This window comes from Chondrus crispus, genomic scaffold (assembly GCF_000350225.1).
Source record: "Chondrus crispus Stackhouse genomic scaffold, scaffold_337, whole genome shotgun sequence".
Taxonomy (NCBI): Eukaryota; Rhodophyta; class Florideophyceae; order Gigartinales; family Gigartinaceae; genus Chondrus; species Chondrus crispus.
The window spans coordinates 40,233-101,599 of record NW_005179224.1 but is presented as its reverse complement, the minus strand read 5'-3'; the positions used below and the strand labels follow the sequence as shown (position 1 = coordinate 101,599).

General features: G+C 53.0%; 4 protein-coding genes; 3 read left to right on the top strand and 1 right to left on the bottom strand.

The window, feature by feature from the left end:
* The first annotated feature begins 1,009 nt into the window (after positions 1-1,009).
* CHC_T00008960001 (Sel1-repeat containing protein) lies at positions 1,010-2,311 on the top strand. Its single transcript, XM_005717640.1, has one exon. It carries the CDS (start codon positions 1,010-1,012, stop codon positions 2,309-2,311), a length of 1,302 nt encoding a protein of 433 aa, XP_005717697.1.
* An 18,265-nt stretch (positions 2,312-20,576) lies between these two features.
* On the top strand, positions 20,577-21,536 carry CHC_T00006014001 (hypothetical protein). The gene has a single exon (XM_005717639.1). The coding sequence runs from the start codon at positions 20,577-20,579 to the stop codon at positions 21,534-21,536; it is 960 nt and encodes a 319-aa protein (XP_005717696.1).
* Positions 21,537-22,061: 525 nt separating this feature from the next.
* Positions 22,062-22,282, top strand: CHC_T00006013001 (hypothetical protein). XM_005717638.1 is given in 2 exon segments: positions 22,062-22,166; positions 22,167-22,282. 1 exon segment carries the CDS (start codon positions 22,062-22,064, stop codon positions 22,164-22,166), a length of 105 nt encoding a protein of 34 aa, XP_005717695.1. The 3' UTR covers positions 22,167-22,282.
* Positions 22,283-58,086: 35,804 nt separating this feature from the next.
* On the bottom strand, positions 58,087-59,839 carry CHC_T00010179001 (Animal heme peroxidase homologue). XM_005717637.1 is given in 2 exon segments: positions 58,087-59,772; positions 59,773-59,839. The coding sequence occupies 1 exon segment, from the start codon at positions 59,770-59,772 to the stop codon at positions 58,087-58,089; it is 1,686 nt and encodes a 561-aa protein (XP_005717694.1). The 5' UTR covers positions 59,773-59,839.
* Between the last annotated feature and the right edge of the window lie 1,528 nt (positions 59,840-61,367).

The window sequence follows — 61,367 nt, the reverse complement described above, 5'->3', positions numbered from 1 at the left end:
GGTGTGGCAGCAGGCGGTGCAGGAGGGCGCGCGCGGGCGGGTGGGTGCCGGGAGCCGCCACCAGGTAGCAGTGTTAGGCGGAAGCGAGCAGCGGCGTGGAGGGCAGCGGCGCTGACCATATTTGCGGGCTGCAGGGACCGGACCGCGGCCGGGGGGGAAAGGGACACAGGGGGGCGGCGGCGCAGAGGGCGGCGGCGCAGACCGGGCGCGACGCGCAGGGGCGAGTAACGTGTGGCAGGACGAGGGGGCAAGGGGCGACAAAGACCGGAGAGAAGACGGGAGAGTTAGCGCAGAGGGAGGGGGAGCAGCGGGGCGGGGAACGACAGTGTGCAGATCGAGGAGCGGAGGAGGAAGGGACCAGGCTGGCGCGCGAAGCGCGCACGGAGCCCACTTGTTGTAAAGCTAAATTACAAGAGATGACACACGTGTCATCGAGGGGCGCATGCACGGCGTCAAGGTAAACTCTGCGCTTCTCTTCACTCTCCCCTGTCTCGGTACTTGGCACGGGCAGGTGGTGAATTTCTAGCGGGGACTGTGCCGTTTGTGAGCATACTGAGGCCATGTCCAAGTTGTCCGCAGAAGCGCCGCAGAGTATGGAAGAAGCTTCCATTATCGCCGCCGAGCAGAATCAACCAGCGGGTCCTCAGCAACATGGTGATGGAGAGGCCATGTTCAAGCGAGGCAACATGCTGAGGGACGGCGGCGACGGAGTTGAGAAGGACGCCGCACGAGCCGTTAAGATGTACGAGGGCGCGATTGAGGAACACGGTCATGTCGGCGCAATGGTGGGCCTCGGCAATCTACTGACAGAGGGCGCGGAAGGGGTCAGCATCAATGCACAGCGCGCTGTGAGGCTGTATGAACGCGCGGTGCGGCAATACGATGATGCGGACGCAATGGTGAAACTCGGAAAACTGCTGGTGAAGGGGCAGAAGGAGTGGAAACGGACGCAGTCCGGGCTGTGGAGTTGTATGAAAACGCAATAGACAAACATGAAAATGTTCGGGCGATGGCGAATCTTGGAGTCCTGCTGGAGGAGGGTGCAGAGGGAGTGGAGAGAAATGTGGGTCGGGCTGTCGAGCTGTACGAGCGTGCGATCGAAAAATCTCATGACTGGTACGCGATGTACGACCTCGCACTTGTATTGAGCAAGGGAGGGGACGGGGTGGCTCAAAATTCAGCACGGGCTGCGGAGCTGTACGAGGACGTGATTAAGGAGCACGACGGGGTCGACGCGATGGTGAATCTCGGTTGCTTGCTGCAGACGGGCGCAGAGGGAGTGGAGAGAAATGTGAGTCGAGCTGTCGAGTTGTACGAACGTGCGATCGAGAAATCTCATGATTGCAACGCGATGTCCAACCTAGCAGGTTTGTTGCGCGACGGGGGGGACGGGGTGGCACAAAATTCAGCGCGGGCTGTGGAGCTGTACGAGGACGCGATTAAGGAGCACGATCATGTTAAGGCGATGGTGGGTCTTGGAGTCCTGCTGGAGGAGGGCGCGGAGGGAGTGGAAAGAAATGGGAGTCGGGCTGTCGAGTTGTACGAGCGCGCGATCGACAGAAGTGGTGATGTCAGGGCCATGTACTATCTCGGACTCCTGCTGGACGATGGGGCGGAGGGAGTGGAGAGAAACGTGGTTCGGGCCATCGGATTGTTCGAGCGTGCGATCCGGGAAGGGCATCATGGCGGCGCTATGTGCCAACTCGCATTCGTGATGATGACTGGAAGGGAGGGTGTTCTGCTTGATGAAGTCCGAGCTGCGAAACTCTTTGAGCGCGCGATCCTGGAGCACAGTGATGTGCGCGCGATGACAGTGCTGGGCCTGCTATTATCCCTTGGTGCGGCGGGAGTGGAGAAGAATGTGATTCGCGCAATAGAATTGTACGAACGCGCGATCGACGAGGCCCAGGATGCCCTTGCTATGGTCGGACTGGCGCTCCTACTGCGGGACGACAGATACGGGGTGCGGCCGAATGCAGCGCGAGCTGTAAAGCTACTTGAGCGCGGGGTTGAAGAGCACGACTTCGTCCACGCCATGGTGCATCTCGGGGAAATGCTAGTACAAGGCACAGGGGGAGTGCGGACGAACGCGGCTCGTGCGGCGCAATTGTACGAGCGTGCGATCGAGAAGTGCCATGACCGCGACGCTATGCTTAAACTGGCTTGCCTGCTGCGGGACGGAGCGGACGGGGTTTCGCGGGATGCAGCGCGAGCAGCGAAGCTGTTCCAAGCTGGGATGAACGGGCGCGACGGAGGCCAGGCGATGGAGATTCTCGGCCGACTGGTGCAGGACACAGCCGGGCGGCGCTGAGCCCAGCACGAGGCAGACGGGGCCGATGCATGGGTTCCGGCAATCTGAAAGGGGGGAGGCGGTGGACGACTGCGCGGGTGACTGGTTCACCGACGTCGCGGGCATCGGCGACGTGAGCACGCCTGCGAAGGAGGGAGGGGGTGGCATCCTTGGTGTCACGCGGCCGGCCGAACAAGTGTTCCGTTTCGGCATGTAGAAAACCTCGTTGATCGCTATTATGCCCTCAAGAATAATGGCTTTGGCAATGGCACCATGGGTAGGTACGATGAGCGACGAGGCTGAAGAGGAACGCAAGACTTGGACATGAAAACATGGGACTGCTAGTTACTCTCGTCAAAGCTGCGCCCCCCTCGACAGCGTGCTGGCCTCAGGGGTGGTCTGGGTCTTCAAAAGGGAACAAGGCGGAATGACCGCGGAGAGAGGAGCAGCATCTGGGATCAGCATGTCAGGGGACGCTGCAGGTTGTGCGCCACGTATCCAAGTGTACACGTGACATTGGCCCCTGTTGAATTCTCTGCTGAAATCCGTCTGCTGTGATGTGGCGGTTGGCTGAAACAGGTCTTCGGGAAATTGCAGTAGATTTTATTGATACAGTACCCAAGGGTAACGTTGTCCGCCAAGTAAACACGTGTTTTTGGTTGCAGAAACCAAAACTGGTTGGTCGCAAAGTAGATTATAAAACTGGGAATTCATCCACGAGTTTTCATAAGCCGTGTGCAGCGGGCCTTTTCGATGTCATAATCAAATCAGCCTGGAAGGCGCTTCAACCCATCCTCCTGTGAAATTTTCGTACAGCCCAAACCAGTACAGTATGGCCGTTGACGACTCATCATCTTCCGACTCAGAAACGGACATCGCCTTGAGCACAGAGGGGGGGGTACGGCATGTTGTGCATAAACTTTACACTGTACCACTCAACGCCGGTATCTGGCGCGTACGTGCGCAGCCACGCAAACGGCCAATGGGAGTGGCGCATTAGATGAGTACAGTAGTACAGCAGGATGGGAGTTTGGGCGGGCGGTGCGGCGGTGCTCCCTTTCATGTGACAGGTTTCGCTGCAGTCGCGCATATTTCCCGCTCCGACAAAAGACCATGTTCAATGTTTCAATACAACGGGTAACACACTGCTATGTAGACAACTGCGTCACGTGCACGCAATGCTCTACTTTAGATCACAAAGGACGCCTGCTTATACTTTGTGGACCGAGTACACCCACCAGTGAGATGCAGCACAAACGTAATTTACTGCACGACGACCGGAAACAAAAGAATTGACTTGAATACAGTGCGTGCGTCTCCGTAGTGTGCCATTGCATGTGCTTCAATAATGTTGCGCCTGCGTTTCTACTTGCCGAAACCGACACCAGCGCAAGGCCTTTCTTGCGCCTTGCCTCATCTTCCGAACACACTTGAGACTGCAACGGCCGGAATACAGCACGCGGCAAAGTGATGCATGTGACGTATGAAAAATTTCTTTCGCTCAGGTTGTACACCGCATTAGCCAGTTGCCGCCGTTTGTTTGCACCACTCCTCTTCATCGACGACCGCCATCGAGACAGGAGCAGATGCAAGGTAAAGCATTTCTATGCAAGACCGCCTCCCACGCACAGGTACGAAACTCTTGCGCCTTCCCTGTCGATAACCACCCCCTCAAAAGCATCATCACAATTATACAAGGAAGACACCTCCAATATCGCAGCCGTACTTCGTCGTCGATATCTCCAAGATATTGCGCTCGCAGTGTATTACTGCCGTGTCACTGTGATTTTAGATGCAATGTTCTCCTTCTCTTCTAGCAGAAGCTGGCCTCGGAAGTGACAAGCGCCGGCTCCCTGCTTCCCATATCAAGCGCATAAAGCCATGCCTCGACTCGAAGACAACCACTCTGAACTGCCGTTCTTCGCATTCTGTGCGCAAAACGCAACGCAATGAACTTCTTATTCAAGGTCACCACCGTTCTGGTCTTCCTTCAGTCCATCATAACCCTCCCCATCGCGCAGATTTCGCCGATCACTACCTCTGACAATTCCAACTCAGCGAATGCCGCTGTCTTAGTTGACGGCTCGTTTGCTCTCGCATCCAGCACAGCGTGGGCACACGCCGGCAATCAATGGCAGGAAAGCCAGTATCCGTGGGACGCTATTCTGGACCTACGACAGTCGTACACACTCTCTTCGCTCAACTTTTTTTCAGGCCAGATTCCGTTTCCACCATCGGCAAAGCTTACCATCAAAGGCTCCAGCACAAACGGACAGGATTACACGACATTTGGTACTGCCACTGCTCCTTCCTATAACAACTGGAATACTGTCGTTCTTACCGGTCAGTTCCGGTATCTGAAAGTCGGTTTTATCCTCAGGAATGAACACTTTGCAATCACGGAGATCGAGGTATTTGATACGTCACGGACCAATGCTCCAACCCCGACTCCGACCCCATCTCCAGCCGTCGGAGACGTTACATGGAACCCGAACACCAACCTTCAAGCAGCAACACCCCCATCATCGCAACAAGCATACCAAACAATATACGCACTGGCCGAGTAGCCATCTCAGGCATTTTAATTGTGTCGAGAGTCCGGAGTGGCCTATTGTTGGCGTCGCCAATGTCTTGGGTTGGTCCGTAGGACACCAAAATTTCTGTGGTATAACTACCTTCGTCCCGACCACTCGGAAACGAGGGAGGTTAGAGGTAAGGGAGCGCGCGCCGCTGGGTAACCCACGCGCGAACGCAAACCGTACGGAAGGACTCGAAAAGAAGGAAGGCTCACGTGGCCGGTGACGCGCAGCCGGTCGATAGTGTTAGATCCGGACGGCCGGTCACAGGTTAGAAGCCTGAGACTAAAAGGGAAACCGGAACGGGATAGCATTTAGCCGTAAAGGGAAGGGCGAGTCTGCCCCCGTTTACTGGAACGGGGCAGGTGCCCCCGGTCTTAACCCCTAAGTGGGACGCCAGGACACCTGTCCCGCTACAGTAGCTGTTACTTACTGTATACCAGCTACTGTGCTAAATTGGCTAATTTGTGCCATTAACTACTAATTGCTAATTACTTACCGGACGGGTCGCACACGTGTGCCCGTGGTCACGACCGGCGTCGACGGTTATGCCACGTGTACGCCGTGGAGGTACTACTGCGCTTTCCGACGGCGCGTGCACGATTGCTACAGTAGTAACCGCCCGTCCAGGCGGTGCTCATCTCCCATCGGGGGTCGTGGTGTGGAATTGTACCACAATTTCCATTCCTGCCGGAAGTTCCGACCTTCGAACCAAATTCGGTCCGGCATCTGTGTCCAACACAGACAACACTCGACTCATCAATCCGACCGTTGATCCAATATCCGCGTAAACTTTGTAGTTTTTTCGCGCGAGGACCAAGATCTTGTCAGGACACTCTTGTCGCTTAACCCTGTACCAGGGCCTACGAATATGATCCATCGGACGATTCTTGTCTCGACTTAGAATTTTCTTGACAACAGTCGGCTCCTTTCGCTTACCCCCTATTTCAACTACCTCCTCGTCGAGGCCTTCCCTTCTTGCTAGAGCGGGGAACGGGACTGAGTCCCGGATGCAGTACGTTGAACCTGCGCCTCTCGTGACTCCCTCGAGATTCCCCCTCTCTAGTTTCCCTGCGGCTGCGGGTTCCTTCTCACGTCCGGCGACGCGGGCCCCGCGGCGAGCCCTCTGAAGGGTTGGTTCGGCCTCGGCGTTGAAGCACTCTGCGTGCTCGCCGTCTGCGAATCGAACCAATTCTTGACCTTCAGATAACTCGTCGATGGTATCCCTAACCTTTCCATCGGAGACAACGCCTCATAATTTCCCAAAACTCGGTGCATTTCCTGTAGGGAAAGAATGCACGTTGGCGCAGCGTGCCCCTTTTCGTAACAGTGATAGCACACCAGTCCGTGCTTCTTGACGAGATATCGCGGCCTAGGTCCTCCACGGGCCGGCGGCCTTCCTTGATGTTGCGGCCTTTCCATCCAGCCTGGCCTTCGAAGCGTTGTACCTTTTGTCTTCCATCGAATTGCACGGCACCGGCGTGTGGCCGCGACCCCGGAACATCATCACGGGATCCGTGGGCTCTGAAAACGACTCCGTCGTGTATGTGGGCGTCGGTAAAGTTGACGACCCGCTTGCCCCGTAGTCCTCGTGTCCGTAGCCCTCCGATGGCTCAATAAAATTTCCTTCGGCTACCAATGCTCCTTCATAATGACTTTCGCTGCTTCCGTGCGCACCGCGTTCATCTGACGCGGAGATTGACTCGGCTAAGTGGACTGCGGCGTGACCCTTACGACCGGGATAAGAAGCCCTCGGCTTCTTCCCCGCCCTGAACGTCGACGGCGTCTGAATCGTGACCTTCTTGGTCTTCTTGTCCTTGGCGCGGCTCGCCGAGCCATGCGCCTTTGCGTAATTTACCAATGTCAAAAATGAGACATCTCGGTTATCTTGTCGATACTGCGAGACCATGGGCTTAATACTGGCATCTAGCCCCTCGATGAACATTGTCATCTGCTCCTCCTTGGAATAAACATTCCCACAGCGATTACTCCCGTCTGTTAGGCGATTGTAAAATTCCCATCTCGTCTTCAGACGGTCTTTACTGAACTTCTCGCAATGCGGGCACGACTTGACGGATCGCCTCGCCGGTTGCAAAACTTCTCAACAACCACTGTACGGCCTCTGGCCAAACGGACACCTTTCTGTAGTATAACCCCGCCCTGGGGGTTTAAATTAGATTAGATCAAGAACTAGATCAGCTACTGTAGAGCGTCGAGCTCTACAGTACCACCGCGCGTGTCCACGTGTACACCACGGGGACAAGGGACATGCGCATACACGTGCACACGTGTACAGCGCGCGAACGAAGCGCGCACGCACCACGGGTGATACGTGTACTGTCAGCCTCGACATAGCTGACAGTATTACAGTGCAGGCCGACCTGCACTACAGTAGCCCACTACAGTGCCTCGGTACTGTAGTGTTATGATAGAGTGTTTTGTATATTAAATATGGAGCGGACCGACGGCGGCGGAGGGGGACAAGCACAGGCTTGTCCTCAACCGACCGCCAAGGTCAGTCGACCCAGCTTATTCTAAACGTCGCCTTCGCTCCTCGCGCGCGTTTAGTCGGAGCCGAGCCGGAGTGGACGCGCAGCACGCGAGCGAGCACGGAACCGCCTCCGCCCGGCAGCACTTGTACGTCACCCAGTGCTGCTCCGGGGCGTCGAGGCGTCGATCCGCTCGTGCGTGCGCGCGTCCCTGCTCGCTCCCGCTTTACCACCGCTACCCGGGCCCGAGCCCGGTTCCGTAGCTGGTTGGCCCGCTTCACCCCTTCTCCGATCCGGGGTCTACAGGTCGAACTGCGCATACACCTCCAGTCGTCTGGGGGTGTTTATGCTACACTTTCCATGATGGGACCCGGCCGTCTGAGACACAGAACTGTACTGTCTCAAGGCGATGCTGCTTAGAAATTCGGGCTACAAGCGGATCGCTTGCCCCTCGTTCATTTCTTGAGTATCAAACTCTTGAACTAACTTTGCCAAAAAATCCAACACAAGGACCCCGTCCTCACCTGTGAACGTGTTGTCCTTCTTTACCTTAGGCGGAATATCTCTCCTGATTTTTCGCACGGCGGTCCGCCGGGAACTTGACAAATATGTCTGCGGGTTCCGCAAGCGGTACGTTCGGTACGAAAGTAATTTCTTGAAGAGGTAGTTGGTCGGATTCAGCTCCTCCAACTCCTCCCATCGCGGCCCGCACCGCGTTGCAACATCTTCGGGCTCCGCGTCCTTGTCTCTCCGCGAGGCGGACGAAGTGACTCCGCCTCGTCTAGAGGAAATTTTCTTGCTTGACGAAATTCCGTTTCTTTCTTCTGAACGGCGTTCCGAATCGCCCGAATGGTTCGACGAACCGCCGTTACCATCTTCAGGGGGACTAAGCGACTCCGACTGTGAGTCGCGGTCCTCGGGATCGTCACTACAGTGACCCTTGCTTGTACGTCGCTTGTCCTTCTTTGAGGGCTTCGACTTGGAGCTCCGCTGACGAGCGGGTTTGTCCTTCTTAAACCGACGGTCGCCCTCTCTACCCGAAGGGAGCGGTTCGTCGTCCGATCTTTCCGGAGCTTGATCCGCAGCTTGCTCAAGGTCCTTGAGACGTTGCGCGGCGCGATCGAATCGGTCATCGATGCTTGTTCTTAATTTTCCTAAGGACTCCAAGGCTTGATTCGCGTCGCGTCTCGCGTCCTTGACCGAAAGCTTCAATGAAACGAGGACCTCCGGCTCGATGCCGTCGGTCCCGTCGCCATTTTTTCTCGACGAGTCCCACGTGCGCGGTCAGCTCTTCCAACGCCGTGTGGAACTCGGAATTTTGCAACCCAAGTTGCTTTTGCAACAGGGCTATTTCATCGTCCAGAATGTTCTTATTCTCTCGGTGAATTTCGCTGCCCATCTTGTCAAACTTCTCGTCGAGGTCATTCTTGTCGGCGGCAATCCCCGTAGGGGATTCTTCATCTCCGGGATCCGTGGCCGTATTGGCCTCGCTCCGGGTGCGAGGACCCCTCGGGATCCTCGACGCCCGTGCCGATCCGCTCTCGCTCGCCCCGGGACTGACGTCTTGGGGTGCGCTTTTTGACTTCGTTCTGCGTAGCGAACGAACCTAAAAAAAAGATACGAACAAAAAATTAAAAAAGAGACTCCGTACCCAGACCACTTGCTTGTTGTAGACAGAACTAATTCTAGGTCGGGAGACCACTTTTGTAGTGCAATGCGCCTGTCAGGCAGAGACCAAGGTCCGACGGTCCAACACAAACAACAACAACAAAAACAACAACTGCCACCGGCACAGCGCTACGGAGTGTTCGAAGCTCCCTGTCCTCTTTAAGCGGGTTTGCGGCCCGCAGTAGCTCGGATCCTTGATAGAGGGGGGGCAAAGAGAAGGGCCCAGCCCGGGATCGGTAAATGGTGGTAGAAACTTGTAAAGGCAACTGCTCGACGAGTTCGGAGGGGTGTCTAGGTAAACCTGGTCCGATGCGTTGTAAATCCAATGCTCGAAGAGCGCCTTGTACACCTTATACCCTTGATAAGGTCTTCGACGGGGAAGTCGCAACGTAGCCCGTCGGGAAAGAATAAAACGTAGCAGCGCTACACCGTCGTACTGCCCGATGGCAAAGTACCAACACCAAATCGGTCGCAACCAGATTCCGATGGAACCAACGCTGAGAAAAGCACCACTGGTGCACCCACACAGAAGCCCGATGGCTAATGACGTCACGTTGCGGATCGCAATCCTACAAGGTGGGACCAACTCAAGATTAAGGGAAATTAGGATAGGGAAGTAAAGGAAAATTGATAAGGAAAAAGGGGACCCCCGAGCGCAAAGGATACCGTAGGTTAGAGTAGAAGAGAAGGTCTTGTAAAAGACGGACTTCGACCAAGGCGATATCAAACTCTGGCAACTCAGGTTACCTTTACTGACTCGTGAGTCAGAGGGCTAAGGTGTATATCGCCTCGCCGGAGTCACTGCAGTAGCTCTCGGCGCTAGATCCTAAATCGAATCTAATGTTAGATAATTAATTTGTTACTAAATAAAAATAAATAATTAAAATAATAGTGTAAAATGAATCGCACTGCAGTGTGATTCATTTTACACTATTATTTTCATGAAGTCCCCAAATCCGGACTACAGTACCCCCCTGATGTCCCTTTCGCAGGCCGGGTATTGCACTACAGGGCATCCGTTCAAGGCAGGTCAAGTGTCAGATCTCCGTTATGGCGGAGTTCTGACGTTGGATAGCTACTTCAACTGTCGACAATTGTGGAAGCGATTGTTTACGTCCTCCGTCTTATTGACACTCATCGCCTACAGCTCGGGATTTGTCTAGACGCACGGATAGAACTGGCGTTTATTTAAGACTGTGCTGAGCGATATCTCATGCGGCTCACGAAACGTTCTCTCCGCTTGTGCTGCCCCGCTGGCGGCCCGACCAAGTTCCAGTACTTTGACGATATGCGCGTCGGGCGCCAAATGAAAAAACGGGATAGAAGCGTCACCAAGAGTCCCAGCCAGGAAAATAAGAAGAAGAGGGTTCGTCGAGGTAATAGTGGCCCCATCCTCTCACATAGTAAGGGCCGTCGTGCGAGAGAGTCCTTCTGGTAGCAACAAAGAAATTTCATCCATAAGAAACGCAATCCATCTGAGTCATCTTCTAAAACATGCTTAGTAGTACAATGTGCCATATCTACTTAAGATGTGCGGGTTTCTGAATAAACGGGATTAAATGTCGTGCGTGCATGTCATGTCGACTTTCGACTTTAACGCAAGCCCGGCGACACAAGGGTGTACTGCGGGTGATTGGCCCGTACTACCGGGCAGGGGCCGTAGTACCTCGATTTCCGAAAAGGACACTTCGGCAGCTCTCCCAAGGCTATTCCTCGGGCGACCAGAACTTGATCATCTATGTTGAACTGCCTTTGCGAGATAACAGTCATCCTCTTGCAGCTTCTCTCCTCCTGTTTACCAGTCCTCGTCGATCGGAGCGCGAGAGTCGCCAATAGTTCCAAGTTACGCCCCTGAACGCCACACCATGGGATTTGGTTCGGATAGGTCTGCCGTTGCAAGGGCAGCTTCATTCCATACATCAGCACGAACGGGGAGAACCCGTCCGACAGTCGGCGTCGCCTGTACCCGTTGAGATTATGCTTCAGCGCGGATTCACATCTGCAGCTAGCGCCGCCCTGACCTAATCGCGTCTTCCGAATTGAACGCTTGATAGTCCCGACCATACGCTCGTCTTTTCCGTTGGAAATAGGAGCGTAGGCGCGAAATTCCGTGTTGTGACTTGAAGTTTTTCAACGCTTTCGCGCTGAAACATGTTGCATTATCGGAGACGATAGTCCGAGGAGGACCAAACGAATGGATGATCCCTTTCTTCACGAACTTGACAACTTTCGCCGACGTAGCAGTTTCGGTAGCCCAAGCCTGGGGCCATCTCGTCAGATGTTCGACTGCGATCAAAATGTAGCGCTTCCGTTCTTCATCTTTGGTAGGGGTCCAGCAAAGTCTATCGAGCACGTCTCAAAGAGCTGAGAGGCTGGTATCACAGCCGTGACCTTGTATGTCGGGATGGGTGCATCCTTTTGGCAGCGTTCATATCTTTGTACGGACGCATAGATATCGCGATGAACCCCCGATTACTAGTACCTATCAAGCACGAACTGCTTCGTTGTTGTATAATCTTGGCGACCCTTGTCGTCATGCAGCGAACGAAATATCTGCAGGCGAGTCTTCTGAGAAGGAATTGTTCTGATCCCGTTCTTTGTTCGTCGAAACAGTCTCCCATTCCAAGTAAAGAACAGCCTGGAGTTCTTCTTGATTCTGCGCATCTGCGTAACATCTTGCTTAACCATCTCTTCACCTTCAAGGTAACGGTACGTGTTCTCAACGTGAGGTTCCATATCTCCCAACATATCTCCGTTCGTAAATGCTACGGCCCATACCAGGCCTACCTCGTCCTTTTCGCACCTCTTCTCGTCGTATCGAAGACGCGAGGGAAAGTCAGCGACACAATTCTTTGGGCCGGGGCGGTACAATATCTCGAATTCGTACTCCGCCAGGAAATCCAACCAACGGCCAAGTCTACCGTGGACGTATTTCTTCTTGAACGCATACTGAAGTGATTTGTGAACCGTAATCAACTTGGACTTTTGCGTTGAGAGCGAATACGCTCGCAGCTTCTTGAGGGTTAAGGTCACCGCTAACGCCTCCATCTCAGAGGTAGAGTAAATCTTCTCAGCCTCCGTCAGAGTCCTGCTGGCGTACTGCATCGAGTGGACCTTCTTATTATTATTCTTTTGAGTCAGAACTGCACCCACTGCAACGTTGGACGCGTATGTCTGGACCACGAAGGGTTAACTTAGGGACCGCAAACAGTAGAGGAGACTTCACCCTCCGCTCCAGCTCCTGGAAGGCGGCTCTCATCTCTTCCGTAAATTTGAATTCGACCTTACCAGAGGTAACAGCGTGCAACGACACAGAGACTTCTCCGAACTTGGGAATAAATCGGCAGTAGTACCCCGCTAGCCCCAGGGAGCTTCGTAAATATGTCTTGGTGCGCGGCTCTGGGGCGTTCCAAACGATCGATGTCTTCTCCGGATCCACATCAATGCCCTCTCTTCCGATAACGTGCCCCAATAGCCGGGTCTGTCATTGTGTGAAGGAACACTTTGCAAGCTTCAACTAATCCACTGCAAGCGATCAGCTCGAACACTTGGAGCAAGTGGTCAACATGGACTTCTAAGGACTCCAACAAAATGACCACGTCATAAGGGTATACTCGGACAAATGGCAGGTTCCTGAATACGCCATCCATGATCCTCTGAAATGTTGAAGGACCATTCATGAGGCAGAACGGCATGCATCACGTCATATTGAAAGGTCCCATGCTGACAGACAAACTTCTTCTGTTCTTTGCACCATGAGGCCATCCACACTTGCCGATACCAGGAGACCAAGTCCAGGGTAGTGAAGACTCTGCTTCCGTCAAGGTCGTCGAATATCTCTTCCATTATAGGCAAAGGCCACTTTTCGGCTTTCGTCACGCGGTTCAGCGCGGTGTAGTTGGCACAGAAGCGAGATTTTCCGTTCTTCTTCGTCCCGATGACGCGTTCTTCTTCGTCCCGATGACGACTGGGAACGACCAAGGAGCTACTTAGGGAATAATGATCACTGCCTTCTGCATCATATCGATCTCCTCACGCACTACCGCGTTGTGTCTTGGAGGGAGCCTCCGAACGGCATACAAAGTTGGTGTGTCATCGGTCACCTCAAAAGAATATGACACAGGGACATCTGCCGACCTGAGGTCATCCAAAGACCATGCGGCTATTCCCATGCTCTCCATGGAACATATTATGCGGTCGGCGTTCTCTTTGCTGATATGGCTCAGCTTGAACATGAGAAGTCCTTCCTTCCCATCGCTATTCTGTTTCTCATCTGCCAACTTGCACTATGAGTCTTCCCCAACCAGGTCCGGAAGTCCAGCATGGGGATCTTCGGCCGCTGTGTCAGCGGCTGCTCCCGCCCAGGCAAGGTCTGGTTCAAACGGCACCCGATGACGTCGTGATAATAGGAATTATTCATCCGTATCAGTCGAGTCAGCCGGTAGGGCCCCCGAATATGACGTGAAATCTCCGCTATCAGTAGCGGATCCAGGCCTTTTGCGGTCGTCACCCATCTTAAGACTGAGACGAATCGTTTCAGCACTCGCAATTACTTGGACATGTTGTTGACACAGATAAATGCACGTTTGGAGCTCCTCCAACGACGGCATCCCCACGATCATGTCATACGGTGTTCCCGTAGGGACGAGAAAGTTCATCTTGCTCACCAGCCCCCAGAAGGAGACTAGGATCTGGCGCAATGATCCAACACACGGGGAACTCTTCCTATCAGTCACAGTTATGTGTTTCTTCGTGCTCTCTGGCTTCAGGTACAGCCCCTTCATGAGCGGCGACACAATGTTTGGCACTGCACCCGAATCCAGTAGTTATTGGGCATCGGTTCAATATATTTGAACAGTAAACAGGCAAAGACGTCTCGGGAAGACATCCGTAGGGCCAGCAAAGCCGCGAGAACGTCCCAACCTCCTGCAGAAAAGGCGCTTCATCTCCTTCCCTGATCCTTCAGCATCTACACGGGCAAGTTGCTCAAAGGTTAGGCCAGACCGTGCATTCCTTAGCTCTGATACGACTTTGTACTTGCCGACGTGCTCCTGAAGCGCCGCCTTCTTTGAAACATTCTTCTTCTTCTGACGCGCAGCCTTCAATCTCGGCACTCTCAGCGGCTTGTTACAAGCGAGAGTTCCCCAGGGTGCTACTGGAGTGGGATTCAGTAGCCTCGGAACCGAAACTTCTTCAAAATTCTTCCACTGTTTCGGCAAGGTTTCTCCTTCGGCGTTGCGTTTCGTAGCTGCCACCAATTCTCTCTTCGTGGACTTAGTCATGACTTTGACCAGCTTATAATCTCTGGTGGCTTCGCCACTGTTGTCTTTGGCAGAAACGCCTCGCTCGGGTCCATAAGCGCTTCCCGCGCCAGCGTTACCTTAGGGGCGCGCTCGAACCACATTCTTTCTTGCAAAACGGGACCAGCACGTCTCAGTGGTGTGTTCTACCTTTCCACACGTCGGACAACGAGTCTCATGGTGTGGGCAGTGCTAATCTACATTATTGTTGAGCTTGTCATGTCGAGGATCCATATCAGTACGCATCAATACACGCCTGGGCGCTACAGGGTCGACGGAATGTGCACAAGATTTAGCCACCTGGAAGGAGTCACGACCTGCGGTAAAGTCCTTCACGGTCTTCATCAGTTCTTCGTTAGTCGACGGAGAGCGATAGGTCGGGAACTAAGCAACGTCCAGATGTACCATTACGGCATTTCGTAGCAATCTGTACTTCGATTCGTTGTTGAAACCAGCTTTCGAGTAGAGTTTTTTCCATTTCAGCCATCGAAGCGAGCAAGTTTCCACTATCTAATCGGCAACTCATAGCCTTCTGGATGTTTTCTTCAGGCCTAGCTGTCACCATAAGACGGCCTGACAGAGCGCTGTTCACACCGTCCCAGTTACTGGCAGCCTCGGTCAGACTTGCATTATGACTGTCGGTGTCATGGTAGTAGTCGAACGCGGCACCTCCGAGGTGGCATAAGATAGCTCCTGCATTCTCCTCGTTCGGCTTACCACGCATGATCATGTTTGTAGTGCACTGACCCACCATTCTTTTCTCAGGGCACCTGTCCCTGGTGGCGCATCCCCGGCCAGCGCGACCCTCCCCACGTGTACCCATGGAAACGGGTACCACGAGCCACGTGTACCTACGACCCGCTACTACGGGTGTGCAAGTGTCAATCTCCCACGTGTAAGAGGTCGTCATACCTCCCCACCGGGAGTTCTCCGGCCACCGACGCCGTTTTAATTTAGTATTGTTCAGTTTAATTAATTATAGCTCCCACGCCGGCTAGTATATAGCCGACGTCCGACCAGAAGTAAATTCTCACCAAGCCTTGGGTCTTCAATCTGAGTTTCTGGAACTGGAGTCGTAGCTTGGGGCCGGTCCTCGTCACACTACGGTACCACGCGAGCTATCTACATCCCAGATTACCACCTAACTCTACCGTGCGTCCCCTGCTCGACTGCGGTAGCGTGCGCGCCAGCCTGTCCCAACCGCTCCGGCCCTCCTGGGAGTGTCCTTTACTTCCTTTTCCCTTTTAATTCCCTACTGCGCATAGCGCCCGGCCCCGTACCGGTTCTTTTACGGATGATCTCCCGAACCCCCAACACGCGCCCGAACGCGCGCGCTCTGCCCGAGGGGGATCCATCCTCTACCCCCTCAGTGCACAACAATGTTTTTGCATACTAACAGAAACTTGGGAACATCTGACCCGTTCGACCCATCGTAGGTAGCAGGGTTAGGGCCAGCAATACTGACTGCGTCGGACGTCCTCAACAGTATCATGTTGTGAGGTAAAAGGGGGTGGTGGTGCTTTCTGGGGAAGGGTGCGGTCGCGTCTCGCGAGATTGAGGGAGGGTCTTAACTTGCCCGAGTTTGCCCGGGTTTGCTTGCTCGAGCCATGATTTGCACTACTATTGGCTACTGGGCGTTAATATATGATTTGAAACTAAGTACGACCCTACACTGCAAGCTCAAGTTATGTCAGTGTGTAATGACAAATGTCAATCATATATTGGCTACTTTTGTAAGTTTGTAACTTTCGAATTTGGACGCTGTGCTCCGGTGGACGCAGTGCTTGCCCCTTGCCGAAAACATCCTCAACTCCCCCTTTGCAAAAATCTATGCACCTGCCATCTCGCAAAGGCAACCCAACTCTACGAAGCACCTCTCTGCCTACTACTTTCCTGAAAATGGCTTCCACACCTCAATGCCACGTGCGCCGTTCTCCGCGCCTCTGGCGCATCTCTCCGACTCCCACCATTCGGAAGACGGGGGCCACCAACGCAAAGTCTCTCACTATTGCTTCCTCGTCTGCAGCGGGCGTTTCTGACCAAATATTATCCCCCCTCCATACGGTATGTACGACTGAATTCTTTGTCGTTAAAAATTCTGTTGGCTCTGACAAAGGTCCATCCCCGTCGGAGATCTAAGGGCTTTGTGAATTTTCGGGGTCGAGGATAGCTTGAAATAGCTTGGTGAAATGAAAGGAGGGAGAATAGAGCTGCGGTTGCGGTTAGTGCGGTCGTAGCAGTGATGATTCTATTGCCGTGCATTGCGTAGGAGTGATTAGATTGAGAAGAAAGGAGGGGAGGCGAACGGCGATACTGGGCAGTGGTTGTAGATCCGTTTTTTGACCAAACAGCGCCGGCGATAGATACGCTATCCCGCGGAGTAGTAAGGAGAGAAGTAGGGGGTGAGATCAATTATTTATCCCGGTGATCTGGGATCACCCGCAATGGCCACGTTCTGGGTCGGAAGCGAGCGACGCTGCAGCGTCTCGCGTCCATGTCGACGCGTCCCTCGGGCGAAGTTGTTTGACGCTGCAGCATGTCACGTCCCTGTCGATGCGTCCTCGGAGCGAATTTGTAGAACCCACAGTGTCCTCCCCGTTGTGTTCTGGCAATTTATGGCGCTGTATGCCTCTGTAAGTCAGCACCGTCGCTCTGGGACACCTGTCCACTACTAACGTAAGGGGAAGGCGTGTACTTACATTAATAAATTAATAAATGACTGGCAAACTCGGGCAAGCAAAGCAAACCCGGGCAAGTTAAGACACACCCTGAGGGCGTGTCTTAACAGGCTGGTTTTTGCTTTGCCTTGCCCGGTTTTGCCAGGAATACTTTTAAATTCTTAACAAATACCGTATGCTTCTTAAGCCGTTGCTTTTCTTAAACACATAAATTAAAACGTAGGAGCCACTCATAGCACGCCAAGTCACTTCTTTGGGCAAGGCAAAGCAAACCGCAGCAAAACGGGGCATGTTAAGACACACCCTGAGTCCGGTCTGTCCGGTGTACCTCCCTCTGCCGACACTGGCCCACCTTCCCCACTTCTATTTCGTCTCCATCCCTTCTAAAAGTATCCACGCGTCCGGCCCGGATTTCCTAGACTGTCTGCGCGCGCTCCTCTAAAATTCATATAAAATCTTCATCTACAGTATAAAATCTCACACTACAGCAAAATGTAATTTTGCACTAAAATGTCCTCACACTGTATTAAGTTGGTCAGACGGAGGCGCTTGCCATTTCCGGTAGGATACGGTTGGTACATTACTGCTAGGACACCGCCCTGTCTTTAAATAAAGTTACTCCATTTCGATATGGGATATTTATGCATGTCCCACTTTGGCCCGGACACAGTTTCGAGGAGAATCGTGCTTGCCGGTAACTGTTCAGTCCCTAAATCGTATTATTTTCCTAAGCCGTATCCAGAATTTCGATAAAATTGCGGAACGTATTACCTCCTCCTGCCTCCTTCGCGGGAAATAGTGCAAACCGAAGTTTCGCCCCGACTCTGCAAACCCATCTCGCGCCATCAAAAAGGGCGCCGCATTGCGTCTCGATAATGGACTGCATGCTGCCGACTAAAAAAACCGAATAGAACTACAGAAAGCACAAGTAAAAGTGGGATCAGTCCACGCGTTCTCCTTTCTCAATAACCCAGCGTTCCAACCCTTCAATTACATGAGTTCACAGGACTACAACGCCGAAATGCCTACTTTGTCGCAGATTGTTAGCAGTTTTCGTGCCTCAGGGAGACGTTTATTGCGCGATGCTGACGTTGAAGAGAATGGAACTATTAGAATTAGAACTACGGGAGGACGGGAGGGGCACATCTGACGTCTGATGCAGTTCTGGATGCGTTGAAGCGCAGAGAGGAGGTCCGCAGGGGGAGGCAATCTCCGAAAAACGATGCCATGAATGAGAACTGTGGGAAGGAGACGGCCTCCGAAATGCGTAGGTTATGTGCTCTCGCTCTAGAAAGGTCAGCTCGAGCTCGGATTTTGTCACCGACAAGGAGGGTTCGTAGACAAAGTGCAAAGATGAGGGCTGTGAGGCTTGCATTTGAGACCTGATTGATGGGCCACGTCGCTTTTTTGAATGCGCCAGAAATACGAATTAGGAAAATCTCTTTAAACAGGCTTCATTTGAATGTTTTTGGTTGACGTGTCGTCGGAGCGGGTGCCTATCTCCAAAGTTGACTGTTGATGCCCCAGATGCGCTTTCGTTTGAAGATGCGCTCGGCTCTTTGAAGTGTCCAAATCGCTAAAGAAATAGTATTTTTTGGTTTAAATCTATCGAGCTTAGTTTTGGAAACAGAAAAAATACGGTTTAGGGACTGAACAGTTACAGGAGAGGAAAATTTTCCTCATATGCGCACTGAATACGCGGATTTTCCATAAGTTGAAATGTGTCCCACATTAAGCCAATGAGAAGGGTGAAAGTGAGTGTATATAAGAATTCTCTCAACATCCCGCTGCAACGGAAAAAATGTCCGCCAGTGTGTATCGGACTATTACTGAGGAGTAATCCTCATATGAGGACAAAGTTATATTTTTCCAGACGAGGCAAGGCGCGATTTAACTTTTGTTTCTTGAAACTAGAATTCCATCCACACAGCTAAAGCATCTGCTCGTCAGTTTTAGCAAAAACCAACTCGTTGGCGCACATGAAGCTGTTCAAAAGAAAATGATTGCGTACAGTAAGCATTTTTCTCTGAGCTAAATTTATACCAGCAGCATAGAGACATTCCGTAGAATGCTTTCAACTTCAGAAAAATTCGAAAGCGCGTCAACCTACCAAAGAAAAATAGAAACCGTGGAGATCAAAGTGGAAAACAAATAAAAATTGCAGATTTTTATGATTTTTTAATGTGATGATAACGCTTTGTTGGATATACACTACATAGACATGATTCTAGTGTCTAGCCGACAAGTGACCTCAAATGAGGCCATTTGACCTCATAAAAATAATAAAATAAGTTGAACCTCAATCTCAAATGAGGAAAATTGTCGGCTAGACACTAGAGGTCTTGTTTCTCCCTACTGTATCGGCCCAGTCCCATGCCATACTCGACCAATCTCCACTCGCTGCACGAAACATCAATGTGTTATTGAGGAGCGCATGCATGGCAACAAGGTAAAATCTGCGCTACTCTTCACTCTCGGTATTTAACACCGGTATTTAACAAGGGCAGGTCGTGAATGTTCAGCGGTCCTATGCCGTTTGTGAGTATATTGAAGCCATGTTCAAGTTGTCCACAGAAGCGCTGCATAGTATGGAAGAAGCTTTCGTGATTTCCGCTGAGCAAAATCAACCAGCGAGTCCTGAGCAAGATAGTGATGGAGAGGCCATGTTCAAGCGAGCAAACCTGCTGAGAAACGGCGAAGACGGAGTTGAGAAGGACGCCGCACGAGCTGTGAGGCTGTATGGGAGTGCGATTGAGGAACATGGTCATGTCGGCGCGATGGTGGGCCTCGGTAATCTACTGACAGAGGGCGCGGAAGGAGTCAGCATCAATGCACAGCGCGCTGTGGGGCTGTATGAACGCGCGGTGCGGCAATACGATGATGCCGATGCAATGGTACAACTCGGAAAACTGCTGGCGAAGGGGGCAGAAGGAGTGGAAACGGACGCAGTACGGGCTGTGGAGTTGTATGAAAACGCAATAGACAAACATGAAAATGTTCGGGCGATGGTGAAGCTTGGATTCCTGCTGGAGAAGGGCGCAGAGGGAGTGGAGAGAAATTTGGGTCGGGCTGTGGAGTTGTACGAGCGTGCGATCGAGAAATCTCATGATTGCAACGCGATGTACAAACTAGCAGGTGTATTGCACAACGGGGGGGACGGGGTGGCACGGAATTCAGCGCGGGCTGTGGAGCTGTACGAGGATGCAATTAAGGAGCACGATGATGTCGACGCCATGGTGAATCTCGGTTGCTTGCTGCAGACGGGCGCAGAGGGAGTGGAGAGAAATGTGAGTCGAGCTGTCGAGTTGTACGAGCGTGCGATCGAGAAATCTCATGACTGGTACGCGATGTACGACCTCGCACTTGTATTGAGCAAGGGAGGGGACGGGGTGGCTCAAAATTCAGCACGGGCTGTGGAGCTGTACGAGGACGTGATTAAGGAGCACGACGAGGTCGACGCCATGGTGAATCTCGGTTGCTTGCTGCGGACGGGCGCAGAGGGAGTGGAGAGAAATGTGGGTCGGGCTGTCGAGCTGTACGAGCGTGCGATCGAAAAATCTCATGATTGCAACGCGATGTTCAACCTAGCAGATTTATTGAGCGAGGGAGGGGACGGGGTGGCACAAAATTCAGCGCGGGCTGTGGAGCTGTACGAGAAGGCGATTAAGGAGCACGACGATGTTGATGCGATGGTGGATCTTGGAGTCCTGCTGGAGAAGGGCGCAGAGGGAGTGGAGAGAAATGTGGGTCGGGCTGTCGAGTTGTACGAGCGCGCAATCGACAGAAGTGGTGATGTCAGTGCCATGTACTATCTCGGACTCCTGCTGGACGATGGGGCGGAGGAAGTGGAGAGAAACGTGGTTCGGGCCATCCGATTGTTCGAGCGTGCGATCCGGGAAGGGCATCATGGCGGCGCTATGCGCAAACTCGCATTCGTGATGATGAATGGAAGGGAGGGTGTTCTGCGGGATGAAGTCCGAGCTGCGAAACTCTTTGAGCGCGCGATCCTGGAGCGCAGTGATGTGCGCGCGATGACAGGGCTGGGCGTGCTGTTGTCACATGGCGCGGCAGGAGTGGAGCAGAATGTAGTTCGCGCAATAGAATTGTACGAGCGCGCGATCGACGAGGCCCAGGATGCCTTTGCTATGGTCGAACTGGCGCGCCTATTGCAGGATGACGGATACTGGGTGCGGCCGAATGCAGCGCGAGCTGCAAAGCTGCTTGAGCGCGCGGTTGAAGAGCACGACTACGTCGAGGCCATGGTGCAACTCGGGGAAATGCTAGTACAAGGCACTGGGGGAGTGCGGACGAACGCGGCTCGTGCGGCGCAATTGTACGAGCGTGCGATCGAGAAGTGCCATAACCGCGACGCTATGCTTAAACTGGCCTGCCTGCTGCGGGACGGAGCGGACGGGGTTGCGCGGGATGCAGCGCGAGCAACGAGGCTGTTCCAAGCCGGGATGAACGGGCGCGATGGGGGTGGGGCGATGGATCTTCTCGAGCGACTGGTGCAGGACGCAACCGGGCGGCGCTGAGCCCAGCACGGGGCAAACGGGGGCAACGCATGGGGGTCCGGCAATCTGAAAGGGGGGAGGCGGTGGACGACTGCGCGGGTGACTTGTTCACCGACGTCGCGGGCATCGGCGACGTGAGCACGCCTGCGAAGGAGAGAGGGGGTGGCATCCTTGGTGTCACGCGGCCGGCCGAACAAGTTTTCCGTTTCGGCATGTAGAAAACCTCGTTGATCGCTATTATGCCCTCAAGAGTAATGGCTTTGGCAATGGCACCATGGGTAGGTACGATGAGCGACGAGGCTGAAGAGGAATGCAAGACTTGGACATGAAAACATAGGATTGCTAGTCCAATGTGTTCTCGTGACAGCTGGGCCCCACTCGTCAGCACCCAGGTCTCAGATAAGCGACGACGCTGAAGAGGAACGCAAGACTTGGACATGAAAACATGGGACTGCTTGTCTAATGTACTCTCGTCAGAGCTGCGACCCCCTCGACAGCGTGCTGGCCTCAGGGGTGGTCTGGGTCTTCAAAAGGGAACAAGGCGGGATGACCGCGGAGGAAGGAGCAACGTCAGGGATCAGGCGCTGCAGCCTGACGCTGAAGCCTCTGCGCCACGGATCCAAGTGTACACGTGACATTGGCCGCTGTTGAATTCTCTGCTGAAATGTGTCTGCTGTGATGCAGCGGTTGGCTGAAACAGATCTTCGGGAAATTACAGTAGATTTAATTGATAATTACTAAAACAGTAAGCGGAGGATTATGGTCAAGGTGAGGGTCTGGTTAACAAAACGTGGGGCGACCGGGTCGGCATCGACACCGTTATCCCCGCAGAAGGAGTAGAGCGCAATGCGGTACGAGCGAAAGAGTTGTGGGAGAGGGCGATCGACAAGGCCGCTGACATCACTGCGTTGGTCAGTCTCGGGAACCTGCTGTGGAATGGCGCAGAAGGAGTGCCCCGTAACAGGACACGCGCGATGTGGTTGCACTTAAGGGCAATGATGAGCAAGGGGTATAACGGCGGTACAATGAGCGGTGTTTAGGAAGCGTCTGCTGTCTAAGGACGCGGAAATCCTCCCAGAACTGAGCGAGGAGGGCATCGAGACGAACGCCGTGCGGGCTTCGACACTGTATGAACAAGCGATAGTTTTTCGGCAAGACAAGGGGTCTGAAGCACGGCGCATATAGCACTCGAAAGATGATTGGTTATAGTGATTATGAAATATCGATGAATTCTGAGTGATCGCGTGCTATATGCATTTCTATCCTGGGCCAGGAAAGAAACGAATATAGAGATAGGTGCTTCCAGATAGCAACCGAAAAAAGCGATTAGCGCACGCACCAGTTGACATGCCAACAGGGGAAAATCTCTAAAATTTCGAAATTTAGCGCACTGGTTGCCTTGCTCTAAGAGCATTACACTGTACCACTCAACGCCGGTATCTGGCGCGTACGTGCGCAGCCACGTAAACGGCCAATGGGAGTGGCGCATTAGATGAGTACAGTAGTACAGCAGGATGCGAGTTTGGGCGGGCGGTGCGGCGGTGCTCCCTTTCATGTGACAGGTTTCGCTGCAGTCGCGCATATTTCCCGCTCCGACAAAAGACCATGTTCAATGTTTCAATACAACGGGTAACACACTGCTATGTAGACAACTGCGTCACGTGCACGCAATGCTCTACTTTAGATCACAAAGGACGCCTGCTTATACTTTGTGGACCGAGTACACCCACCAGTGAGATGCAGCACAAACGTAATTTACTGCACGACGACCGGAAACAAAAGAATTGACTTGAATACAGTGCGTGCGTCTCCGTAGTGTGCTATTGCATGTGCTTCAATAATGTTGCGCCTGCGTTTCTACTTGCCGAAACCGACACCAGCGCAAGGCCTTTCTTGCGCCTTGCCTCATCTTCCGAACACACTTGAGACTGCAACGGACGGAATACAGCACGCGGCAAAGTGATGCATGTGAGGTATGAAAATTTTCTTTCGCTCAGGTTGTACACCGCATTAGCCAGTTGCCGCCGTTTGTTTGCACCACTCCTCTTCATCGACGACCGCCATCGAGACAGGAGCAGATGCAAGGTAAAGCATTTCTATGCAAGACCGCCTCCCACGCACAGATACGAAACTCTTGCGCCTTCCCTGTCGATAACCACCCCCTCAAAAGCATCATCACAATTATACAAGGAAGACACCTCCAATATCGCAGCCGTACTTCGTCGTCGATATCTCCAAGATATTGCGCTCGCCGTGTATTACTGCCGTGTCACTGTGATTTTAGATGCAATGTTCTCCTTCTCTTCTGGCAGAAGCTGGCCTCGGAAGTGACAAGCGCCGGCTCCCTGCTTCCCATATCAAGCGCATAAAGCCATGCCTCGACTCGAAGACAACCACTCTGAACTGCCGTTCTTCGCATTCTGTGCGCAAAACGCAACGCAATGAACTTCTTATTCAAGGTCACCACCGTTCTGGTCTTCCTTCAGTCCATCATAACCCTCGCCATCGCGCAGATTTCGCCGATCACTACCTCTGACAATTCCAACTCAGCGAATGGCGCTGTCTTAGTTGACGGCTCGTTTGCTCTCGCATCCAGCACAGCGTGGGCACACGCCGGCAATCAATGGCAGGAAAGCCAGTATCCGTGGGACGCTATTCTGGACCTAGGACAGTCGTACACACTCTCTTCGCTCAACTTTTTTTCAGGTCAGATTCCGTTTCCACCATCGGCAAAGCTTACCATCAAAGGCTCCAACACAAACGGACAGGATTACACGAAAATTGGTACTGCCACTGCTCCTTCCTATAACAACTGGAATACTGTCGTTCTTACCGGTCAGTTCCGGTATCTGAAAGTCGGTTTTATCCTCAGGAATAAACACTTTGCAATCACGGAGATCGAGGTATTTGATACGTCACGGACCAATGCTCTAACCCCGACTCCGACCCCATCTCCAGACGTCGGAGACGTTACATGGAACCCGAACACCAACCTTCAAGCAGCAACACCCCCACCATCGCAACAAGCATACCAAAATACGCACTGGCCGAGTAGCCATCTCAGGCATTCTAATTGTGCCGAAAGTCCGGAGTGGCCTATTGTTGGCGTCGCCAATGTCTTGGGTCGGTCCGTAGGACACCAACATTTCTGTGGTATAACTACCTTCGCCCCGAGCACTCGGAAACGAGGGGGGTTAGAGGTAAGGGAGCGCGCGCCGCTGGGTAACCCACGCGCGAACGCAAACCGTACGGAAGGACTCGAAAAGAGGGAATGCTCACGTGGCTGGTGACGCGCAGCCGGTCGGTAGTGTTACATCCGGACGGCCGGTCACGGGTTAGAAGCCTGAGACTAAAAGAGAAACCGGAACGGGATAGCAATTATCCGTAAAGGGAAGGGAGGCGAGTCTGCCCCCGTTTACTGGAACGGGGCAGGTGCCCCCGGTCTTAACCCCTAAGTGGGACGCCAGGACACCTGTCCCGCTACAGTAGCTATTACTTACTGTATACCAGCTACTGCGCTAAATTGGCTAATTTGTGCCATTAACTACTAATTGCTAATTACTTACCGGACGGGTCGCACACGTGTGCCCGTGGCCACAACCGGCGTCGACGGTTATGCCACGTGTACGCCGTGAAGGTACTACTGCGCTTTCCGACTGCCCGTGCACAATTGCTACAATAGTAACCGCCCGTCCAGGCGGTGCTCATCTCCCATCGGGGGTCGTGGTGTGGAATTGTACCAGAGACCGCCTTCCTTACTTCGCGACACGTCCCCGTCGCGGCTGGGGGTTGACATGACCGGCCTGCAGGGTGTCCCATCCGTACGGAGAAGCTCGCGCCGACCACAGGGGCGCGGGCGGACTACGGCCAACTCCATAGGGGAGCCTATGGAGTTTTTGGTATTTAACCGCGTCGGATCCCCTGGCGCTGCAATGGGTCCCCTCACGCTCTCCTTCTCTCCCACATCACCCCACATCACACACCCCATTACCTCCACTTCCTAATCTCGCCCCCTCCTGCTGTCCTCTCCCCGCATGGATAACCGATCATCCGAGCGGGGTCGCCCCCCTCGGGCTCAGCTCCCTGCGGCGCCAGCCGCGCCGGTACCGTCCTTTCAACCGGCGCTGGCGGCGGGCCCCGTGGGTCGACCCGCGACGAGCATCGCAGCTCCGCGGGTGCGGGCTTCGGGCGCGGGGGTCCTTCCCTGGCGCGGCCCTACCGCCGTCCAAGGTCCCCTGTCGCGCCCTCTGCGCTCCGCCCCGGCTCCCCACGTCGGCGAGACGACCGTACTGAGACAGTCCCCCGACTGGGTTGTAGCCGCGAGGCAGGCGGCGGCCGGAGCAGATAACCATCCGGCGCCGCCGGACCCGTACGCGACCACGCCCCCGGCGACCGAGGCTCCGCCGTCCGGCTGGCTCCGGACGGGTGTTCGTGCCGTTCGGGGTTTGCTACCCGGGGCCGAGTTAGACCACCAGATTCCCCGGGGTGGCCGCAACCCCTCACAGGCGCAGCCGCCGATGTCCGTCGAGGCTTACATCGGGACGGCCTTCCCCGATGCCGCTCGGTTTGGGGCCATCCCCAGGCGGCGGGGTATCCGCACGCCCTCCCCTCGCGGACGAGTCCGCCAAGACAACCGCCTGGCCGCTTGGAGGACCCGCTGGGTCCACGTGCCCCACCGCGTGATGGCGGATTCCCGCTCGGATCTCCTGTACATCCGCTGTGCGGGGGAGGACCAGTACCATTCGCAGTTGTTCGACCTCTTCGAGAGGTTCGGCGGGGACGTGGATCCTAAGTCCCACGTGCAGTTGGTGGCATTCCCCCGCCCGTTCGACCGGTGGTACAGCGTGGCCAACCGTGTGCGGTGGGGCGAGAATTCCGCCAAGGAGAGCCGGTTGCGGTGTCGCCGCGCCGATGCCTACTTCCACATGTGGCACACGACGGAATTCTTCGCCGTGCCCACGGGGGCCAGGGGGCCGTTATACCCAGCCTTACCGAACGGTTGGAGCAATCTGGAAGCTCCACAGTACCTCTGCGTACCCACGCGCAGCGTGCTGGCGTACGCCGCAGCGCGGTGGATGCTGGACGGTTCCTTCGGGCGAGAGGCGACGCCCGGGATGCGTCGACTGATCGACGCCATCTTGCTCTGGGAGTGGGCCGTCCTGGCGTTGCTGTGTTTCCTACACGCCGCACGGGACGGCCTCCCGTTCTTCACCAAGTGTCCGGACCCTCGCCTAGCGAGCCAGACCGGGAACGAACCCGGCGAGCGAGGCTCTCTCTTCCGGTTATCGGCGGGGCTTCTGCAGCTCATCCTATCGGTCGGGGTGGCCGCCATCCTCGAGGGGACGTCATTCGACCCGGTTGGCGCGGAGGCCATCCTCGATTTTTCCGAACGGTTGGACTGGTCCCTCCCGGAGCGCGGCGACTTCCTGTGGTACAGTTGGGCCCGCGGCTGCTCCCTGCCGATGCCGCATTGGGATGGTACGTCGGCGGAGGCCGACAGCTGGTACGACCCCCTGCCCGACGACGGGTCGCCGTCGTACGGTGCGGTCATCGCCTCCGGTGACGGATGGGGCGCCGCGGTTGCTTCCGCCGGAACCCCCGCCGGACCGTGCATCGGGTCTCCGCCCACGTCAACCGCGTCGGTCCTCCTGGTGCCGGGGGACACCGCCCTCGGAGAGGGCCTCCCAGTCGGTCCCTCGACGCCTCCCACGATGGGCGACGCGATCACTGCAGATTCTCCGCCGGTGACCACGAAAGCGCCGGCCACGGAAACGCAGGTAATAGAAGTGCCGGTTACGGACCCCACCCCGGTGGGGGCCGCTCGCGAGGTCTCTACTGTCGAGCCTGCGGGAGACAACCTCCCTGCGGCGACTACCGGATCGGTGCCGGGCCCCGCCGTCTTCCCCGTCAGCGAAATGACCGCGACGGGGACACAGACCCCCTCGGTGGCGGCCGGTGGGGCCCCGAGTGAGGCGCTAGCAGACGAAGCCCCCGTCTTGGTCCCGGACGCGCAGGCCGCCCTGCGCGCTCTGGAGACGGAGTGCGGCTACGTGGGGGTCCCTGCACCGACCACCCTTGCGGCGGCTTTGGAGTCCGCGCGCGCCTGGCTGGTCGAGGCGACTCAGCTCAGGGCGCAGGTGGCCGGCCTGCAGTTCGCCATCCGCCAGCGCGACACTGGCGAGGATCTCCTGCGCAGTGAGACGATGGCGCGGATCCGTTCGGCACAGGACCACCTCGCCGTTTTGAGCGAGCAGGTGTCCGCGAAGAGGCCGTACGGTACGGTCGACGCTGATCCCGCCAGCGCGGCGGCGCGGGGGGCGGAGCCCTCTGCCAAACGTCAACGCCGCGAGTGATGCCAGCGGGGGAGGCGGTGAGAGTAGCGAACCGCCTCCGGGGACCAGGTCCCGTCCGTTCCAGTAAATTGCGCGAGGGATGCCAGCGGGGGGGCGGCGGCGAGAGTAGCGAACCGCCCCCGGGGACCAGTTCCCGTCCATTCTAGTAAATTGCCCCCCTCTTGTCCTTCTTCTTTCTCTTCTTCACTGCCCTTCCCGTTCGGTACTGTAGTCCCTCCGCGCCGGTCGGGTCCGGCGCGGGGCAGGGGTCGTGTGAAGCATTGCTCGCGCATCCGCGGCGGGGGCTCCGGCGCCTCCTCGCCCGTGACACCCCCAGCCGTGGCTCCGCCGCTCCGGTAGGCGAGGGCTCGGGCGCCACTACAGCGCCACCTCCCCCACCTGTTCGCCGATTGTCCTCGTGGCGGCCGGGTTACCCTCTGGCTCATGCCGGCGAGACTCCGCGCGGTGAGTGTCCCAAGTGTTCGCGGGGCGGGTCCCCCAGTTACCCCCACGACACTGGAGGACACCCGTCCGGTAGGTAATTTTGGCCGGATTTTACCGCCCCGCGGCGGGTGGCCTTTTCAGCGCGTTGACGAGCTCCGACTGGGCACTTCCCGAGGGTCGGAGGCGTCTTGAACCGCCTCCGTGGTCCAGCGGCCACACGTGCCGGGCGGTGTATGCCCCTCGCGCAACACGTGGTCCACAGTGCCCTGGAGCCGCGGCGAGGTCGTCCCCATACGGTATTTACGCGCTGGGTTCCGTCCCTCGGCAGCGGGTAGGCACCGGGGTGCCGTGCCGTTTGGCCACCACCGCGTCGGGTCGTCCTGTCGGCGGGTCAGCCTCCTCCTGCGCCGGGTCTTCCGACGCGGGGCTTGCGCTGACGCGCGCGGGATTCCGCGTGCGTCCGTGGCGACGTTGCCCCCTCCTGCGCCGGGTCTTCCGCCGCGGGGCTTGCGGTGAGGCGCGCGGGGTTCCGCGTGCGTCTGTGGCGACGTTGCGATTCCGCCTGTGTCGGCGGTGACCTCGCCTTCTCCTGCGCCGGGTCTTCCGGCGCGGGGCTTGCGGTGACGCGCGCGGGGTTCCGCGTGCGTCTGTGGCGGCTAATCGCCGCCCGGGGGAGGTCCTCCGCGGGATCGTCCCGCCCCGCGCTGGGTCGCCCAGTGCGGTGTTAGCGGTGGCGTGCGGCCGCCCGCGTGCGCCCGTAGCGGTCTATGAAGGCCTGGGGGAGTCCCTCCGCGGGTTCCCAGGTATCGTCCGCTGGGGCGTAGTCATACCAGCGGACCTTGTACTGGGTCCCTGTGCGGTTCTCCTGATGATCGACCAGATGGTCGACCACATACTCCGCGGCGGGTTCGGGTTCTCCGTCCGCCGCGGGCTGGGTCGGGGCGGCCGCAGTGACGTCGCGGGGTCCCCGCGGCATCCGGGTTATCCGATCGATGCTCACGCGGTTTAAAACCCCGTCTTGATCGACGACCACTGTGGTCTCCATAGCGGATCGGACCCGAAACGGGCCTACCGTTTTCGGTAAAAGTTTGACGGAGGGTCCCCCGTCATTACTTGGCAGGTCTCCCCGTTCGGTACTCGTCAATGGCCGAGGTGGGCGGTCGACATAGACCAGGTCTCCCACCTCGATGACCGGACGGAAACGCACCTTCTTATCGAAGTCGGCTTTGTATCGCCTTTGCGCCGCGGTTAGTTTCACCCGCGTGCGCTCAAGGGCGTCGCGGAGTTTCCGCAGCGTCGCGCGCTTGTACTGTACCGGGGTCCTCGGATCTTCCGTGTTGGAGACGGCATCCTGTGGTACAGTACCAGGCAGTGCCAAACCGGACGGTGGTCGCGTCAGCACCAGGTCGAACGGGGTTGTCTCCGTCGACCGGTGGACCTGCGTGTTATACGCGAAGGTCAGGGGCTGGATGTATTCGTCGCAGTCCCTCCGGTGTTCCGCGACATAGTGTCGGAGGCGCTGTACCAGAGTACGGTTGAACCGCTCGGTTTGCCCATTCGTCTGGGGGTGATAGGCGGTAGTCAGGTAATGCCTCACCCCCAGGAGGGCACACACCGTGTCGAAGAACTTGGCGGCAAACTGCGGTCCGTTATCGGTTAGCACGTAACGTGATGCGCCGTATACGTAGACCCAGTTGTCCAAGAAGGCGTTAGCCATGACCGACGCGGTGGTAGTTCGTAACGGGATACAGCGCGTCAGCTTGGTGAACCGGTCCGTCATGACGATCACGTGGCGATTCCCGTGCGCCGTCTTCGGTAAGGGGCCGGGCAGTTCCATTGCGACGAAATCCAGTGGTCCTGCCGCTGGGAAAACAGTGATTGGTTATTAAAAAGATTTTTCCTTCTTAAAAAGAACTGCGTTTGAATATTGCCTAAGCCGAATTTAAGCCTATTTATGGCTTTTAGACATAGGTCGCCAATTCGGGAAAGTATATTTATTCTTTGCGCACTGCAGCAAAGTGTGTAATTTTTGTGAAACTGTGAAATTCACGGTTTCAAAGAGTGAATAATTCCTTGGAGTCATGATGTAGATCAATCTCCTCTACCTTTATGTCGATGAACTACAGATTCGACAATCTTGACCCATGAAGTGCGGAGGCAATGTCGCAGAAAGAGATTGCATATAGCTGGCATTTCAGAGATGCCAGCTATATGCAATCTCGCAGTCAGTCGAGCACATGATGCTCGGCAAGCGCTCGAGGAGGTGCTACACGGCAGTCCGATGGAGGTCTTGATGGGGCAAAAACTCCTTTACGTTCGACCGCGAGGGGTGCACAAAGGAGCAGCAGTGGCTGAAGTTTTGAGACGCTTCGATGTCGAGGGTGAGGCGCCGGACTGGGTTTGTTCTATTGGTGACGACCTAACCGATGAAGACATGTTTAAATAAATATATCGCAATGCTGACGGGAAGAATATTAGTGTTCACACATGTACAGTTGAACGGAAGAGCACTTCAGCCAATTATTACGTACAGCATGTTGATGAAGTGCGTGACTAGTTGGAAAGGCTCACACAAGTAGATGTAAATTCGCCTTGATGGGGCATAAAATATTTGTATAGGAAGAAGACATCGCATCTTCTCAGAGCCTGTCGCTTAATGTTTTAGTCTCGGCCTTGCCTCCCTCCTCTCACTCCGTCGCTTGCTCGTGCACACATTGTTCGGATCGTCTAGCCTGTTTGGCAGCCAACCGTTAACAGTTCGACCGCTTCTCCCCGTTCCACCCGCCCACACATTTGCCGCATCTTACCACCACCTCTTTACCCTCTCACTTCCCGCCCCTTGCACCTCTGACCCCCAACCATCGCCTCTTAACCCCCCTGTAGGGGGGTGAAGAGGCCCCCGGCGGCTCCCACCGCCGCATCCAGTCGCGCAACTTCTCCGAGGTCGACTTCATGGACTCCGGCCCGGGCCGCTCGCTCATGTCCGAGCCGCGGTCCTCGGCCTGCAGGACGAGCTCGACTCGCTGCAGCTCGACGACGTCCTCGTCGAGGAGTACTTGCTCGCCAAGCCAGTACTGCGCACATTTCTTTCGCAACTTTGTTCACACCAAGACGCCACCCTCATGCCCTCCTTTTTCGGTTCTCGCTCCACCTGGTCTACCTGTATACTTTTCTGTATTTGTACAACACTCTTGTACATCGTGCTTTCTTCTACGAAAGAGGCGTCATACCACTTTCTCATTTATTAGCATGCTAGTTCCTTAAGCCCATCTCCTCACCTTGCCCTTTGCCACCTTCTCCACTGGGTTGTACAATAAAGTTGAATCGTCTAGTCGACACATCCCGACATCTTAGTACACATAGACACCCTCAGGTGGTTCCAGGTATTCGAAGAATAGGTCGACACCGAAGTCATCAATTGTCTCAAACTCTGTCGCGAGGGGTGGGGCCATTCGACATCCTGAAAGCGCACGAAGTGATACGGAGGTTGGAGGAAGCCTGTGTGACCTGTAGTTGTAAAAGGTGGTTTGGTGTCGTCGGAAATAGGGACCCAGTGCTCGAATACAAGAACGGTATCGCCTGAAATGACCTCGTTGGTGGCCAATGAAGCATAACCTGTACCAATCATGGCATCGTTTCCCAGACCATTGTCCTCTTGCAGAATAGTGGTGCACTCTTTGGTCTGGTTCCGACCTGCTTGAAATATGCGTACAATGGGAATCCAGGGCTGGTCATCAATCTTGACAGTTCCCTGGACGAGAATCTTTGCTATTTGTATGGGGCGGTTGTTGGGGAGGACGGGGCGGATTCGCATCATTGTGAAGAATCGTAAATATTGTTACAAGGTGGGAACGCTTGTGATATCTTGCTCCATTTGACGCTCTGAGCACATCCCTGACTTCTTGACGAGATTCATGAAATGATCAAGGGCGTCGACACCATTCTTGTAGATACTGAAGTAGGTCAGGTAGGCGCGGGCGACAAGGGCAACGGCAGTGAGAGGCCGATAGCGGTCGGAGACTGCGTTGCGAGCGATGATGATAACAATGTTCTGGGAGCCCATCTCCAACCCCTGCGCGAGCCATTGGTAGGGTGCACAGACAATCTCAAAGACGGAGGACAAGGAAGGGGCGAGATAGTACGGACCGAGATGGCTGGTGGTGGTAACGACGACGCCGGGGAGGATATCGGTCATCCATGGCTCCTGACCTTGGGCACCGACGTCGAGGACGAGAGCGCGTCGGGTTTCGCCATACTTCTTGTACGCCTGCTGCAGAGCGACTTTCCAATCTGAGACAAAGGTGTCCTCCTCGTAGAGAGCAATTAAGACGCCATCGGAAAGCTCTACGATTTTGCGCGGCCTCGGCTTCTTATAAAAGGGGACTACTGTGCTGGGTACGAATTTCCCATTCCCTACGTCCAAAAACCTTTTTTTGTATATTCGTTTATTTTTGGGGCGCGTGCAGTGCAGTGTCATGAGCGAACACACAGCCGCTCACAGCATAACATGCATCAATGTCTGGTAAATACCCGGAGGGTGTTCAACATTCTCCAAATGGGTCTAGTGCTTCCCTAGTAAGGCGCTGGACAACATCCGGAATCTTACCGGTCGTGTTCAAGTCTGGAAAGTAAACGAGAACTGCCGCAGAGGGTATATCACTCTGTGATTGATCGTTTTGTTTCATCGGGGCGTAACGCCCAGTGTAGCATAAGCTTCCTCCTTTCTGTCCCTGTACAAGTTCGAACCACCGCACAGTTAAAACGATATTGTTGCTATTTGCATTCTCAACATGTTCAATTCTTCCCAACCAAAATGGTGTCACTTCGGTCACGTTTGATCCGCAATTCACAGTCACCATGCTGCCCCTATCATATGAGAACGTGTCCTCCAGTGCCAATTCGGTTTCCGAATCATCATGTGATGCCTCAACTTCGCCGCAATCATCGCAAAAAGAAGCAAAATGCTGGAAGTCCCACTCTGGCGGGGCGGACTCCTTGCTTTCCATTGAGTCTATTTCAGAAAGAAGTGATAAAACATTTTCTCTGCATCCAATTCTATTCTCTGTCACATTTATGCGCTTGCGATACGCGCTGATGTCAACTTTGGAGGGCTTATTTGTTTGTATGACTGGTGCTTTTCTCATATCTAGAACAAAATGGAGGAAAGAACCAATGAATCCTTCGGTTCTATCAAGTTTTTGAAGCGCTTCCCTCTTTTCCACCATTTTGTACCCGACCAGGCAGGTAACATGAGCACCACCTCCTTCGAGCTCATGAGAATCATCCCGCTCGAAGACAAACTTTCTGAATGCGAGCATGTTGTTGATTCTCGACGCAACTGCACTTTGTTTATCACAAGCACCTGAAAAATTGTTCATCCCAGAGACGCGGCTAGCATGTATGTTGTTTTGTACTGACGCGGAGTTTCCCCCTTGACTTTCAACAATGTGCCTGTGAAGTTCCGAAACACAGGCTGTATTCCTATCCCGCATGAAGACAGAAATTCGACTGAATCGGCGGTCAATGTCCTCATGTGTGTGCCCAACCGGTAAAAAGTTAACAACAATGCGGTTGAAGAGCCCTTTATGCACCATGTAATCACAAAATGCAAAAAGAAGCGATTCTTGTTGTCTTTTGATGTATTATCCAGCTGAACATTCAGCTCTTTCGGAAAACAACTCATACCTTGAGCTCTTTTTGCATCTCGCAACAGAAAAAGTGAGCGACATAGCGCATCAATTGTCTGATTCGCACCTGAGGGGATGTTGTCGGCTGACGTGAAAAAACAAACGAAATGCTGTCCAGAAAGTGCCCCGTGATAGCAAACACCAGTGACCTTCTGCTTTAGAGGCTTCCCCGTATCTCTTTTTGTCGTCGTGTAGAAGCGCGGTAGTCCAAACTTCGCCTGGTCGGCCCCGTCAATAATTACAGAAAGAATTTCCTGGGGCCTTTCAATTGCGTTTGACTGAATGAGTCTATATTGTGCTCGCTCAGAGTGGATTTGCTTCAGATGTGCGCGGAATCCTTTCTTAAGTTTTTCTCTACATTTTTCATATCCTGTTTTCCTAGCAATTGACAGCAGACTCTCCTTAAAGCTTGTGCACGTGTCACAAACGGAAAAGCCGTGTCTTCGTCTACACTTGATATGTGAGGCATACCGTTTCCAAGTTTCGTAAAAGTGAGAAGAAGAGCACGCTCGACGGCCATACATCCCTTCATTTTCTCGAAACAGCGTGTAAACCAGGTATTTATTTCCATGTGGGAGGTGCCGCTCGATGCTGTGCGGCATTTCATCTCCAAGATCGTCAGCCAGGGCTCGCAGGAATGAAATCACCGAGGATTTTTTAGTTGAGCTCCCATCCGATCCCCCATTCTCCCGGGGAGGCAGGAAGCGTTCACTGAAGGTAGTTGCATGACATTGGAAATCATGGTCCTTGACACGTCCAGAGTGTCAATCACCATTCTCCAACAAACCTGCCAGCCGTCACAGTAGAAGTATCGCCGTGAGCGCTGTGGATCCAGAACGATTAGATCGACGAGGCGTGCCTTTCTTTCATCACGAGAAATTGACAGGAAATTCTCTCGCATTGACCTACACTTCTCTGTACCGACTTCGAAGACGCAAAGACGCTTGCAACAGCGTTTTGGCATCCATTTGTTGATATTCATGATGGATTGGCGTCGTGTCTTCTGTAATTGCGACTTCAATGATTTACGGTTGAGCGCGATTGGAACTTCTGATAGGGGAGGAGGATCGTCTAAGGTCGTCATGATATCGCTGTATGTGAAGGTTCAACGCTTCAGGTAGTAATGACGCACCTGCAAGTATGGACTGTGTGCAAGCACGCACTGCGGTGTGGGATCAAGAATGTGCAGCCGAACGACTACATATCCCGTACTGGTATTGGGCTTGAAGCCAAAAGTCAGCAGCTCCGATCACTGTGGTCTGTTTTCAGAATAGTAGATGTCAGGAAACTATATCAGATTCCTCTGCTGTGCTTTTAATTTTTTTTCTGAAGGTTACACTTCGAAGTGTTTATCAAAGTCCTTTTCTACGCCTGTCAAATGCCTTGACAGTGACAAATATTTGCCTTTACCAAACAAGTATTGCGATTCCTACGCAAAACATTTCGTCAAAAGACGCGAAATCATGGTAGAGCAACAGGAATTTGTTCAAGTGGGTGACTGATATCTATATCATCTGCCTTACCCCTAACCTTCCCGAAACTCTCACATTCGATCGACCTGTTCAAATGTTTGAACTCAATGTTCAAATCTTCGGAATGAGCGGTGATTCTCTCATTCGCCTACGATGGTTTTTGTGCCTACACAAAACAACATTCTAAACAATTGCCCCGTACCCGAAGCCTTTGCTGAAGTCACAAGACTGGCGGCATTGCCTTTTACGATAGCCAAATCCTACAACTAAAGCGAGGCAGAAAGTCTTGCAGTCATGAAGGTTTCAGGAAGTGAGGTTACGAGTGATACTGTGACTGAATACGTCGATCCGCGTAAAATTGTCAATCTCTGGTACTCCAGGCCAATTCTTCCTCGAGATGAAGATATTGTCAGAGAAGGGTTTCTGCAAAATGGATACATCAGCAGTTATCTCATATCATGTCGAGTGGCTACTGTTCCTGAAATACAGCTACTCTTTGAGAGAGAGCCACATTGCTACACGCCTGAAAAGGCATCAGAAGTGGCACGAGCAGTGATAAGAGAAGAGACAGATGGACGCGCTGGAGGGTATCGCTTTTGTTATGATGGACACATCCGCAAAAGAGTAGCGGTACAGCTAATGGAGGACGGGGTTTTGATGAAGGATTTCAAGTTGAAAGGTGAATTGGTAATGTCGATGCCAGCCCAAGATGAGATTGCGTATGGACTTTCGAGAAATGCTCTTCACTCTTTCTGTGTCCCGCTCTCTTTCCTCGCAACGCTCCTACGCTGCCACGAATACGACGTTGAACTGAATGCCTGGTTGAGCCAAAGGCGGCAAAAATGTTTATCAGCGACCGAAGTTGCCCGTCGCCTGGTGTCAAGTACTGCAAGAGGGGTTCAGGATGACAAAGTTATGAGCAAACAGACTGAAACAAAGCGCCAAATCTTGGGAGTTGCTCGCAAGCTTCCCATTTCTACAGTTGACTACTTACGGGATTTCATGTGCAATGATGATGGAGGCTTGCAAGTTGCGTTCACATTGGCAAATTTGCGAGCAATTCCCAAAAGAGTGACGGCAGAGGAATATTTAATGTTGGTGAAACGATTTATCAGGTATTATCAAGATTGCTTGCCTTCTCCGAAGCCGCTTCTCCCCAAAGATGTTTCGACACAGTTGGTGCAGTTACGCCAAGCAATTCAAGAGCTTGAAAAATTCAAAACCCTTTGTGATTACGACGAAATCCCGAATGAGATGACCACAATTGCAGAAAGAATGACGTGTACGCAGCTGCTGGATATCCAAATGCAGGAACATGCGTTCAGCAAGCACCTTATACAACCACTTGAAACTGCGTGCAGAAATCTGGTGCCAAATGGGACTAACCATTTGGAAATCGCCCGAAAAAGATTGCAACAAATACCTCAAGAGAACAGTGAGCACTCAGATACACATAAACATCCTGCGATTGATTCAGACACTGAACTATCATCTCCAGGTACTTCAGAGAATGGAAGCTCAAAAGACGGTGAAGAGGAGGGCTCTGCGGCCAAAGCATCCCTCTTATCGCACAGTCAATACTCAGGCGGGCCCTGTGAACGGCACAATGAGAGACCAGTTGAATCAGTTGCAGAGGCAGCGTCAGTAATTGAGGCATCTCAATTACTACCGGTTGGGTGGAAGATTGTGCAGGCTACACTTGAGGACTTCATGACACAACACGATGAGTGGAAAATGGTGCAGGGGAAAGCCGATATGGTCATGACTGTTCTACAAGATGATGAATCTAATGAGGACTGCCTGAAACAGGTTGTACGTCACTGCGGTATGGCGATGAAACAGAGCGGCGTGTGCTATATCGTGTGCAATTTTATTCACTTCTCGAAGCTTTTTTCAGTTGTATGTGCGGAGGGCATGGAAATGATGAAGCATCCCGTGCTTTACATACAAGATCCGTCAACAATCAAGAGAAAGACATTATCACAGCACCCTCAAGAGTCAGGCTTCATCGCAGCAGTATTCTGGAGATCACCAGATCGCAGGCAAAAGCATCATTACTCATTTGCAAAAGGTTACAGAAGCTCAACCCTTCCGTCGTGGGTGAACTGTGTCACAAACGTACAACAATCGCGAAATCCCCTCTGCTGTGAACAAGGCAAAATCCTTAAAGTTAGAGACATTGAAAAGGATCTCAGTGTATCTATTCTCGAGCAATGGTGCAAACCTGCAGGTATCTGTTATAATCCTAGAGCAGGCTCTATGTCCATGGGTTTGGCATGTTTGGACTTAGGTATCCAATACGTCGCGTTAGAACATGACTCGGAAATTTTCAAAGCGACAAAAAGGAGGTTAGTCGCATCTGTTCAAGACCAAGCCTTCAAGCGAAGGAAACTGGAGCGATGTACTCGGAGAGGAATAAAGGAAACCGACAACGAAAAGGAGAAAGAAGGAATGTCCTGTGGGATTGGGGAGAAGCATTGTCGCTTTCCGGGATTGAAAACTTCGTTTTCGTGCACAGCATGCGGCGTAGGAATGCATGACCTATGTGACTGGGCCAAAATCGTGAGAAACATAAGCGTCGAGTTACGAGAAATGGTTGCGGTTTGCTCGGAGAAGTGCTTTGCATTGGAGAAATGAGTCCATTTCTTCGAAATGGCCGTCTCTTTGGTCCTACATCTACCCTACATTACATCAGCAAGCTGCAGTTGACAGCGGCGGTGTCATGTTTGTTGATTCGAACAAACGCCGCGTGAGAGGGTTTGTTGCTGTTCTTCGTAGCCTTCAAGATTTTCTGGAAGCCGTGGACACTTTACGCGAGATGTCATGGACAAGCTCTCTCCTAAGTCCAAAAGATGGAATCCTTCATATCGTCTTGCAACCCATTCTTCGATCTGACATAATATTGATAAAAGATACCGCGCGCGGATCGCAAGCCCTTATAAAATGACAAGGGCAACGGCGCCTTCTTCGTCTTTTCAAAAACTACCTGAGGCAGACACCGGACAATGTTGCCTTCAGTCATTCTCCGGGCAACTGAACAAGAACACAAACCACAGTTTCGCAGTTCGACATGGCGAAATCGCGCGGAACGAGACTACGAGAGTAGCGCTAAACTCCCTAGCAGAAAAATGAATAATTTGGGAGTGCAGCTACAGTGAAATGTGATATTTTTAGCATATTTGAGTCAGAGTGCTCTACCCTCATCCCAAGAGCACACTCCCCCGTGTTCACACATCATCGGCGCCCTGGATACCATTGCCCCCGCCGTGCCCCCGCTCGACCACGGGCCCGATTCCGCTGCCCTCGGCCTCCCGCTCGCCCTGTTCGGACACGGCGATCGCGTCATTCTCCAGCCGTACGCCTCACTGCCGCTCGTGGCAGAGCTCATTCCGAATCAATCTAGGAGGGCCTGCCGTATAGGCACGTCGCATAACGTGGGCTTGCAACTCTCGTCGACCGCCGCCTCGGCCGCAAAGAAGGCCGCCGCCGCGAAGACGGAGTCTCCGCTCGTGCAGACTGCCCACGCATTTTTGCAAAAGTCTAGCTCCACGCCGACGCGGCCTTCGGGGAAGCCCACGCCCAAGTAGCAGACGCCGATTCGCGGCTCGAAGAGCTCTTCTGTCCCAGTGTCGTCGACGCCGTCGCCGGGGAATGGAGACACTTGTTGTTTGTCTACGCCCGGGAAACCGTCCCCGGTTCCAAGCGCCCAGACGGCCTCCGCGGAACGGCAGAGTGCCTATTGTGGACGCACTGGTCAATTTGACGACGGGCAAGGTGTCGGTGTCGGGGAGTATCGACCCGCTGTGTCGCATTACGTGCGTCGAGCGGTGATTCATGCGCGACTTGACTTTTTCGGCGGGCACGTCGTCGGCGTCTGTCTCGTCGTCGGGGGCGTATGTCGGGCTGGATGACTACATTCGTAGACGGTTGCGTGAGTACCTGAATTTGCTTTCTGCGATCGGTGGCGTCGGTTGAGGGGGTGCTCGGGGGACCGTTAGGCGGCGAAACTTGGAGCTCTGAAATGGTCGACGAGATGAATGTCTCACAGTTTGAGCTGTACAATAAGCAGTTTGTCAAGACGTGGATGAAGGCACAGAGGCCGGGAGCGCGACGGCTTCGAGCGGCACGGGCGAGCCGAGGACGCGCCGTTGCGACTGCAGGCTGGAAAGGGAGGCCAATTTTGGAGGGAGCGGGGGTGGGCGCGGTGTGGACGGTCGGGTCGCGAGCGGGCGTAGCGCTTGCGCGGCGGTATAGATACGGCAGCGGCGGCCGACGCGCCGGCGGCCGATGGCAAGCGCGCGGGCGACGCCAAACGGACGGGCGTCGGTGAGGTGGGCGGGCTACCCGGGCAGGAGCTGCAGCAGGCGTGGTCGAAGCGATGCGGGCGGGCGCAGTGACAAGCCCCCAGGGAGTCTCCGGGAATTAATTTTTGTGTCATAGTCATATTTTTCTTTTTGTACACTCGCTCTGCAGGCGGTCTGTGTCCAGCGCGCGGCACACCAACGCGCAGCGCAGCGCAACGGGATGTGATTTTTTATGTAATAAGGATATTTATTTCCATGGATCAGTATTATGACTCGGGCATACGTGCCACGCCGCGTGAGCGTGTGGCAAGTGAACAGCCTGCGCTCTCCCCAAAAACGGATCGCTCGCCATCCTCTCTTGCACCTCCCCCAGTCGTTCTTCTCTTCCTTCTCCCGCCTTCACCCCTAGGGGCGGATTCGGGTGGTGATATTTACGCTTCCTATCCGCATCATCACTGCACTCGCCCACATCTTATCCATTTTCAAGTCCTGCAGTGGTCCCCGCCGCAATGGAAGCTGCAGAGTTGTCCCGCGAGACACCGTCGCCGCCTCGACCTTCTTCCTCTCTCCTGTCCCCCGAACCCCTCGATACGAAAATGGCTGATGAAAGTGAGAGCAAGCCGGAGACACCCTTTGAAACACCTGCTCAAAGAAGGCGGCGTGTTCGGAACGCCGCGTTGAAGAAGGCCTCGGAAATCGTTAAAAACGAGAGGAGACCAGTGGGACCCAAAAAGCGACGATTCTGCAAAGACAAAAACTGCGTATTGCACGCTCTTTGCTGCTAATCTGCCCTTTACCATGGTGGAGAAGTCATTGCAGGATGCATTCGAGGCATATGGCCCTGTGGCAACTGTTATGCCATTAGATCGAGAGGGAGTTTTGAGAGACTACGCATTTGTTGAGTTTGAACGAGAACGCGATATGAAGATTGCATAGCGAGAAGCGAACCGGATGAGGTCAGGAGGCCATCGCATTCTGGTAGATGTGGAAAGGGGTCGAACTGTTAACGGTTGACTGCCAAACAGGCTAGACGATCCGAACAATGTGTGCACGAGCAAGCGACGGAGTGAGAGGAGGGAGGCAAGGCCGAGACTAAAACATTAAGCGACAGGCTCTGAGAAGATGCGATGTCTTCTTCCTATACAAATATTTTATGCCCCATCAAGGCGAATTTACATCTACTTGTGTGAGCCTTTCCAACTAGTCACGCACTTCATCAACATGCTGTACGTAATAATTGGCTGAAGTGCTCTTCCGTTCAACTGTACATGTGTGAACACTAATATTCTTCCCGTCAGCATTGCGATATATTTATTTAAACATGTCTTCATCGGTTAGGTCGTCACCAATAGAACAAACCCAGTCCGGCGCCTCACCCTCGACATCGAAGCGTCTCAACACTTCAGCCACTGCTGCTCCTTTGTGCACCCCTCGCGGTCGAACGTAAAGGAGTTTTTGCCCCATCAAGACCTCCATCGGACTGCCGTGTAGCACCTCCTCGAGCGCTTGCCGAGCATCATGTGCTCGACTGACTGCGAGATTGCATATAGCTGGCATCTCTGAAATGCCAGCTATATGCAATCTCTTTCTGCGACATTGCCTCCGCACTTCATGGGTCAAGATTGTCGAATCTGTAGTTCATCGACATAAAGGTAGAGGAGATTGATCTACATCATGACTCCAAGGAATTATTCACTCTTTGAAACCGTGAATTTCAGTTTCACAAAAATTACACACTTTGCTGCAGTGCGCAAAGAATAAATATACTTTCCCGAATTGGCGACCTGTGTATAAAAGCCATAAATAGGCTTAAATTCGGCTTAGGCAATATTCAAACGCAGTTCTTTTTAAGAAGGAAAAATCTTTTTAATAACCAATCACTGTGCAGTATCTAAGTAGCTAGCCCCAGCTAGAATCCGCATTGCCATGCAAGGCATAGTTTCAACGCTTTTCGTTGAGTTTATGCAATTTCGTCAAATTTGAGACCTCTCTAGCACCGGCTGCAACTTCTTGCAAAGGTCTCGAAATCGTACCGGAGAGAGGCGATACAGTTTTGTAAATAGGTCTTCACCAAGCAACGACAGATGTTTTTCGAGACAGAAACTTTCTCTGATCGCTGTGATCGTCGAAGAGGAACAAGGCAACTAATTGACGCCTGTAAGATTGCTGAGAAAACTATTTGCAACGTCTCTCCGATTTTTCTTTTTTTTCTCGATCCGCAATAATCTGCGGAACGGGAGACGCCGCCTAGTCACGTCGAGGAAAAGAACAGCCATCTTTCTCTTAAATTGCATGTGGCAGAGGGAACGATTTCACGATGGAAACGAGCAGGCATCGGTATCTGCAATGGCGGTCGCAGATGGAACGATCGAGTATGGGCACTCCTGGGGTGCACACCTAGCACTCGAGTGCGATATTATTAGTTGTCTGTGAAATGTTTCTAAATGTTATAGACCGAACGGCGAGACGGAAATTGGAAATCGGTGCATTGCTGTCATATTTCTGATTTCCAAATTCCAGCTTCGAAAACTTATAAAATGACCTGAGCGCGGCCTGCGTAGAGGATTCCAGAGTGACAATTCGTCACCGGAATCGAAGTTTGTGCTTCCATCCAAATAGAGCACCACCCAAAGATAGGGCACCGCCCTTAAGGCACCAATAGGTTACACGCAAATATCGCCGCCGGCGCTCCGACTACCTTCGGGAGTAGGAGGCATCGGTCCGATCTTGGCATCACAGGTTATGGGCACCAAACACACCACTGACAATCGATCCGTGGCACACAGACAATCACTCTCAACCGCGGTAAACGAGCTCAACGACTAACCCTCCACGCCTCCACCGTTTCTACCGCGACTACGACATGACAGAACAACAAGGATCACCTACGGGACAACTCCCAAGACTCGCGAGCAGCAACTTCACATATTGGTACGACGCTCTCGAGATCTACGCAAGGACGATCGACGCTGGCACCCACCTCACTACGCCGCACACCACCGATCCTGATTCAGATCAAGAGGCCGCACATCAGCGCAAAGCGGACAAACTTCGCAAAGCAATAATGCAAAGCCTCACAACAGAAGTAGTTCGGATCCTTCCCCCACACGTACTGAGGTACGATCCACACACAATATGCTGCCTCATAAACAGTGTAGTGGACACCTCCACGACCGGGCACCATGAAATACTGGATGCCGAAGCCAGGGGAATCAAGTACGTCCAAGGCACACAGCTACAGGACTACGTGAAACAACAAGGGGAAATGCGATACAAAATGCAGGTCGCAAATTACCCAAACATCAACGAAGAACGCACCACCGTTCGATACATGCTGCAAGGACTAATCCATCACCCTGAAATGAGTACACTGGCCATGGTGATGGCGGGCCACCCCCGCTAACAATCCAGGCCTTCACAAACCACATACAACAAGTGCAACTCATGCAGGCCAATGCACCTGGATCACAGCACAGAACACAACACAGCAAAGCACCCTGCCGTACCACAACACGCGCAGCACAGCAACGTCCGCCCACAGGCAAACCCAGCTACACCAAACCAGCAGGCCACCAAGGGCAATGGTGCGAAATACATGGCAGCATAACGCACATAACAGAGAACTGTTACGCACGCAGATAAAAACCGGGAGCAACACACCCACGAGCGAGCACAGCCCACGCTGACACCGACGATGCAGGGAAATCCACCAGCCCCATGCACGAGTTGCAGGATCGGCTGACGGCACTCGAAACAACACTATATGACACCGGCGAAACCAGCTACGGTAAGCAACCTTTCATACTGGACTCCGATGCCAACCCCACGCATACCGCTACACCCCACGCGTCGATGCAAAAAGCACCGGGACGCTAACTACAACTGCAACGGGCCATCGCGCACCAATAACACACACGGGCACATAACTATCGCACAGAGGAATAAGAGAATCACGGTACCGGCCGTCCACACACTCAAAATCAAGGAGAACTTCCTTTCAGTGTACGACCCCACTGCCCACGGCCAAGTGACATTCTCAAGAACGAAGGCCACGCTTCACAAGCCTAGAAAATTACCACAAGCGATTATCACAGCAACGTACAGTAAGGGTCAATACAGAGTCGACCAACACGCCACAGCCAAAGGAGCGCGAACATACTCTCGTAAAACCCCGACAACGAAAACGAAGCGAACCACAGCCACCCCAACAACAACCGCGAGCACACCCCCCACGCACAGCACACATTCTCAATTGTTCTCCATACAACCGCCGTGTGCCCAACGCCAAACACCCACGCTCCGCACCGCCCCTGCACCACACAAAGCGAAAAGCAAAGACACAAGGGCACAACAACAAATGACTGCGTGGCACCTCAAACTAAACCACGCCCACCCCAAAACAATAGCACTCATGTCCAAAAACAGCTGTTCCCTGTAATTCCGACAGGACTCAAGGACAACAGCGCCACAATGACATTCACATGCTGCTTCAACGGCAAAACATCAACACGCCCCCACAAGCGCACAACCCACGACACAGAACGAGGCAACAGCCTCTCGTCCGACGTATGCGGCCCAATTAAGCCCACGTCCAACCACAATGCAAACTAATTCCTCACTGTAATTGACACCCGCACAAGATACCTATGGGTACACAACCTCAACAACCGCGCGGAAGTGCCACAAGCAATCATAGAGGCAATAGACCATGTCGCAGCAGAAAACGGACACCACCCGCATCTCTCGGTAACCGACAATGCCAAGTAGTATCTTGCGAAACAAGTACAATCGCAACTACAACAGCGAGGCATAACGTACCGCGCAACCACACCCTACACGCCGCAGGAAAACGCGCTAGCTGAACACATAAACAGGACCCTCATGGAAAAAGTTCGGGCAACACTGTCCCACAGCCAACTGCACCACGTACACTGGCAAGATGCTCTCAATGATGCCGTGTTCAAGTACAACATTACGTACCATCACAGAATCCAGGACACACCACACCGACAATGGTACGGCAAAGCACCTCGTCACAAAAAATTCTTCACGTTCGGGCAACTTGGCTTCACGCCAATCCTCAAACCGCAGATACCAAAGCTGCACGCCAAAGCCGCGCAACAGAGATATATGTATGGAATTGATGAAACCCACATCTCCGTCCAAAACATCCAAACACGACGCTACACAAAAAATCGTGCCATTGATTTCCGACCATACGAACGGCAGCACGACCCGTGCCACACCACAAGCACAGTATATCACGCGCAAAGAACGAAACAGCGCTAGAAGTGAGGAAAACGTAGCACCAACAAAACCAACACCTCCGCAACGGCTACCAAGAAGCAACGAAGCAAGAAGCGCAGGAGCAGCATACCAAAAAAATCACCACCACCACCGCTGCCCCCAAGACGCTGAAGCAGGCAAGAAAATTCCCCGACGCCCCACAATGGAGCAAGGCCCATGATGATGACCTAGAACAGCTCGACAGGATGAACGAAATTGACTGGACCGCCAAAACCACCCCGGCCAACCGCAAAAATATCCTGCCGACCACACCGACGTACCGCTACAAACATGGCAAGAAAACCAAGGGCACAGAGCGCAAAGCCAGATGCTCAATCAGAGGGGACCTCATGAAGCCTACAGTACACTTCGACCGCGACAAAACCGCAACGTATATGGCGGACCGGACCACGATCCGATCCCTCTTCGCCATAGCGGCATCAATGGATATGCAGGTCGAACATTTCGACATAGCGGGGGCATACCTCCATGAAAAATACCAGCATGCCAACAAAGTGTTCGTATGGCAACCACCACGGTTTAACGGAACATATAAACGCAAGAGCAACCATGGGCAGCTGAAGGGAAATTTGTAGGGGACACCCGCTGCATCAGACATCTACAGCACGGAGCTGCATACCCACCTCAAAAAACATGGGTACAAACAACTCCGCGCAGACACTTCCCTCTTCATGAAACGAGATCACGAGAACATCACACTCGTAGGAATAAGCATGGATGATTTTTTGCCTGTCGCCACGACACGAGGGATGACCGACGAACTGTACAAGGTACTAGACAAAAAGTACACAGTCAAACGGTTAGGACGACCCGACAAGTACCTCAATTGGTCCGTACAGTACGGCAAAAATGAAATCCACCTCTCCCGGCCCACCTATGTCGACAGTGTAGTGACCTTGCTCGCACAAGCAGCAAGCAACTCCAAGACCACTCCTTACTTAGACAGAGTCAGAGGGGACCCGCCAACGAGCGAAGAGAGCGCACGGACAGACATCACGGAGATATACGGGAAAGCTGTCGGCGAAATCAGGTACATCGCCGACAGCACCCGGCCCGACATCGCGTTCGCAACCACGTCCCTCACCCGCACCCTGAAGAAACCGACCGCGTGGCATTGGAAGCTACTGCAGAGACTGGTACAATACCTCCACACGACGCGATCGGAAGGCATTTTCATGCCCAGAGGCAAGTGAAACAGCCTCACCATACAAGCGTACTCGGACGCAGATTTTGCCAACGATGTGACAACCCGAAAGTCCATCACAGGCACCGTGACACTGCTTAACGGCGCGCCAGTGCAGTGGCTGGCACGACAACAACCCATCGTCGCCAAGAGCACCTGCAAAGCAGAATATATTGCCGCCACTGAAACAGCCACGCTCACACTGTGGCTAGACAGCATGCTGAGGGAAACGACCATTCTCACACACCAACCAACGCTGCACATAGACAACACTGCAGCAGCGCAAATGGCGCAAAACAAAGGCGCCACGAGAAGGAGAAAATGTATCGACATTCGCTACCACTTCTTGCACGAAACCGTACAAACCGGCAAAATCAAGGTCCGTCGCATACCGATGACAGACCAAAAATCCGACATCTTTAAGAAACCGTTAAAGAACACACTGTATGCCAAACAAAAAACCAGCATACAAATCCAAGCTCCCCCCGAGCAGAAAACGGCAGCCCGCGAGTCCGGGGGAGTGTGGTTCCACCCAGAAAACAGCACGACTCGCGACCTGCCTCAAGTCACCATAACAAGGTGATCCCACCCAGATAGGGCACCACCCAAAGATAGGGCACCGTCCTTAAGGCACCAACAGGTTACACGCAAATAAAGCCGCCGGCGCTCCGACTACCTTCGGGAGTCGGAGGCATCGGTCTGATCTTGGCATCACAAAGTCACGCTGGGATGGTGCCCATAACCTGCAGTAAACCGTGAGGCCGTCGGGGGAGTCGCCGTCCCCCGGCGGCTCTCAGATGACCGTATTTATAGTCAATAAATGGGGGCATTTATGATACCACTACACCCTACTTTAGGCTGCTGGGCTACTGGAGTCCGTGATGCCTCCACAGCGCTGACACTTGTCGACTGCCTTGGTGTCTCTAGTGGCTCTCGCTGAGCAGAAGCAATACGGAGGCGCCGGGTGCCGAAGCCGCAGGTATGGAAATATCAAGGTTCGAAGGTGCGTCCCGCCGCACCTCCAGGTGTCGAGCTCGAACCCGGATTGGGATTTGAAATCAACTTGTCCTGGGTACTAACGACGGTGTCGCCGACGGCACCACCTCAATGACGTTCAAAGTTGAAGAGCTCGGGCTTGTTGGTGAAATTAATTCCCCAGATCTTCTTGACTCACGAGGTATCGCGCTAGTCGTCACCGTTTCTTCTAAAACTGTGATTGTCACAGTACGGCTGACAAATGGCGATGCGCTGGTTCTTGCTAATGATACCAAATTGCTAGGTACCAGAGGGGTAGCTAGACCATCCAGACCATCCAGGCCATCCCATTATTCACGGGAAGGTAGCAGATCATCGCTATATTGAACAGTCACACTACGAGCTGTAATCTATGGCTCTGACGCAGAAGGAGACTCAAATACTCCCTCAAATCCACGCGGGCTGCGTTCTGGCATCACCTCAGCCGAAACCGTCATTTCAAAAACTTCAAGACTCACATCATTCGTGAGCTCTGGTGACGCTCCCGGGCGCGGTGATCTTGGTAACGCTACTCTGGCCCGAGGCTTCACTGCCGGACTCACAGTGAGTGAAGGCCTAAAGCTGCTGCCTGGAGATAACGTCGGCAAAAGCATAGGACCGACCGGAGACACTTGTGTACGGTTGTGTTCCTGTTGCAATGATTGGAATTGGTCTAGGTAGTGCCGTATCCACTACAAGCGGCGATGCCAAGCCCTCACGACAGAAAGGGACCATGTCCGTCGGCTCGATCTCCGTAGGTTCATCAGACAGTGGCTTCTCATCTCGGCCGCCGCCGTTGTCAAAACTCGAGGCCTCAGCACTCGCTCCAATGGATTCTCCGGCCTCTCTTTCTTCAGGACGAGGATTCCTGGACTGCTGAGGGCTTGCCTCCAACATACCTGGTAGGGATGCCATCATCAGTTCGGTTGTCGCCGAAGCATCTATCCGCCATCCATAGACATAGCAGGACTGCCCATGCCTTCCATATCATTCGATTCAGCACCACGCGATGCTTCCACTTCGTTTATCGGAACGTCTATCGGAAACGGTAGTTCCGACGGTTGCGGTACGAAAGAAGCGTCCAGACTGCTTACTCCACCAGGCAGGCATCCTTGTGCCACTCTCGGTTCCTTTGATGGTCGCCGACTTGCTTCCATTCTTGGAGTCCCCTCTCCAATGGTTTCTTCTCTGTCTCCATCAGATTCCGGTCTTCCGTTTCCGCTCGCCCATGCCACTGAAGGCGAAACCACCACAACTGAACCTTGCGATATCTCCGGGAGTGCAATTGCCCCCCGTCTCAAATACAATGCTTTCTGCATTCATGGAAGCCGACAGTGATATCAGACATTCTTCGGGTAGCAACGACGGCATGGGCGATGGTATACGCGATGGCATGGGCGATGGCTTGGACGATGCCACAGGCCCGAACACCCCCCCTGAAATCACCCCAGTTGAAGATGGAAACTCTTCAGAAGCAACCGTTGTTGGTGTCTTCGAAACGGACACAGTCGGAAGAACCGATGCCTCTACTACCGTTGAAGGTTTTGCTGAAACCATAACACCTCCACTCCGGAAATTTTCCACCCCCGTCTCAACGGGCGCAGTAGTAATTGGCAAACCCATTTGGGCTGCCCGAGATGTCATAGCTGAAGAATAAAACTGGAATCCTCGATGGTGCGGGTTCCAAGAGCGATTCTGCAGACGGTGCGACACTCATGTTCACCATTTCGATATCCAGTTCAACTGAGATGGCGGGAGGTTGCCTTGCCGATGATGACGATGATCCAAGCGGTGATGGCGTAGCAGAAAAATTACGGGCAACGGCGCGGGCATCACATCCCCAGGCAACAACTGTGACGGGGCTGGGCCTTCATCGGAAGTCTCAAGTTCAATTCCAGAAGCGGGATTCGCAACCGAAGAAATCAGCTGCACGGAGCGGAACGGTGCGGCCGAGATGAGGGGTACCAACATATTTCCCGAAGACGCTGCACTCACGGAAGGACCCGTATCACTACGCGACAGCGTACACGAGATCAATGGCACGAAGATGCTCCGCGTCACATGCGTGATCACCGATACATGCGAGCCAGGAGATGTCTGTAGCAAGTTGGGAGGGACAGAAGGGTAAACTCTGTTATAATCAACAAGCTTTAGTTGAACGTGTTCTCTCTCTTGTCTATGTTTTTCTCATTATCCTTCCCTCACCTTTTTTGTGTCTACTTCTAAATGTCGATGGCTTATATAGACTTTTTGTCAATACTCTACAGCATGGCAAACTATTCCTCAGTTTCTCCTTAGACCTTTCCAGACGTCCCCAACGTTGTATGTATTGTCGTTATGGAACTCGCGATTGAAGGGAGGCGTGCTTGGCGGTCTAGAGTATTCCAGGGTATTAATCTAGAGTTCTAAAGGTATGCCCTCTTTCCTTATCTGCCCAATCTCCGCATTTGCCATCGTGGCATTTGTCACAGGTATTAATTTTTGGGAATATTTTCTAGACTTTTCCAGTCACTGCTGGATTCGGATGACACATCCAACAATGTCGATGGAGTGGCGGAAATGAGGGGCAGCAGTGTGTGAACACGGGGTATGATAGCCCTCTTTTTTTACTCGTCGTCGTCTCTGGGTGTATATACTCCTCTCTAATGACAGCCTGTCCTGTGCGGTCAGGCAAGTGCAAAGTGCGTTGGCGAATGTGTGTGTGTGCGGTCAGACAGTCCCGGGGTTCGCCGATGGGCTTTGTGCTGGTGTGCGTTGGATCATGGTGGTTAGGTGGATATGTCTTTGCGGTCCGGTTATTTTGGTGAATAGGTCCGCGATGTTGTCCGTTGTCGGTATGTGGTGCACCGATATATTGCCTTTCCTTATGAGGTTTTGGATATGGTGGTGCTTGATGTCTATGAATTTTCTACGCTTGGTTGGTGCGACGTTCTTGGCTACGCTGAGCGCCGCTTGGTTATCTATCATCAAGGGTGTTGGTTTGTGTTCCGGTTGCTGGATGTCGGCGAGCATGCGGCGGATCCATTGTGTTTGCTGTGCGGCTCGGGACGCCGCGAGGTATTCGGCCTCGCAAGTGGACGTGGCGACGGTTGGTTGCCGTGATGATGTCCAGCTTATTGGGGCTCCGTACAGTGTGTGTATGATGCCTGTGCGCGATTTTCTGTCCGGGTCGTTGGCATAATCCGAGTCACTGTAGGATCGTAGTGCGATTTGTGTTTGGCGGTTTACGGTTTTGTATTCAATGCCGTGTGTTCTCGTTCCTTTGAGGTAGCGTAAGAGGGCTTTGAGGTTCTGTTGGTGGGTGATGGTGGGATTGTGCATGACTCCGGCCATTTTGGTAACAGATGTGTGTATGTCTCCTCGTGTGCTGTCTGCAATGTATCGCAGGTCCCCAATGGTTTGGCGGAATATGCTGGCGTCGCGTGGGTTCAGTGGCTCGTTATTCATTTCATCATCGAACGGTCCTTTGTGGGGTAGTGGTGAGTGTCGCGAGTTGCATTTCGTCATTCCTGTCTTGCTCAGGATGGTGTCGATAGCAGCAGTTTGTGACACGTGTATGCTGTCATTGCTCCTCTTGCGGACTGTCCAGTTTAGGTACTGTTTCGGGAATCCGAGACGTTTTATGTTGTACTTCTGTTGTAGATTGGTGTACAGTTGGGTGACAAGAGTTGGATGGGTGGCGATGACGAGGAAATCGTCCATACTGACGGCTGTGATTAGTGTGCCTTTTGCATCGTGGCGATAGAAGATGCTCGGGTCGGCATTGGCTTGTTTGTACCCGTGCTTTTGGAGATGTTCCGTGAGGCCGTGGAAGTATATGCGGGATGCTAGTGGTGTCCCATATATGTTTTTGACAAGTCGGCCTCCCTTGCATGCATGTTTGTAGCTGCCGTCAAACTGTGAGTGCTGCTTGATATAGACTTTGCGTTCTGGGGGATAGTTTTCGTGGATATATGCTGAAGTTGTGTCGAAGTGTTCGACGGGCCATCTTTTGGCTGCAGCTATGGCTAGCAGGACGCCTATGGATGTTTTTTCTGCCATGTATGTGGTTGTGCTGTCACTGTCGTAATGGAGACCGGGCTTCATACGGTCTCCACGTGCTGAGCATCTGGCTTTACGCTGTGTGACTGTGCCGTCGGGAGCATGTTTGTAGCGATATGTCATTTTAAGTGGTATCAGTTGCTCGCGTGGGAGGAGCTTTTTGTCTGGTATCCACAGGATGGTTCGTGATTTGTCGAGCTTGTCGAGTTCCTCATTGTGTGCAGTGGCCCATTGTCCCGAATCGGGGTAGTTTTGGGCTTCTCGCTGCGTTTTCGGGTCTGGCGTTGTGATCTCTACAGTGGGTGAGCTGGCTTGTGATCGATATGCGCTGAGGGGCCTATAGCATGGGTCGGACGTTCGGCTGTACGGTCGGAAGTCGGCCGTGCGTATAGTTCGGTATCGATGTGATTTGAGCTCTTGGACCGTGATGGTTTTGTGATCGTTGCCGTATGCGTATCGCACTGGTGTTCCTCTGGGGTCCAGCTTTTTCTTCGGTTGTACGAGTGGGATCGTGCCGAGTTGCCCCAATGTGAATAGGCGTTTGGGTCTGCGTAGTTGGTCGTGCCACAGATTGGTGGGTGGCTGGCCGGTGGCGGAGTGGGGCATGAGATTGTATTTAAAAGCTGCGTCACTTACCGCATCTTCCCAGCACTGCGGGGGTAGTTTTGGCGTGCTGTAGATTTGCCCTGGCGGCATTCATCAGAGTTTGGTTGATACGCTCTGCCAGCGAGTTCTCTTGGGGTTGGTGTGGCGTGTTGTTTTTGTACGTTATGCCGTATGCAGCGTACGTGCGCATGGCCTCCTTGGACTTGAATTCCAGTGCATTGTCGGTGCGGTAGTACTGTGGTGTTCGTCCCGCGTTGTACAGTTGGCGCATGTGTTGTGGCATGATTGCTCCGACTTGTCGTCTGTCTTTTAGGAAGTATAGGATGAGAAACCTTGATCCAGCGTCGATGTACGTAAGGAAGTGGAAGTTTCCGTGTGTGGATATCGGGGAGATTGGGCCACACGTGTCAGAGCTGAGGTATTAGTCGGGGGCATAGTTGTATGTGGGTTTTCGGTGTGGTGCTGGTCTTTGTTTTGCCATTGTACACGCTGAGCAGGTGATGGTGGTCGTTTCGTACGCGAGTGATTTGGGCATTGTTGGTATGTTTCCGTCTTTGGCCATTTGTCTGATGTTGCGTGCTGTGGCATGGTTTAGCTTGAGGTGCCATTCGTGTGCGACCTGGTCCTGCGGTGTGGGTTGAGGTTGGTGCTCCGTTACTGGATTGTGGGTGTCGGCGATGTGTCGGTTTTATCGCCTGTGTTCCTGCATTTGTGGTGTGCGTGGACGAATGTGTTGCACCGTCGTCGTTTTCGGCTTGCCTTTTGGGATGGTTTTTTGTGCGTTCTGGTGTATGGTTTGGTTCTGACACTGTAAGCGTTGTTCAGGTTTTTATTTGTCCATGCATACGCTTTGTGCTTTGTGTTCCATGGCGCTGTACCGACGATGATGGGTTTGTTCCGTTGAGATATGTTTTGTATACTATTGCCTTGTTTCGTGTGAATAGTACGTTGCCGTGTAGTCTCGCGAGTTCGTGCACGGAGATCAGGTTTGTGGTGATGGCCGGGTTGGCCACGGCTGGGACCTGGAGCCGTATATTTTTTTATTCGTACGGATTGTTGTCTTACCGTAGTGTGTACCTTTGGATCTGGTGTTAGTGGCTGTGGCCGTGTGTATGGCGTGCCTTGTTTTGCGCATGTGTGTTGTGGGGCGCGTCAGATGTGTTGGGTGCGCTCCTGAGTCCAGGATGTACGTACATGGTTCGTCTTCCGTCCTGTTGTTGTTCCTTGGGTCGTAGACGTATTGGTCGTGCTGTTCGTCCTCGTATAAGTCTTCGGGGTTGTATGCCACTCGTGCTTTTGGGTGTCCTCGTGCCCTTTTGTTTTTCGAGTGGTGGGGGTTGCGGCATTCTGCATCCGTGTGTTGCCGTTGAATGATGCCGCACAGTTGGTGGTATTGACAGGGGTTGTCGATTTGATGTGGCAGGGGTTGCCTGCGGGTTTGGCGTGTGGCCCATCTGCGGCTGATTGGTGCCGGTCTGTTGGGGGGTGGTGCCTGGGTTGTCTGAGTAAGGACGTTCTGGTACTGTGCAATTCGGTTGTACCGATGTGCGAACTCCTTCACTGTGGCTGGGTTGAGGGCTATGAGTTGCATGCCTATGGGTGCCGTTGTGGGGTTGTATCTCAGCCCGTCGATCATGAATGTGACCGTTGTCCTCGCGTCCTGTATTTCCGGATAGCGTGCTGCTATCATCTTGGCCCTGATTCCCTTGTCGATCGTGACGTATTCCTGGAGCGTCATTCCGTGTGTGAAGTGTGCCTGTTCCGCCTGTTGTTTGAGGTATTTTTGGTCGTCAGCGTTGGCAGTGTCGAGGTGTGCCGTGATCGCCTTTACCAGATCGTACAGCGTTGGTTCACTCGTCGGCGTGAGTACCAGGTTGGCAATGTCGCTCGGGATGCTCGTTATGATCTTGCCGAGCAGCACGTGCTTGGCGCGCTGAAATGTGTGGTACCCGTCATCTTGTGTCGGGGGTTCGGGGTTACCTTCTAGTTGGTGGATCATTCCGGTAGCGTACGCGGCGGAGCGTAGCGCAACGAACCACGGGCCGTAGTTGTCCGGATTGAGGGTTCGGACGTCGGTTCGTCGTTCCATGTTTGGGGATGTGCTTGTGCGTATGGGAGGTCTGTACGTGAGTTGATCGATTGGTGCTGCGGCGGGCGGGTTGTTTCTGCGCGTTGTCCTACGTGCTGGGAGGGATCGTATCGTGTCGTTGTGGTGGCTTGTTAGAGTTGGGAGCATCGGCGCGTGGTTGCGTAATAGTGCCTATAACCTGTGTGAACACGGGGTATGATAGCCCTCTTTCTTTACTCGTCGTCGTCTCTAGGTGTATATACTCCTCTCTAAGGACAGCCTGTCCTGTGCGGTCAGACAAGCAGCATACCGCTCGAAGCTTGAGGACTGACAGAAGAACCAAACCCCGGAGAGACCGACGGCGTCTCTAAAGTAATCGGCAACAAAACACTTGCACTTGCCACTGCACTTGCTGACGGCCAGCTGGTACCTGAGCTGATGGCGGTAATACCAACCGGTACCTGATTTGCGCTGATAGATGCAGGAACACTCACGCTTGGTACGGCGCTCTCACTCGGACTCGGCAGTGAAGATGTAACGCTAGGCCGCAGAGCGGAATCATCACACAAAAGAGGGTCTGCATCGATTCCATCATTAATGACGCCTCTGCTGTCGACACGTTAATTTGACAGGACCTGTACTACGTTGGTGCGATCCTGGCACACAGTGCTAGCGGCGTCCGACTTTCTGACTGATGTCAGCGCTGTCAACAGCGCCCGAGCCATGAAACACCAACAACCAAACCGAAAACATCCACATACGCCACCGCTTTACCCTCGTCGCAAACCCCTTCTTTCTTCCTACCGCATCCGTCTCCACAGCCGAGTGATCTTCACCCATCTCGAAATACCGCTCCCGCCCCTCGTATCGAAACCTCACCTTTCCATCGTCCCCTCCGTGCATTCCAAACCCATTCTCATCCCCATCATGCGGATAAAGCGCCATCCAGAACGCTTCCTCCCTCCCGCCTCACCACTTCACAACCACCTGCCTATGTCCTCCAAATCTCTCTACCCGGTGCCCTTCCCAGCCTCCTATCGTCCTCACGTTTACGTCCGCCTGCTCTGCGCGCTCGCTATACAGTCGCTTCCGTTCATGCATCGCTTCACCACCTAAAGGAAGGACGCGTAGCCTTGCCAAAAACACAGCGATCGACATGCGATCAACACACACATTCACGTCGGGTACGTCGCATGACGGCATTTTCGGCTGTACGCAAAGCTGACTGCCGGCAAGGCTGGTGAGACCAACTGTAGTAGATCAAATAGAGACTGGGTTTGCCACTTGTCGCGAAATCAAATCCACATCCCTTCCGTCACTACTCGTCTGATTGGCCAGACGGTTGCACTTGATAAATTGTTCACATGCGTTCATGATCTACGCTGTAATGGTGCAGCGGTACTTCAAGCCGTTCTCTGCCTTTCTCCTTAACAATTTGAACCAACCTGTCTCGCTTTCTGGAACTAGTACCATTCCTGACAGGCAGACAGAAGTGTTCCGTCGTGACTGCAGCAATCTTTCTCGTGTCTGCCCTGAAACTCACGAGCCAATTGTCTTGATTCCTGGCACCACTGATTGATGTCAGCTTCTAAAACTTGTTTCTCGTAGTCTGTTAGCTGATGGGTCAACACAGAGCGCTCTCTGTCGTTTTCGAGCACAAAGTTGTGCAGCTTCATTAGCAAACAAATAAGGTTAGTGCTTTTGTTTACAGAAAACTCCAACCCACCACGTAATATCCTCTAACGGGGAACTAGCATGCCAAATGCCTGCTCTACGTGCATGCGAAAGGAGGATAGAAAAAATTAAAGTTGTCTTGGTCAGTGTCAGCACCCGATTTCGAAAATGGCGTGATTATGTGCTCTGTGCAGGAGTACGCCTCGTTTCCTACAATGTAGTAACAAGTGCCGAGGATGCCCTTGTCTATTTCCCGTTTCAGTCCTGAGACAGAAAAAGCGAGAGAATCGTGCGTTGAACCTGCACAAAGTGCAGAACAAAAACGAAAAATATAGTCAGAGTCAACAAGAGCTTGAACCGGGATCGCATAAAAACCTTTCCGACAATAGAACATAGCAGCAGGGTTTTCTTGAGGTTCAGGCTTCTTAATTTTAACACAGATTCCGTCTACCGCACCAACGCAACCCGAATGCGGATTCACAGATTTCCTTGAAGTTTGAAAGCGCTTTGCAATGGATCGCAAACCTGCGCTACTAGTAGGAAACCCTTTCAAACGAAGCCGCGTCATCAGTGCCTCACACGTGTAATTGAATACTTCATGCAAAGTACTTTCTGCCACTTGATAGGTAAGGACAAGGTCCAGGTAGCTTGCTCCGGTTAGTATTCTTAAGGTAATTCCCAGCATAACTGCGGAAGGAACTGTACTCCTTCGATATTCTGTGGCCACCTTGAACGTTTTGTCTATGAGATCTTGCACCTCGTTTAGCAACAGAGCAAATGCTGCTTCTGACATGCGGTATGACTTTCGAACCAGATCGGGGCCTAGTGCTCTCGTAATGTCGTCAAAGGACACTGTATGTCGAGATGGAAGGAGACGCTGAACATATGATTTGCGTCGGCGCTTTCCTGTGAACTTGGTCCTCATCCAGTGGTACGCAGCCCCAGCCACGACGACAAACGAATCGGATTCCGAAGATGTTCCTGATGACGAAGAGCCTGGGGATCGTGTCGTCATGATGTGCTATGGTGAATGTGTGAGGGATGGATGAATGAGGGATCGTGTGAGACGACAACAGTCCGTTAACTATTTTGGCAAACATAAACTATTTTGGCAACGCCTGCTTCCCCTTTTTGCCGCACTTTTACAACACCGAGTAACCTAGATCCGCCTCCGCCACTTGCTAACCTTGGTAGCTCTGTGACTGATTACAACCTGCGCGCCTTTTCTGTTTTTACCGCCGTTCGAAAGCCCATTACTTTCGCTGGTCTGCCAAAAATCCAGGCTGTGCCATGCCATTACAACGTAATATGCTTTTCTATATCGATCGATAGCCGCCCATCATCGCCATTCCAGAAAGTGCGGCAAAAAAGGGAAGCAGTGCGTTGCTAAAATAGTTTCTGTTTGCCAAAATAGTTAACGGACTGTTACAATAAAGAGTTTTTTTTCCGGCCGCGGCCATTATTTGAGGTTGCCAAATTAGTTTCCATGCGATTCAGACCTGTAAAAGGGGTTCATTTAAGTGACTTCATTCCCTTGAATGAACACATGATGTGATTTCGTTACCGTTGTAAAGCTATATGCGCGCTTTATGTGTTCATTGAGCTTTAAAAAGTCAAAATCGGCGAAGGACTTGGTAAGATACGGCATTTTCACCAGACATGCCTAGAAAAAAGCGGTCACTTGCCACATTTTATCATGAACTGTTACGGTACGGTATGATGCACCCCTTGAGCCAATTTACGGATCACGGCGCGCTGACACAATACATTAAATTATTGGACATGTAATATTTTGAAAATCGCGAATATTTACATCCATACATGGCTGTCCATGCTGTCTTAAAGGAGACCCTGAGTTTCATTTTGGCGGGAGAGGTGCATTTGCCAAGTGTCCCTAGCACCACTGGTTCTCGAATATGGGTCGTGGGGAGGTAAAAACAAAAACTAGTCCGGCCAACTTTCGATCGATTTCGGTCAAAAGCGTAGAATTATCGGTTCAATTTTCAGTAGAGATGAGCTGCATCTGTTTTGTTTGCATGTATCGTGGGCTGCGCGCAGGGTGCCCTCATCTAACCCACCCACCAGATTCGCCTCTCCTGTCCGGACCATAGTTGACTCACTCATCCTGGCGACCTTCCCAAGCTGCCTGAACCAGCTTGCATTTTCGTCCGTTGCAGTGAAACTTTTCTTTCATCTGAATCCCGCGTCAATCGGAGATCTTGCTCTGTCTGAAGAGCACCTACTGCACCGTGGCACGCCGCGATATCTACGCCCATTGCACTCGCCGCTGTCGCAAGCAGCGGCACCGCCCTGTTCACGCCCATTCGCTTTTTCCCGAACAAACGTCCGCATGTACTGGTACAGAATATAGTTTTCGATTTATCAAAAGTTATGCGGTGTGGATGAGGCAAGCGCGCCGCGTCAAGGCCAAATACTAATCTAGTTAACGAAGAACATCCGCCTCTTCAAGTCCCTCCGTTGAATACCACTATTCCGTAGAACGATTCCGCGGAAGATGTCTGCATTCGTGAACAGCTGCCTCACTCTGGGGATCTTCATCTTCATTTCTTTTGTGAACGCCCCCTCCCTTTCAAAGTAGAATTGGTCACCATCTCGAATCCGCACAAACTCTCTCTGCCACACTGCGAGCAGTGTCGGACCCATAGAAGAACGCGGCGCATGATCCTCTGCCATCATCCCAATCCATGCCTCAACCTTGTCCACGCTTCCGTACGCCGTCTGCAATGCCGTTGCAATGTTCCTGTTCTTCGTAATCTGAAGGAAATTTCTCGCCCTGCTCCCCAAAAACTTCCGCCGGATCCGGTTGTAGGATGGTAGCGCATGGTCTCGGCTTCGCTGAAGGTTCAGCGCGATCAAGTCAAGCCCCTCCTCCCCATTCACATTGGTGAAAAGGAAATTTCTTAAGATGTCGTGAACCTGCAGATCGATCCTTTGCGCACGGCTCACGAGCGCCCCCCGAACAAATTCATCGATGCCGTTGTTCTGAATGAGGCGCACCGATTGGAAGAATACGTTCATGAACGGCAACGAAGGCAAAACTGTGTTGCCTCGACCACGTCGGTTCACTACGTTCCCGACTAACGTGTGGCCCACTCTGAACGCAGCCGTGCTGAATACGAGGCTAACCGTCGGATCAGTGTCCCTGACGAAGCCGTTATACGCCGGAAGTTGTCGCCCAGTGATGGCTGGGTACCATTCCTTGATCACGATCTTTTGGAATTGTGCTATGTTAATCTTCCGCGCGGTCTGGAATAACCGCTCCTCCTTCCACCTGGGGAAAGCGGCCTGCAACTCCTTGGCAATAGAATTATGTTCGCGGAGGAAGAGGGTGTGTACGGAAGTAAGCACGGGATGTTCATTGGCTCTGTGGTCTCCAGTTATGAAAAAGGACTTTCTGTTCTGGGGTGCATTGTTGAGGCGAGCGTTGTTGAGGATGAGCAAGTTGCCGGGACCTGTCTCCATGAGTCCATTGCGGAAAGACCTCAGCACTTTCAACCTCCCTTCATTGGGCCCGTAAACGGATACCAGGTCGAGGGCTGAAGTCAGAGAGTTTTGGGGTCGCTCCACACGACTCCCTCGAACAACTTTCACGCGCTCCGAACGGAAGAACTTGAGCTCTGTCATGTTGGCAAAAAGAGGGTCATTTTCCGGCATCTTAATGAACATGGGTTCATCATCGTTTACCGGAGTAGCAACGAGAGTGTGATCAATAAATTGTCCGAAAATGGTTGTCATCTCATTCAGAGAACGTCTGTCAAAGATGTTTCGGGTCTGTTTGCAGAGAATATTAGAAATGCGTCTTGGCGATGGCAAATTTTTTCCAGTAGCAACCACGGAGCTCAGGCCATTGAAATATGTGAAATGGGGGCGGTTGGTGGAGCCCCACAGCTGGCGTTTCGGAGAGCCAATGTTCGTACATGCTCCATCCACTCGTCGGAATTCGATTCTGCAGTTTCGTCTCTCACGATCTTTGAATTCTGGGGAATTCGGCTCGATAGGATTCAGTTCGTCCGCGTCGTCACCGTTTGGCCTTGGTGCCTGGGCGTAAATGGTGGGGACGACAAGAAGGAATGTAGCGCACGCGACTAGAATGAAGGATTTCATGTCGATGAAAAACGGGAAGCCGCAACTGCTCGCCGTTGAACTGAAAAGTCGAACCTGCTGTTTCGGTGTTTTTCGACGATGAGCCGGTGAGCGGTGCTTAACCTTATCTTATATATCCTTAATCTGCGATTGTCGTGTGGCGGCTTGGCCCCGCCTTTGTAAATACCAACCACGATTTTGCATAGGTGTATGGAATCAAATGTAGTGAGCGTCATTGATGTGTCAAAAGATGCCTCCCAACGGGCACGATACTGGGATGCAATGGACTCTGGGCGTCCAACCATCTCACAGACCAGGGCTACAGCGAGTTATGCAGGATAAGATGCTGCGTCAAAGACAATAGTTGTTATGACGCCCGCAAATTTAGATATCGTGCACAGTACGGTGTGATATAAGCGGCATATCTTACAAAAATTCAGGAAGGGTTCTATATTAAAGAATCCTCCTCCCTCAATGGATGAAGAGGCCATGGCTGAATTTTCGTGCTGACGCTCGTATGAAATTTGCCAGCATCTGTCAGCAGAACAGAAAGTACAAATACCCCAGGCTGCTGTCCTCCCATGTGCTTCCAATGCTAATCTGAGGTGTGGTCGGTGTGACGGGCATTATCAGGCCTACCTGGCAGTCTTCCAGAATCGAAGGGCCTTTGTTCCACAGTACAAGGGTACTTTGTACGCGGCATCGGCGAGTTGTGGCCTTCATTCTGCCAGATGGGTAGGCACCTCTTGTATTCCCGTCTTGATAGAGTTGCCCCTATCGAAACAATTGAAGGTCCCACGATCTTCAGTTGTCTGCTATGGTCGCAGAATAACCGCAGATAGGCGATAGGAGAGATGTTACCTACATAACTTTACTGCACTTATCCTGACCAGCTTCTGTGGCAAACGAGCTTGGGCAAAGATGTATTGCGGCACTGTATCACTTGTTTGTTTTGGGGGATATGTCCTGCATAGTGCATTTCGCGGACCTACGTTCAAGAGGGCATTGCGCCCGTTTCTTAAGGCCTACCACTCAAGGAGGGTTTGAAAACGCGGTAAGCTGTGGAAACAATACCCGCTGTCATGCGGAAGGGAGAGACATGCAAGGGAGATCTGCAAGCAGGCATTTGCCCCTCTGCTACATTAAGTAAGAGTACAGTAGTGTGCTACTGTACCACGGGTACTGTGCAACAACAAATGCATTTGTGCCTATTCCGCGGCATTTATGAATTTAAAGTGCACAAAGAATCTTACACTCGTTTCTTGTCTTACTGTGTTTTTATATCATTTGACAGCGATTCTGTACTGCGAAGTTATGATAACCCGAACGGTCGCCTTGTAGACCTTGTTATCAAGCTCTGCTTGCAGTGCTATCGTAGCATGTATGAATGGCTGTTGCAGAAGAACTGGAATCCCCTCACATCTAGTTACAGCGTTTTTTATGGCGCCAAGCGCTGTTCTTCAAGTATGACCGAAACTGGCATGATAGATGTTCTACAATGGGCTTGTCCATGGAAGGAAGAAGCAAATTCTTGTCATGCTTTACTGCGCCGTAACGTACCATTGGGTACATATGCTGTAGCATATGTGCTATAGTTACTGCTAATACACAGTGTG

What these genes read in the sequence shown, in the direction of transcription:
- CHC_T00006013001 (XM_005717638.1), top strand. Translation starts at nt 22,062, where the DNA reads ATGACCGCGGAGGAAGGAGCAACGTCAGGGATCAGGCGCTGCAGCCTG.
- CHC_T00008960001 (XM_005717640.1), top strand. Translation starts at nt 1,010, where the DNA reads ATGGCGAATCTTGGAGTCCTGCTGGAGGAGGGTGCAGAGGGAGTGGAG.
- CHC_T00010179001 (XM_005717637.1), bottom strand. Translation starts at nt 59,772, where the DNA reads ATGAAATCCTTCATTCTAGTCGCGTGCGCTACATTCCTTCTTGTCGTC.
- CHC_T00006014001 (XM_005717639.1), top strand. Translation starts at nt 20,577, where the DNA reads ATGTTCAACCTAGCAGATTTATTGAGCGAGGGAGGGGACGGGGTGGCA.